Source organism: Gossypium hirsutum, chromosome A05, assembly GCF_007990345.1.
Source record: "Gossypium hirsutum isolate 1008001.06 chromosome A05, Gossypium_hirsutum_v2.1, whole genome shotgun sequence".
Lineage (NCBI taxonomy): Eukaryota > Viridiplantae > Streptophyta > Magnoliopsida > Malvales > Malvaceae > Gossypium > Gossypium hirsutum.
Window position 1 is genome coordinate 4,718,476 of NC_053428.1, and position 60,948 is coordinate 4,779,423.

The following is a 60,948-nucleotide window of genomic DNA, read 5'->3' on the forward strand; positions in this document are numbered from 1 at the left end:
TGGAATAAGAGTGGATCCAAGTAAGATAGCGGCAGTGGTAAATTGGAAAGTTCCAAAGAATGTTACTGAAGTACGGAGCTTTCTAGGATTGGCAGGTTATTATCGCCGATTTGTCAAAGATTTCTCAATGATTACCTTACCGTTGACTCGATTACTACAAAAGAATGTTGAATTTATATGGTCAGACGAATGTCAGCAGAGTTTCGATCAGTTGAAAAAGATGTTGACAGAGGCTCCAGTGTTGACTCAACCAGAATCGGGCGTACCGTTTGTAGTATATAGTGATGCGTCTCTGAGTGGTTTGGGTTGTGTACTTATGCAGTCAGGAAAAGTGGTGGCATATGCTTCCCGACAACTGAAACCGCACGAGAAGAATTATCCTACACATGATTTGGAATTGGCAGCGATCGTGTTTGCTTTGAAGATATGGAGACACTACTTATATGGTGAGAAATGTTATGTGTATACTGATCATAAAAGCTTGAAGTATTTAATGACTCAGAAAGAGTTAAATTTGAGACAGAGACGATGGTTAGAGTTGCTGAAAGATTATGATCTTGTTATTGACTATCACCCAGGGAAAGCAAATGTCGTAGCAGATGCACTTAGTCGGAAATCATCATTATTTGCATTACGGGCATTGAGTGCTCATTTATCTATTAATGAGGATGGTTCTGTACTAGCGGAATTAAAAGCTAAACCTGTGTTCTTTCAACGGATTCAAAAATTACAAGATGAAGACCCAAAATTGATGCTAAAACGACAGATGGTTCAAAATGAGTTAAGCTCAGAATACTCCATTGATGAAAATGGTATGTTATATTATCGTAATAGAATATGTGTTCCAAATAATTTAGACTTGAAAAATGATATTTTATCAGAGGCTCACAGTAGTATGTGTTCTATTCACCCGGGGAGTACAAAAATGTATTGTGATTTGAAGAAAATGTATTGGTGGCCTGGAATGAAACGAGAAATCTGTGAATATGTAGCAAGATGTTTGATTTGTCAACAGGTGAAAGCTGAGCATCAAGTACCGACAGGGTTGTTACAGCCCATTATGATTCCAGAGTGGAAATGGGAACATGTCACGATGGATTTTGTATCTGGATTACCAGTAACTCCGAAGAAGAAAGATTCGATATGGGTGATTGTTGATCGGTTAACTAAGTCGGCACATTTTATTCCAGTCAGAGCAGATTATCAGCTTGAAAAGTTAGCGGAGTTATATGTGTCTGAGATAGTGAGGTTACATGGGGTACCAATATCTATTATTTCGGATCGAGATCCGAGATTTACCTCGAGATTTTGGAGTAAATTACAGGAGGCTCTGGGCACCAAATTAAATTTCAGCACAGCTTTTCATCCCCAGACAGATGGGCAGTCAGAGCGAGTGATTCAGATTTTAGAAGATATGTTAAGGTGTTGTATACTTGAGTTCGGCAGCAGCTGGGAAAGGTATTTACCTTTAGCCGAATTTGCTTATAATAATAGTTATCAAACTAGTATTAAAATGGCACCGTTTGAAGCTCTGTATGGAAGAAAGTGTAGAACTCCATTATATTGGTCTGAATTAAGTGAATCGAAACTGGTGGGAGTGGACTTGATTCGGGAAACTGAAGAAAAAGTTCGTATTATTCGAGATTGTTTAAAAGCTGCCTCCGATCGGCAAAAATCATATGCAGATTTGAAGAGAAGGGATATAGAGTTTAGTGTGGGTGATCGTGTATTTTTGAAAGTGTCACCGTGGAAGAAAGTTTTGCGGTTCGGCAGAAAGGGAAAACTCAGCCCACGATTTATCGGGCCGTATGAAATCATTGAAAGAATCGGTCCGGTAGCTTATAGATTGGCTTTGCCCCCGGAACTTGAAAATATTCACAATGTGTTTCATGTGTCTATGTTGAGACGGTACAGATCAGATCCATCACATGTAATTCCTCATACGAAAATAGAGCTCCAACCTGACATGACTTATTCAGAGGAACCGGTGAAAATTTTAGCTCGGGAGGTTAAAGAGTTGAGGAATAAACGTGTACCACTAGTTAAGGTGCTATGGAATCGACATGGATCTGAGGAGGCAACCTGGGAAATGGAGGAATTGATGAAATTTCAGTATCCGAATTTATTTCCAGGTACGAAATTTCGGGGACGAAATTTCCTAAAAGGGGGGAGAGTTGTAATAGCCTGAATTTTTAGTGGTGTCGGAATGGTGATTCGAGATCACTAAATCTGACAAACGAGTAGAAAATATTATAAATTTAGTAAGTATAAGTTAAATGTGAAGTTAGGAAAATTTTTGAAATAGTGAATAGTGTACTAGGAATAAATATTAAAATAATTAAAATAAAAAAACGAGGTACCGAGACCTCGAAGATTTTCAACCGAGGCATAAATATTTTTATAAATATTTATAGAGTGTCATTGAGTTGGTATTAAAGTTTCGTTAGAAAATTTTAACGTTTGGATAGTTAATTAACTAAAAAGGACTAAATTGGGAATAGTGTAAAATTTGTTAAATTGTGATTAAATAGCTTAAGTGACTAAAGTGGAGGGATTTAAAAGGCAATTAGGCCCAAATTATATGGGCTGGACGGTTGGGTAAAAAAAAATCAGCAGAATGTAAGGAGAAACAGGGGCAAAATTGGAAACTTAACAAATTAAACATTTAAAACAAAGACAAAAGTGAAAAATCTAGAGATCTCTTCACAATTTATCAGCAAAAACGCCATAGGAGGTCTGGAATAAGCTGGTTTTTCATATTTTTGAATCACGTAAGTTTAATTCTTGATTATTTCTTCTAATTTTTGTGATTTTGATACTTTTACAATTAGGTCCAACTAATTATTTCATTAGTTTTTGATTCCATGGCTGATTTTGAAAGTTACCATTGATGAGTGTTGGATTTTTATGATGAATAAACATGGAATTGAAGCTTTAATTTTGTTATATGATGATTTTATTAAGTAATTTTGATAGAAATTGATTTTAGGGACCTAATTGTGAAAAAGTTGGGAATTAAGGTTTGGTGTTGCGGTTTTGAGTATGAAAGGCTATGTAGTAGTCTAAAATAGTTGGAAAGGTGTTAATTGAGAAAAATTAGATCAATTGAGGGGTTAATTGAGTAGGGATCAAATTGTAAAAATTGTAAAGTTTGGGGTAAAAGTGTAATTTCGAAAATTAAAGGGCATAAATTGTGAAATGAATTAGAATTGAATTAAATGCTGATGAATGAATAAATTTGCATTTTAGATCGAGAACCCGAAACAAGTCGAGGAAAAGAAAAAGTAGCCGATTAGTCCCTGAACTTTTACAAATTCTGCAAATCGATCCAGGTAAGTTCATATGGCTGAAATTTAATGATTAAATGTTAATTTCATGAATTATACAATGTATGATGAAATGTATTTATTGTTGAAATGAGAATAAAATAAAAATGTGAAAATCGAATAAATGATCAAATTAAGTGGAACACCGGATTTGAGTACTTCTGATCAAGAAACAAAGTGATAAGTGGCTACACTTATCTGATCAAGAAACAAAGTGATAAGTGGCTACACTTATCTGATCAAGAAACAAAGTGATAAGTGGTTACACTTATCTGATCAAGAAACAAAGTGATAAGTGGTTACACTTATCTGATCAAGAGACAAAGTGATAAGTGGCTACACTTATCTGATCAAGTGATAAAGTGATAAGTGGTAGCTTCAGCTACACTTATCTGATCAAGTGGCAAAGTGATAAGTGGTAGCCTAGCTACACTTATCTGATCAAGGACAAGTGATAAGAGGTCATATGTCAAAGTGAAAGTGAAGTACTCAATTTTCCGTAACCGTTCCTTAATTTTGATCAAGGATGGTAAGTGACAAATGGGCCCAAAGGAATTATGGTAAAAGAATAAGTAGTAGTGAGTTTATACCAAGGAACTCACCAAAGATTGTGGTTGACAGGTAAATTTAGTAATGGTGTATATTGTATAAGTGTACAAGTGTTTGGTAAGATTTATGTTTTATGCCTATGAACTTACTAAGCTTTTCTATAAGCTTACATGTGTGTGTTTATTGTTTTTGTAGATTAACGTATTTATACATTCGGAGGATCGGATCTACATCAAGAATCACACTATCCAGATATACTCCGGTAGTTTATGTTAAGCAACTTTTTAGATTTATATGGCATGTATAGGGAATTGAAGTAAAAGTAAATTTGAATGTTATGGTTGCGTTAGATATCGAAATATATACATGTTTTTAGTTTGAAATGGTTGATTGGTTGAACTTAATTAGTATTTAAATGAAGTAGATGAAATACTGGAATTGGTTGTGATTTGAAATTTGCAGGGAAGGTTAGACAATTATAAAGGGGTTATATTGAATTTTTTTAAAAAAATTGCAATGGAGCAGTTCTTGGACAGCAGCATTGATGTAACTTTTAAAACTCACCAAAAATAGTGGAAATAGAATTAGAAGTTGAGTGAGATATGAAATTAAAGCTGAAAGAGTCTACTTTCATATAAAAGAAGTTGAGTAAGCAAAAGAATTATATACTTTTAGATATTTGAATTTTAGTGAAACAGGTCAAGAATGTTTTTGAAGTCCCCTGTTCTGACTTTAGAAATTCATTAAAAATTGTACAGAAGGAATTATGAGTTATAATTTATATGTATAGATTCCTTAATGAGTCTATTTTCAGTAGAAATAAGTTTAATCACCATATGAAGCCTTTAATAAGATATAATTAAATTTTAGTGATGAGTGGTCAGGATAGTCGATTAGTGAAACAGGGGAGACTTCAACTAATAAACTGTACTAATTGGCTAAAGCAAAAATTCTGAAAAATTTATGGTGAATAGATATATGAGTCTAGTTTCAGGGAAAATTTACGGATATAAATTTCGAGTTTCGTAGCTTTAATTATAATTATTTTAGTGACTACTGTACAGGTGGACAGCTTTATTATGAATGATGAAATTAAATTTGAAAGTAAATTTTTATGCCCCGAACTTTTAAGTTAAGTCAAGTAACGCCTCATGCTCGACTCCGGCAACGGTATTGGGTAAGGGGTGTTACAATATGTGATTTAAATACCCTATTAACTAGTCGGGCTGAGTCGGATATAGTTGGCATGCCATAGGATTGGAAGAGTTCAGGGATACTTCGACCTCGAGGCGATGAGACACTGGGTGTCACTATATTTCTTCGGATAGATTCGATGAGGTACTGGGTACCAACTTTCTTCGGCTTTGCCGATAAGACACTGGGTGTCAACTATTGCTTCGAACTATCCGATGAGGCACTGGGTGCCATTCTGGTGTGTTTGGTTGGATCCGTGTATCTGCCAAAGTCCGAGTTTTGTTAATAGGGTAAATGATGAAATGATAAACCGAACGAGTTGGTCAAACGAGCTATTGAAATGATATGAAAAAGTTGAATTGTGAATTGAAATGTGAAATGAGATTGAGAAATGAACCTAAGGTTCGTGATTTATTCAAACTCAAATTGTGGATATACGATATTGGTTGATGAATTGCTATTGTTGAAATATTGAATTTAAATTGTATATACGATTTATGCATTACATGTACATTATTGTTATAATTTGAATTATGGTAATACCACTGAGTATGAATTACTCAGCGTACGGTTGTTTCCGTGCGCAGGTCGATAGAAGTCAAAGGTCCCGGTTCAGCATCCAGATTAATCCCGGCTTCGGCAAAACTTGGTGATGTATTTTTCCTTTGGTAAAGGTGGCATGTACATAGATTGTGTATAAAGGTTATTATGTTTTAATATATAATGGTTAAAAATGTTAGTATTAAAAGTTTATGGATTTTAATGAAAGAAGTCTATCTATTTTATCTAATTAGTACATTGTTAAATTTTAAATTGATATTGTGTAGATTGAGTTTGATTAGAAGTATTTAGAATAGAAAATGTGAATGTGAAATGAATTGGTTGAATTGGTGATATTTGGGAACTATATGGTTTTAATTTGCAGGGGGTTTTATGTAAAAATAAGCAGAAATGCTGCCGAAATTTTTATAAAAAAAAAATGAAGTCATTTGGTAAACAAACTAATAAATTTTATGAATTATTTTAATATATTGGTTATTTATTTAAGAATTGTTGTAAATCGTTCGATACGTCCGGTAATGCCTCGTAATTCTGTTCCGGCGACGGTTCGGGGTTAAGGGGTGTTACACCTTTTTCTTTCTCTTTTTCTCCCCTGCTTCCCGTTTTCAATTCTGTTTCTATTCCCTTTTGTTTCTTTATTTCTCTTTTATATTTATTTGTTTTACTTATTTAATTAGCATATATTATAAAATATTTATTTTAAATATCTATTTTAACATCATTTACATATTTTACAATTGTACACATATTTAATTCTACATTTGTACCAATAATTTTATTACATTTGTCATTATTTAATTTGTTTCTCAAACAAAAATCTCATAATTTAATAATTTAATTAACAAATATCTTTTTACTTAAATTATAAGTAATTAAATATTTAAATTACAAATGTACCAATATAATTTTTACACATGTATATTTTTACTACCATACAATTATCTACTATTTAATTTATTTAATAATAATGCTAATAATAATAATCTAATATAAAACCATAATGTTAATTAATAATTATAATAATTTAATATAAAACCATAATAATAATCATTATAATATATAAAACCTAAAAAAAATCTTTGATTTTATTTCACCAATATGCCGCCTCATTTGTAGTCAATGGCTTAATTGCCATTTTAATCCTTTTTATTTTCTATTGCTTTATAATTAAACTTTTACCCTTTATTCAATTTAATCCTTTTTATTACTTACTCTAAATTAAGCTAAATTCACCTAATTAGATCCTAATTAGACACACTACTAGACTCATAAATATTTTTAATAATTATTTTCGAACTTATTTCACTAAGATGGAGGACCTATAACTCACTTTTCCGGTGCCCATGAATTTCGGGTTATTACATATGCAAAACCACAACCACTTCGGGAACCCTGTATCTATTTCATTTCATTTGTTCAAACGGGATTTATTTCTTATCGGACATTGTTGGATATGTGATTTATTTACATACTTAGCAATTATACAAATCACATACATATAAATCAATCATATCGCATAATTATACAATTTAGTTACATGAACTTATCTCGATAATTGTTCGTGTACGCAAAATCTACTAATCCGATACTTTTTTCTTTTCTGCGATCTAACTCCATTTTTGATCTATTCGAATCTATACGAATGAATTTAACATCAAATCGATACAATTCATATTCAATTCAGTCCATTTCACATCTTAGATGAAATTACTATTTTGCCCCTATACTTTTAATTAATGATGATTTCGTCCTTACGCTCGGAAAATGAAATTCATGCAATTTAACCTTTATTCCAAGTCTAACTGATTTTTACATGTAACATTTTTAGCCCATTTATTTCATAAAATTCAAAATTTTTCATTAATTTTATAACTTTTCAATTTAGTCCCTAAATCTCAATTTCATCAAAGTTTCCTTTACAAAAGTTGTTTATCTACCAACAACCTTTCATTTTCTACTACAATTTTCAAAATTTTAGCATACTCATCCATGGAAAAACCTTAGCACTTTGATAACTATGCAAATTAATCCTCGAGATAGCTAAATTAAGCTATTACGATCTCGGAATATAAAAATTACTAAAAACGGGACAAGATTACTTACCCAATTAAGCCAAATAAGCTTGCTTGAGTTCTCTTCTCTTAGCTAGGGTTTCCATAAAAAAATTTGGGAAAGATGATGATAAATGATGATAATTTTATTATTTAATCCATTTATCATATTTTCATCTTTTTCCTTCCAATTTAGTCATTTTCTTTATTTAATTTTCCATGGATGAATCATCAAACTTATCTACTAACTCATCTTAATGGTCTATTTTTCATATAAGAACCTCTAATTTTGAATTCCATAGCTATTTGATACTTATAGCTACTAGAATTCAACTTTTGCATGTTATGTAATTTGGTCCTTTTCTCAATTAAACATAAAATCGGTAAAATTTTCTTAACAAAATTTCTATACGATATTCCTATCATAATATAGATTATGAAATAATATTAAAATAATTTTTCTTACAAACTCGAAATTGTGATTCTGAAACCACTGTTCCAATTTCACTGAAAATGGACTGTTACAATTCCGAGATTCAAGGCCAGAAGAACATAACAAACAATTCCTTTTAGAAGTAACCGTGTTGGCAATCTATTCAGAATAGCCATCCAAGAAATGATTGAATGTTTTGGAACCACAACAATCTATCCCATGGAACCTTAATTGCCTTCTTCCTTATATCCTTCTAAACATCCGAGAAGACACAATAGTTCTTATGGGAAGACTCCTAATAGAGGCTGCTATAAGCTCCTTAAGACTTAAAATCTTTTTCCAATTCTAGCTGCTAGCTAAATTTGGATTATCTAACCAAAAAGAACTACCTCATAAAACATAATTTTGAACCCAAGCAACCTAAAGAAACTCTTCTGAAGCAAGCAATGAACGAACTAGCTACAATATACAAGCTTGATTTCATTCTTATAACATGTTAATTTGCATGACTTTTTGTGTTTAATTAGGTTAATTTTTGAATTGATCCCTACTGAATTAGTGATTTTATGTTTTAATCTTATCAGGGATGCAATTGGGATGTTATAAGTAAAAAATGAGTAGAAAATGACCAATTTGCAACACAATCAATAAAATGAAGCCAAATAAAAAAATATGGAAAAAGCCAAGAACTCGTCAGATTCTTTTGACTTTGTAAAAGCCAAAATTAGAAAAAATCTGAATTTTTTTTATTAAATTTTAATTATGTGTTGAATGGTTAAAGCCAAATTTAGTAAATGTTATGTATATAAATAGGGCTTTAAGGTGTCTCGGAGAAGACACATTATGTTTTGCACTTGATTTTCATTTGAAATTAAATAGAATTATTCTTTTTTTTTCTCAAAGTTGGTGCGTAGCATTCTGTTACTTCATTTTCAATTCTTTATTCCTTTAAATTTTGTTTAATTGCCTTCCAAGTCCTTTCCCTTCCTAATTTCCACCATTTTCATTCAAATTCAATCTATAGCTAACCAAAACATGATTAAATCCATGCTTCACTAAATTTTATTTTAGCTTTAGGCCGGTGTTCTTTCCGGTTGGGAATCATGAGATATGTATCCATACTAAAAATCTTTTCAATCGGTATTCACATTTTTCCTAAGTATCAGGATTGACAACTCATCCCTTAAAGTTAACTCGATTTCAAGTCAAAAAGTGCATGTTGGGTTGGAGTCGTGTTTGCGGATAGTTGGAGAAACAAGTCGACCATGCTGTATTTAGATCTTCGAGAACAAATCAATGGAGAAGTGATAGAGTTTAAACGACCCATGCAGTTGAGGCCGTTAATCTGAGTTGGGTTCTTTAGAGCGCAAGGCTACCGAAATCTTGAGTCGAGAACACGTGTATATCAGTTAGATAATCGATAAGGGTTGGTTTGCAAGTCTTACCGGGACCAACTACGAGAGGATGAATTAGTGGTTAGGACGTTCTTAATTGCTATAACCAACTTGTTGTTTGGAGGAGAAAATTAATTTTCAAGGATCGATTCTGTGATAGCCCGAAATAGGGCCTAATCGGAATAGTGGTTTCGTAACCACAAATCCGAAGTGAAATAGTTTAATTTTATAAATTTTTATTAGTTACTGATTGATTGAAATATTGTGTGAAAATATGGATAGGAAATTTTAATGCTTTAGTGCTTAATTGAATTTTTAGGACTAAATTGAGAAAAATGCAAAGTGTGTCTAATTAGTGATTAAATGACTTAATTGAATTATTGCATGAAATTGGAAGTGTTTATGTGGAATTAGACCATAAATTAGTGTTATGGACACAAAAGGGTATTTCTAGAAAAATATCTAAGTAATGGGTCAAGGGCATTTTTGTCCAAATTGGGTAAAAGACAAAATAAAGAGAAAATAAGTGTCCATCTTCTTCAAAAAAATCAGAAGCTTGCTGCCGAAAGTTTCAGGTTACCATAGTTAAGGGTTTTGATTTTCCTAAGCTCAATTGTAAGTGATTTCTTGCCCCGTTTTTAATTATTTTCGTATTTTTATGCTTATTGAAGCTTGAATTTCATGTTTCTACCATTTAATTTAAATGAAATTGAAGTTTAAAAATTGACCCATTCATGATATAATTGTAAATTGATTAGTGATGTTAGATAATGAATGTTTGAAGTGTTAATTACAAGTTTTACTAGATGAATTTCAATGAAAAATGTTGAAAAAGGGCTAAATTGTGAAAGATGGTAAAGTGTGCATAAAGTTGTGATTTTGTGAATTTGAGGCCCGTTATGAGCATGAAATATGATTTAGTAAAGTTTGAAATTTAAGAATTTAGAGAATTTTATTTTTACGAGCTTAGGGACAAAAGTGGAATTTTTGAAAAGTTATGGGGAAAAATGTAAATGTGTCAAAATGTTGTGTATGAATTGTATTTGAATGGAATATTGATAAAATGTATTAAATTGTGTTAATATAGATCAAGAAAGAAGAAATAGTGCAAGTGATCGGGGAAAAGAGAAAGTTATCGACTAAATTACAAAAATAGTCGTTTTGCATCCGAGGTAAGTTATATGTAAATAATAGTTATATTTGTATAAATTGTGAATTATATTTGATATGTGAATTAATATTGAATGTGGAAGGAAAGTTGTTCATGAATTATTCAAGTGATAAAGTGTTGAAAATAAAGTGTTAAGTGTAAATTCCTGGTTGAACTTAGGAATAGAATTGGATACAAGTGACATGTCACTAGAGACCAGTGTTACAGTGTTACAGTGAGTCCCGGGTGCTGGGTGATTTAGCATGTGTTGCAGACACCTGACAGCTTGTGTGAGCAGACCCGTGGACATTTCCAGTGTTATTGATCAGTGGTAGCTTCGGCTACATTTCAGTGGTAGCTTTGGCTACATCCAGTGGTAGCTTCGGCTACATATCAGTGGTAGCTTCGGCTACATATCAGTGTGGCACTTATGTGCTAAATCTCTACGTATCCGTGTATATTCCAAGTGTTCAACAGGATTAATAATGAATTAAAGTGAATATGAAATGTTAAGTGTGAAAATGTATATGCAAGTGAATTGGTAAGATTGTGTATGTGTAAGTGATTGAAATTGCTAAGAAATGTTTTGATTAGTTATATGTTAAAAGTGTTAATTATTAATTGAGTAATTATTGTTTACATGTAACTTACTAAGCTATTTATAGCTTACACATCTCTTTCTTTCCTTTGTTTTATAGTGATTTGAACTTGATCGAATAGTGGACCGTCGGAGCTCGTATCACACTATCATAACCATCTCGGTATTATGTGCTTTTCAAAATGTTTAAACTATGGCATGTATAGAGTCTTAATCATTTTGAGCATGTCCAAATGATATGGCTAATGTTAGCTATTGAAGTAGTTATTAAAGAATATGTTTTGGAGTTATGTATGTTTATATGGTAACTAATTCAAAGAAGCAGTTTCTTTGACAGCAGCAGTGACGTGAATGTGAAAAATCACCATAAATAGTAGAAATGGAATTAGAGGGTGAATGATATATAGAATTAAAGCTTATCAAGTCTATTTTTACATGAAAGAAACGGTGTAGGCAAAGGAATTTTATATTTTGAGATATTTAAATTTTAGTGAGACAGGGTCAGAATGGTTTTTGAAGTCCCCTGTTCTAACTTTAGAAAATCATTATAAATTGTACAGAAATAATTATAGGTCATAATTTATATGTTTAGATTCCTTAGTGAGTCTATTTTCAAAATAAATTAATGGTAACCTTATATGAATTCTGTACAATTAGATATTTGATTTTTAGCGCCAAGAGGTCAGATCTGTCGAGCTGTGAAACAGGGGATACTTTAATGAATAAACTGTACTAATGTGCTAAGTCAAAAATTCTGAAAATTTTATGGTAAGTAGGAATATGAGTCTAGTTTCATGGAAAATTTACGGATTTAAATTTTGAGTTTCGCAACTCAAGTTATAATTAAATTAGTGACAGTTGCGCAGGTGGACAGTGTTGTTATGAACAGTGAATTTAATTTTAAAAGCAAATTTTTATGCTCCGAATCGGTAAGTTAAATTGGATGACATCTCGTACTCGATTCCGGAGACGGTCTCGGGTAAGGGGTGTTACAGATTCAAAAATCAAAAATCCACCAAATCTAGGGTTGAGGCTTATTATCTCTGTTTACAAAAATCCAAATCTATTTCCCGATTTAAATTTACTTCCACTATTAATTAATTGTTTATTTATGTTGTTTCGATTATTTATTTTCTAAACACTTTCAAAACTCCCTTAATGTACATGTTTGTTTATTTTTCAACAGATCCATTTGGAGTCTGGGCACGACTTTCGACATGACAAAAAATTTGATCACAAGTTAAATGCAGAAGTTGATTATAATATCCAATCGCTATGGACTTTGACCCTACTACCACTCTTTACTACTGTTTAGAGTTATTTTACTGTAGAAATTATTTTTGGTGGTTTCGATGCTCATCACATTCCTCGAGACATTTCAATCCCAAACCACCTTTAGACTTGGGTAAGCAGATATCCCTCCAATTAACCCTTGCACCAGTAGCTTTGATGTTGCTATCTTTCTAGAAGAACCTAGCACACAATTGATTAACCTACTTCAACACAGCCTGGGACAATAGAAACTGCCTACTCCAAAATGCAATTCCAAATAAAACAACCTTGATCAACTGAAGTTTACCTGCAAAACTTAAATGTCGAGTAGAACAAAAATTATGTTTGGTTTTTACTTTTCGATCATTATTTTTTGTCAGATTTTGCTATTAGCCTCTATATTTTGAATAAGTTATAGATTTAGTCTTTACACTGCAATTTGATTAATTTAGTTATTGAATTTTTTTTCAAACTCTAGAATTTCAATCTTAACCCAAATAGTAATAACTAATCCATTATATAAAATTTTGCTATTAGTTTTGTACCATGTTTAAGCTATAAATTTAGTTTCTGATCTATTGTTTGATTTTTTTTCCCTCATACTTTTTAAGTTTTAAAATTTCAATCATCAATTATACCTGTTAAAAATTCTAAATATTAAGTTCTTCAACTTTTGTTTTCTACATTTCTTTTTGTGGATGATTTATTATTTCAATTCTTTTCCTTCTGTAATTTTTTCCATGAATTTTTTTATACTTAGATGTAATCACAAATTTGTTCATATTTAATTAAAGATTAAAATCAATTAAACTACTATGAATTATTAGAGATCATATTGCTAAAAGGAGAAGGGAAAGATCTTGACAAAGTCGATGGTCAAATCAATTGAACTTATATACCTTATGTGTTCGTTGTGATTAAATAGTATTTCGTTGGATCATTATGTATGTTTCAGAAACGATGCATTTTTAAATAGTTGGCGTATACACTACTTGTACGACTTAAGACAAACTTATTGTCACCTATGCCATTGCCTCTGAACACAAAAACAGTGAATTAAAACATAATTGTATACCTTATATCGTGGTACTGATAAGATTGAAATTTATTGCTATTAAATTAGTGATGTTACAAAGTTAAGTACTTGAAAATGATTTAGTTGAATTTATTAAAACAGACTTGGGTCATGCTTATTGTCTTTTTACTCATGCCATAGAGGTAAGGCACGAAGATATTTCCTATGATACCCTCTACGGCATGTTATTGAATGGCGAACATCAACTGCAACTTGATGAAGTTGTTGCCATAGCACCAACGACACATTATGGTTAGACTCAATCCACTCAACGTGATTGTGACAGAGGTAGGAGTAAAGAGGGCCAAGGGAGGAATTTTTTTTCTTCCTCTTCTTCTAATTATTGTCCTCAAAATTTCAACCCTTTTGTTCGCTCACTTCCCTCTAATCTGCAGACCACCTATAATGTCACTTAAATAGAGCCTATTGATTCTTCGTGTAACGCCCTTAACCCGAATCCGTCACCGGAATAGAGTTACGGAGCATTACCGGAGTTACCGATTCATTTATCAGATATTTCATTAATCTGATATCTTTTATTTTCCACGTTCAAGTCTCGTATTCAAGTCATCCGGATCTTTATAAAGAAATTTGATCGTCGTTTTCATTTATTTCATGTTATAATACATTCAACTAATGCTCTAAACAAAATTATCATTTTACCCCTAAACTTTTAATTAATGACGATTTCATCCTTAGGTTAAAATAAAATAAAATTATTGCAATTTAATCCTTATTTCCAGCCGTTATTCTCACACAAATTGATAACAACCTATGAATTCTATAAAATGTCAGAATTTTCCATAATTTCAACACTTTTCAATTTAATCTTTAAAACATTTTTTCCCTGATGTTGAGCTAAATTAATAATTTCATTCAATTTTTTAATTTAAATAATAAAATAATCCATTTCATGCAAATTAGTCGTTTCTAACATTTTTTTTATAAAATTGCCCATAAAATTTTACTTTTATTCAATTTAGCCCATGAGCCTAAAACATACAAATTAGCCATGCTAGCTGAATATTCGTACATATTTTCCTCCTCCTCCTCTCCATTCCACAGCCTTAATTTATATAACATGCAACAAGTAACATTATCAATAATTTCACTATTTACTTATGTATATTCAAAACTGTTCATTTGCGTCATAGTCACTAAATTATTTATATCTTAAGCTACAGAACTCGAAATTAAGATCCGCTAATTTTCCCTAAAACTAGGCTTACTTATCTTATTACCATAAAATTTTCAGAATTTTTGGTTTATCCAATAAGTACAGTTTATTCTTTAAAGTTGCCCCTGTTCTGCTGTCTGACAGTTCCGACCCTTCTTCACTAAGAATTAATTATCTCATCGTACGAGATTCGGATGATGTTCCCGCTTATTTATATTGAAAATAGACTCTTTAAGGATTTTAAACATATAAATTTAATCCCTTAATTATTTTTCTCCAATTTTTTATGATTTTTCAAAGTCAGAATAGGGGAACCCGAAATCATTCTGACATTGTTCACAAAACTTATTATATCTCATGATTTACAATTTCATTGCTTACACCGTTTCTTCTATAAGAAACTAGACTCAATAAGCTTTAATTTCATATTTTATTCATCCTCTAATTAGATTTCTACAATTTTTGGAGATTTTTTAAAGTTAGACTATTGCTGCTGTCCAAAACTGTTTTAGTGCAAAATGTTGATTTTCATTTTGCCCCAAATTTCACAGTTCATACAATTCAGTCCTTACTTAATTAACCCCTCAATTAAGCTAATTTTCTCAATTAATACTTTTACTAGACATTTTAAGTTATTTCATAACTATTGAAATTCAGAATTTCCACATAAAACTGTAACTTCAAACTCTTTTACAATTTAGGTCCCAAACATTCACTTTCTATTCAATTCTTTCAATAAAATCAGCATATAAACAATTTAAAGCTCTAATTCTATATCAAATCATCATATACTTCCAGCACATATTCATAGAAACTTTCAATTTCTTTCATAGAATCAAGAACTAATGAATTCAACAAATGGACCTAGTTGTAAAAGTCACAAAAACACAAAAATTTCAAGAAATAATCAAGAATTGAACTTACTTGCAGTAAAAATATGAAAAACCAGCTTAAGGAAACTCTTCCATGGTGTTTTTGCTGATGAGAATGCAGAAAAATAAAGAGAAATCTAGATAATTCCACTTTAGTCCTGGCTTTATTAAGTAAATTTTGCAATTTTCCAATTTTCCAATTTTGCCCTTATTTTCTTGGTGATTTCATGCTCTTGCCGTCCAGCCCAAATAGACCTTGGGTCTATTTTCCTTTTAAACCCTCTTTCTTTTATCATTTAATCTATTTAATCATTTCCTACAATTTTGCATTTGATACAATTTAGTCCCTTTTGTTCAATTAGCTATCGGTACTTTAAAATTTCTTGACAAAACTTTAATACTAACTTATTAACACTCTATAAATATTTATAAAAATATTTATGGCTCGATTTAAAATTCCCGAGGTCTCGATACCTCGTTTTCAATTCTAATTATTTTAATATATATATATTTGTACATTTCACTATTTCAAAATTTTTCCTAACTTCACATTTAACTTATACTCACTAAATTAATACTATTTCCTACTCATTTTTCGGATTTAGTGATCTCGAATCATTGTTCCGACACCACTGAAAATTAGGCTGTTACACTTCGAATCTAACATGTTTTTAATTGTGGATGTTTTGCCTATGCATCTCATGCGTCTCCTACTCCGAAGCTAGGAACGTTACTCATCCTATTCGCCCTAGTTCAAATCTTGCCAATACCTCCTCCCAATTCAATCAGTCATGGTTGATGGGTAGTTGAACAACACATCATCTTACTGCCAACCTTGATAATATTGTTATTCACTCTAAATACCGAAGTCCTAATGAAGTTAAAGGATTCATTTGGTTGTAATTGAAGTATAAATGCTTTATTTGAATAAAAAGAAAGTTCAAAGGTTTTTTTAATATATTAATCAAAAAAAATGTTGCTTCTTAGAAAATAGGGTAAGCATTCGATTTAATTGATGACAAGAATTTCAGGTTAGTTAGATTGGCTTATTTTGCTTCCCCATCTTTCACCCCACCACTACTACGTCCCTTGAATCCTACTTGTCGGCCACTGGCCTTTTTCAACATGAGGAGTCTCATTTTTTTGGAATGATAATTTTGATTTAGGGTTTCATCCATAATTTTTTTCATGAGGGAGATTTTCTTGAATCAATGAGGAAGTATACGGTGTCTAAATTTTATCTAGTCAACAGTGACTTGACTTTTTTAGATTTACGTAAATTCATTTTTGTATACATTTAGTTTGATGGAATTAAAGTTTTATGAGGTTTTGTAAGTTATCTAAGAAGAATGTGATTGTTGAGGTTAAACTCAATACGCTACTTTAAGAGACTGTTTTGATGACTTGTGTTCGTGTCATTCGTGTCCTTGCCAACATTATTTTTAATAGTCTAAAAATTTTCATAGCATAGCTTGATTTTCTATTAAAGCATTTATACCATTTTTTTTCTCTACCTATACTTACATTATACCTTTAATTAACTTGGTATCATAAATCAACCATGCACCACCTTAATTAAAAAAATTACTAAAACAATCAGTTATATATAAAGTAAATTATATTATTATAAGTATATTTTTTTATAAAATTAACAAAAACTCGATTATAATAAGAGTAAAACTTGCATCAAAATAAATTTTAAATATTAATTTTACTTTTTTAATCTAATTTTTTTTCACCCACTATCATAATCAATTATATGTTTTACGTCGGTTTAGCTTTCAATGAATTAAGTCCATTTATTTACATTTTTTAATGATTTACATATGAAATTTCCATTCTGAGAAAACAAAAGATTTATTTAATAAAATGGGCCTAAAGATAAGCAACCATTCTGGTAGGAAAATGATAACGTCCCGGTCCACGTGAGCTGTGCGGAGAGACGGTGGATGATAGACACGTTTGTCTTCAGCATCACTCACGTGACCGTTCGGCACGTGGCCTCACGTTATCGGGTTTTTATTTATTTATCATATAAACGTTATCGTTGAAACTATATGCTAAAAGAACCACAATAATACACACTCTAATGTCTTGGAACAAATACATATTTTTATTTATGTATACGCTCCTATGCCTTTTTAAGTCTTATCTCATTTGGTCCAACTCGAAGCATCATGGAAACCCGCAACCACATTTGATCTAGCCACGTGGCATTGATCACCGTCAGATCTGGCTTTTGACACGAGGCAATGCACTCACATGGGCTGCTGACACCACCCACCCTCCCGCCCCCTATCACGTGCAAATTGGACCCATTCATGCAAATCCCAATTTCCTTTTACAATTAAAAGAAAAATATCAAAGTGAGTGAGAAATAAAAAGGCCTGTTAAATGGAGACCTCCACGCTAAGCAACGCCTTCGGTACCTTCACTTTTTCAGGCTTTACTTTTAATTCAAGCTTAAAAGAAAAAAGGAGAAAAAATTACAACTATAAAATTCTCAATAACATTAAAATCAAAGAATTATTTTACAGAAATAAATAAGATTTAAGAACAGTAAAAACCTTATCCTCTCTTCGGAGTATACTCGCTTCGGGATTGGTGTCAGCTAGGGGACCCACCTTCTCCGTCTCTCCGCTTCTTGATACTTGCCACGTGGACGTTCTAGCACTTTATTTAACATCGATAGTTGCACCATGCAGCCGCATTTCCAGTGTATTAAAAATAAATTATTTATTATAAAAAACTTAATATATACATTTTAAGACAATAATTAACAAAAAACTACACCTTTTTTTGTTTATTTCTTTTCCTTTGTGCTGTAATAGAGATATTAGTTCCCTAATAAAACTGCAGAAAAATAGGTTCAACGACGTAATAGAGCATATTTTTCACATTAATTAGCAATATATTGTCTCGTTCGTAATCCTACGTGGCAGTTTTGTCGAAAAAGTGAAAAACCCTGTTGGCATCTCCTTCTTCTATAAATCCTGACCGTTTAACTAATCAAGTTTAGATGTAATAATCGTGCTTATTAGTGGGGTTTGAATATAATACCCGAATTAGCAGGTGAAATTTCAAAGGAAAAAAAAAAAGGAGCGGATATCAGAGAATAAATTAATTTTTTAAAAAAAAGAAGGAAACGTAATTAAAAATCATAAGCGCAACTCTCGAGGGAAAATAAAGCAGAGGAATCGGGCTGTAAACTTGGACGCTAATGCACAAGCCTTAGCGACAAGTTTAAAAGATCGGTTCCTAAGGATTGGATTTTAACACGATATAAAATTTTATCCTCTCCCTAATCATTGATTAATTAATTTGTTAATTACTTCTTTACCCAATGATGCTCAGTAAATTATGTTTAATTAATTCTGACCGGAAAATACATTTTTAATTTAAATTACTGTTATCGCCCTATGTGGCATGTGAGTAAACCGGAGTTGTAAGCAATGAAATAAAGATTGTGTGCAATACGTGGTGTTTATAATTGTTGTACACTTGGGTGATCATCACCAGTCACCACCATCATCTACTATCATCAACTACACGTGCGGTTAGATTTTTATCATCAATCGAAACCAAACTTGCGGGCCCCACCTTGATGGTGGCCCCCTGATTTTGTTAACCCTCGGATCATGACTTTTATTAGGTTTATGTCGTTTTTAATTTTGTACGAGTGATTTGATTTTTAACATTTTAAACTATTTTTGAGTAATTTTCATGGGTTCTAATTGTTATTTGATTTTATATATAGAAGATATCATATATTAAAATTTAAATGTCAAATTAATTAACATTAGATAACTATATAATTAGGTTTGAAATTTACTGTACTTTTTTACCACTATCATGTTCACGTATGATGATGATATTTAAGATTTAAGTCAGTGAGGCATTAGCATTGTAGATAAAAGTAGAAGTCTTGATTTTCATATATCTAAATTTGACCTTTATTACGTACAACCATTGTTATGTGTAAATCTTTAGTTTTATCATGTATTTTTATGTAAATCTTAATTTAATTAATCGATTTTATCATGTATTTTAATTTATTTTTATTTCATTTTGATTTGATTTTGTAATTTGGTGACACATATAATTGTAATTTGTACTTTTAAACACACACAAAAAAAAAAATAAAAAGCTTAAACGAAAAAGGATAAGTCCCTTGCAAAATTGACATTGTCTTCAACACCATGGATGTTTTATTTTTCCGTTGTGATAGGGATGCTAAAAAAGGAAATTACATAGTGCTGAGTCTCATAGTCAAAGCACCCAAGGCATCTTCCACAAAAAGCTTCTCCATATACCAGATGGAGGTTGATGAATAAGATACAAATCCAAATCCTACTTATTATGATTTAATGAAATGTTGTTATTTTATTGGACTCGATGTTTCTTCCAATAATCTTTAAGTACTTGATAAACAAAATTTTGATTGAAAACAATATTAATTTATTGAAGGATTCGTCAATTTTAGACAATTAATACTTCAAAATATTTTTATTTTATATTTAATATTAACAAAAAAATTATTTAATTTAAAACATCGGGGTTTGATTACATATATAACTTTAAAAGAACCAAATTTTAAAAATTTCTTTTATATTTGCTTTTTTTTAAAAAAAAAAGCAATGAACAATAAACTAAAATAAAAGAATAAATTGAGACATGCATGTTAGTTTGAAAGTGGATCGATTTAATATAATAGCGTTACCCAAAAGGGCAAAATCCCAAAGAAAAGGGCAGTAAAGTAAGTTCACACTAGATTTTCCTTTATCCTAATTAAAGTTTATTTAAATTATTTAAAATTTCCATTATTAAAAAAAATAAAAACGTCGTCAAAATGCACTAATTTAGCAGTCCGCCAGCCCCCTTCAAACGCAAATAAACCCTCAATCTCTCTCTTGAAAACCACAACTCCCCACACCTCTCTCTCTTTTCTCTCTACACTCACACATTTTCCTCACTATACTCTCCCTTTAACGCCACCTTCCCCTTCCAAATAAAGAAAAAGTATTACCCCCCCCCCCAAATCAAAGCCATGGAGGCGCCTGAATTCGTTCCAGGAACCACCTGTTGTTCCCAATTCACGCCTGACAAACCTGACCATTTCATTGTCGAGGACTTGCTCGATTTTTCCAACGACGATGCCATTTTAACCGACCAAACCTTCGACTCCTTCTCCGCTGCTGCCCACTCCACCGATTCTTCCTCCATTACTCCCTTCGACACCTGCAATTCCTCCTCCTTCTCTGCTTCCCAACCCAATTTAGTAACCGGTATTGCTTCCCGTGCTTTTAACGATGGTCACTCCTCCGCTGACCTTTATGTACCGGTAATCCCCCCTACATGCAATCATATATAGAAAATATGGCTGTTTTTTTATTTATTTATAAATAAACTGGAATATATATTTGAATGTCAGTTCATTATTTTTACTGCTTCCGCAAGCCAATTAAATAAATTTTACAACTACGTTTCTTCGGAATTTTGGTTTGAATTTCAAAAAGTATAGTGAGTCATAAGCAAAGATTTCACGTATTTTCTACTTTTTGATTATTTTCCCGGCAACCAAACAAAGATAAAGATTAAGAGCCATGTGCATGGCAACTGCAAATTGGTTAAAGCTGTGTGAATAGCTTTATTGAAGTAAAAAAAAGAAAAGAAAATTGGCTGATAATCATATGTATATTTTTTTACAGTGTGATGATTTAGCGGAGCTAGAATGGCTGTCAAATTTCGTGGACGAATCATTTTCAAGTGATGACCTGCAAAAGCACCAGCTGATATCCGGAATAAAAATCCGACCCGATGAATCATCAGAGACCGGAGGGTTTCAATCCGTTCTGCCCAGCCAAATTAACGACGCCATTGATAATGGTGACAACAACCACAGTAACAATACCAACAACCCAATTTTCCATCCAGACATGTCGGTGCCCGCCAAGGCCAGAAGCAAACGGTCTCGTGCTGCGCCATGCAATTGGGCCTCCCGCCTCCTTGTTCTCAGCCCGACAACTTCATCTTCAGAGCCTGACATCGTCGTACCGGTGCAACCACCTCCACCGAACCACCCTGGTAAAAAGCCCGTCAAAACGATATCGTCGAAGAAAAAAGAGGGTGGCGTTGCAAATTCGGATGGGCGGAAGTGTCTTCATTGTGCTACGGATAAGACGCCGCAGTGGAGGACTGGTCCCATGGGTCCCAAAACATTATGCAATGCATGTGGCGTGAGGTATAAATCGGGTCGGCTTGTGCCCGAATACCGACCCGCTGCTAGCCCCACATTCGTGCTTACAAAGCATTCAAATTCCCACCGCAAGGTGCTGGAGCTTAGGCGACAGAAGGAAATGTTAAGGGCTCAACAGCACCATCAGCAACCATTCATGCAGCACCATCATCAGAACATGGTTTTCGATGTATCTAACGGTGATGATTACTTGATCCACCAACACGTGGGCCCTGATTTCAGGCAGCTGATTCTAGAGTAGAGTACCTTAACTAAGGTCGAGAGTTCTTTAATTTTTTTCCCCCCAGAATTAATTTAGTTATTGAATTCATTAGTGAATTCCAGTTTTTTGTTTTTGATAATTTTCGTAGACTAATTTTCTCTTGAGTTTGGGCTTTTTTCCTGCCAAATTTGGCAAACTCATAAACCCCACTTTTCTTACCTGAGGCAATTTAGTAATTTTAATTTTAATTTTTCGGTGTTGATTCTTTATTTTGACTTCTAAGCTCCAGTCTCTCTCTCTCTATATATATTTCACAAAATAAGCAATTGCTTGATATTAGATTAAATTAGTAGTTAAAATATAATTAATCAACATTACGGGCTCATTAGATTATTTATATCGAAATATCTAAGCTAATGCATTAAAGCTTCCCCAAGGTAGTTAGAATTTTGTAATGTTTATAGCATAAGTTCCCATCCATATCATTTATACAATTGCTTTGCAACCAGCAGAAGATATAAAGTCAAGAATCATTGTATTTATTTAGGGTTGCATGAAAATGTACAAGTCACATGGAGTTTTGGTTTTGTCAATAGACTGAAGACACACGAAACATAATTTAAGGTCCATCCCCACCGACAGAAGGTGAATATTGCAAAACCGTTTTCAAGGTCCCTACTTTCATAGGGTAAGGCTGTTAGCTAGAATTAATGGCATATAAGGTCAAAAAAAAATTGGCCAAACTTGATTTTTTTAAAGATGAATACTGTGCAAGCACAAGCAATACCAACCCTAATGCACCAACAGTCGTCTCTCCTATCCTTATTTTGTTGTTGAAGACTAGAACGTAGTACTATATATGATGCTTGATGATCAACATAAATTTCAGTGAGAAGAAATGGGATGACGAAGTAGCTTTTAAGTTTTTACATGTATACAGAGAATGTTTATGAAATCAATGCCTATCCCGTAACAGTTAACATCGTTTTCTGCGAATACCATTTGCACAAGTTTCCCTACCCTTGGGAAAAAAAAGGTTGGTTCTCACACAAACATGAACATGGAAATTCAGGTCTAGCTAGATGAAAAAATATACAGGAAAATTGGGTTTTCAAGATTTTTCAAAAAAAGAATTTATTCTATGTGTATATAGTAAACCATGCAGCATGTGATGTGTGTAAGGATTGGAATCCGGAGAGGTTTTAATGGGGAAAATATGCTATACGATCAGTTATCAACTACAAATGCTTTTTCTTTTCCCTTTATTTATTTATGTGTAGGCATTGTTGGTTGACGATACCTCTGTCTATGCACGATCCTAGGCAATGGTAATCCCATAGGCCTGCAAAATCATTTTTAATTAAGTAAAATAATATTCTTAACACTTTAACCACTTCTTCATTGCCTTTGTCTTGTTTGTTAAAACAAAGGAAATAACAGTACAGAGGTTAATGCTGTAGTATATATATAGGTCAGTTGTTAATATATGTACAGACACTAATTAATTTAATATGGAAACAGAAACGAAGCGAAGTTTGCGGTAGTCACATGCATGCCTCCCCTCTTCCATCCCGCATGCATATGAGTCAGTCTTCAATACCCCATCACTTACTCATCTTTTTTGTTGCCATTCCAATAACCATAATATGGATTTTAGTTTTAATATATTTCTTTTATGTTTTTAAACTTTATTAGGCGATTACATGCTATCTTTGAATGCTCCTATTTGAGAAAAGGAAACCAAGTGTTCTTTTTATTAAATAATTATTAGAAATATCCAGATATGGGAATAAATAATGATGTTATAAATATATTGGAGAAAGTAATGAAAATATGGGCACCCATGCAGCAAGAGTCACATATTTGCTTGCATGATGCTTCTATTGTAAAAGAAGCTGTCCCTTTCAATGACTCCGCACCTGCACAATTTGCAGGTTTCTGCTCTCTTTTCTTTAATGGATAGAGAGATACACTACTTTTATCTTTTGCCCTTTTAATCATCTTCTTCATTTCCACTTTTTACTAAATGACATGGAACAACATAAATCATGTTTTTGGGGTAACGAAGGCAAGTATTTCGGGTTTTGGATTTGTAATTTTTTCGGGTGTTCATAACCTAATGTTGAGGGTTTCGACCTTGGTTGAGCAACGAGGCAATGAATATGATCAGGGCCACATAGCAAGAGAGTAAAGAAGGTAAACTTCAGAGTTTTGGATAGAATTACATGGCGTGCAAAAACGATATGAATATGTCAAAATTTTTGTGAATACAAAATAAGGGCGAGTAGAGGAGACATGTTCAGATTTCAGGAGCTAAGAAAAAAGGGATAACCAGACAGGGACGGTTCGACCACGCAAATTGCAAACATTATCCAATTTGCTCCTTGCGATGGCTATGTTTAATGATGCATGGAAGCACATGCTTGTTTTTACGAATACGTCAACATGCTAAAATTGAAAAAGATATACAATGGCAAGCAATATTCTTGGGGGTGATGGAATGGTAAAAAGGTCCCACAAGCAATGCAAATGTCGCGCTAATGGGTTTAGACATGGGCACCATAGCCAGGGCAAACTTTGGAAGACACATGGGGACACCCTCATCTCTTTCACCTTCCTTACTACTAATTGATGCTTAGGAAGCTAATATAGTCATAACATCACTTTACAAGGTACCTCTGCCGAAACCCACACCTAAACTAAACAGAACCGTCTTCGAAAAAGGCAAAGAAGGGGACACATCAGAGGTACACTGGACACATGATGCCAAGGATTAAAAATGGATTTGAAGGTATACTTGACAATTTTGAACATGATACAAACAAAATAGGGGGGAAAATAATCAAAACATGACATGAGAACATAACACGGAACATACAATTAGGGCTAGAGAAAATAACACAAACATGACATGAATAAATGAATTCCGAGTCTATTTGAAGGCCAACCAGGAAGCCTTTACTGGTAGAATAGGATGACAATGGAGAATGGGATCATGCATCAATTCATTGCTTTCACTTTTCATTACTGCAATATGAAATTATTTTAAACAAAAAGACATTTGAGCTATGACAGAATTCGAGTAACTGGCAAAGCAATTCTATAATTTAAAGTAAACTAGTTCAATCAATTTCCATAACTGAAATCTAAAGAGAGAATTTCCGAAATTGTCTAAAGTGAACACAATTCTTGCAGTGTAAGTTATGTCCATCAACCAAGACTTGAAATTTCAATTCAATTAATAACAAAAAGGACACACTTATGAAATAGAACAAATCTTCAAATGGACAACACAAGATGGAAAGCAATGACTATGATCCATCATGCTCTAATTCCTTCCACTTTTGCTATGTTATCGAGGCACACTGAGACCTAGTTCTGTACAAAATTATAAAAATAAGAAGCATTAGCGAGCAGTCTATAGAAAAGAAACTAAATGATGAGGTTTTAAATGGTGAATAAAGGTACCTCAAATGTATAAATCAATGGGGTCCAGAAACATATTTACTTGTGATACATGAAAAAAGACCTTGTTGGCTATGGAACTTATATGTTACTTGAGAACAAGTTAATGAAACATCTACAATAGATACGAGATAACTTGCAAAAAGGACAGTCAAAAGTGGCACCTTACATTATATCTATTCGGAAATTTCTAAAGAATTGGTCATTTAGCATGCATGGACAAAGCTATCCCAAATTTCAATCTGATATTTGAACAAAAGAAAAAAGCACCATCTCTGCATTTCAAAATACAGACAACCAAAGTGCAGAAAACAAAACAAGTTTGAACAATTCTTATGGCTCTACATTAATACCACAACTACAACGTACATTGAATCATTTATTTCAACAGGAAAAAAGCAACGTTTGGACTCCAAAGCTCCATCAATATCAATGGACAATGAGGACAGAAAAGGGCCTTCAGTTGTAAAACATTCTTAATTGACTGAGACAAATCAAACAACCTTATAGATCACATTGAAAAGAAAAGAACAACCAAGTAATAAAGAATGAAACAAAATATAGAGCTATGGACTTGAACATATCGGTCATCTGTATTATATAGAGAGCCTATTAGAGTACGATATGCATAAAGTAAATTGTCAACATAAGGTAGAGTCTACATTTCCAATCATATTAGAGTATAAACAAAATCTTCAACTTTGACCAACAAAGCAAGATTACTATCAATAATTTTCAGTGCACTGCTTAAAGAGTTATACACAACCTTATCAAACCATGTGAAAGCTCCCCAACTCAGGTTGTGTCTTTCTTTGTATCTACCCCTGTTCCAATACACCCAACTTATCAAATCATCATACATGTACATTTATTCTCACTCACTTGTTATTACAATTTAATCTCCCTTAAGTTGCCAAGCTCTTTTTTTTTTGGCTAATCTCTATTAGATTAACCATTATAGATATAAATTGATTTTTCATTTTTCAATAACAAGTCTAATTGGGTGACATCTGACCAGATGCACATTTAATGAACTTAAGCAGTTGAAACCAAGCACAAACTTCTCATGCTTTGCCTTTCCTACTTGCTTAATTCTTATCTAACTGAACCCAAGTCACCTTTCTGTCTTCACTTTCTCTTGGTTTAGACTATCAACAAAACATTAACAAAGGGAAAACTTATACATTAAGAACTATTAAAAAAAAAAGGCAACCAACAAAGAATAGTTAGATGGTCTTAAAATTGATAGCTTTCAATGAGGATTCATTGAACATGAACATCATGGTCACGAGATGTCACAACCTAAACAAATAACATTGATTTACTATATTATTTAAGTAAAAAAAAAAAGTTGCTTACGGAAACAAAATTACAAACATTTTGGAGATTATCAAACTCCTGGATTTGCACTGCAAAGCATACCCTGAGACAACGACCTAGAACTCCTTGAATCGATGCCTAGACACGACGTTAACCGAGCTGAAGACACGGCTGAGTGGAGAGGCAGCAGAGATTGAAGACAACCCAATTGAGAAACAGACCTGAAAAATTAAAGCTAGACAATTTAGAAGCAAAATTTCGGTAATTTAAGGGAAACCCAAATCAGAGAAAGGGATAAATTAAAGCGTCGTTAATAAAATTGGAGAATTGGAAAAGAGGGGCCTATAATTAATGATAAGGTTTTCAAAGGGCTTACCTTGAAAATGTCGGAGAAGTGCAAGGAGGAAGGAGAGAAGAGGCGGGTTTTGGTTTAAGGGTTGGTTTGTTAATGGCGGATTTGAGGGTAGAGAATGTTGGTTTTGAGAGAGATCTAAATCGAGACGCCATTTTCTGAGAAAAATAGTGAAATATTAGGGTTAGGAGGAACTTTAGGGTTTTTGTGGGGTTTTAGCATTATAGGTTTCGTTGGGGCGGGGAAAATTACGAAAAGGTGAAATAAAAGATATTAATTACCAGAAGTCACTTTCTCTCTAAACTATTAACTAAACAACAATTTAATAAAATTTAGCATTTTTAGCAAATGGAACCTTTGGGTCTGAGAAAATTCCAGACCTGTAGTTATTATGCTATTTATTCTCTCTTTTTATTTCCAAAATTTGAGAAATATATGGACTAATTTCTCCCTCTTTTACAACCCTTTATGTTCCTTTTCTTTGTCAGTATAGTCAATACTCATTCAATTATTCAAATTTATGATATTCTTTGGGGAATAGATGCCAAGTTTAGAGGTGTTTGGAGGACTACAGTGAACAGTCTATAGATGCATTCATAATCCCCTTTATTTTTAGATGGTAACAAAGGCAAAAGACTGCTAAGCCAATGATAAATAGCATTATTTCCTTCTGAATTTCTGTTGAATAGCACTAGATCATAACTTAATCAAGGAAAAACGCAACCCATCAATGGTTAGAGTACATAATAGTCAGATAAGAAATGAACATTATGGTTCCTCAATCTGTTGTAGCAACAAATTCCAATTGGTATTTCATTTCTCCGTCCTACAATGAATGGTTAGAGATAATCCTCATCTACCAACGGCTCCAATTTGTTCTATTCCTTGTTCTAACTGGTTCCACAAGCCAACCAAAAGGTTGCTCCTCCTCCGAAACATCATTGTTGTGAAGCGATTAGACTTGTTACTGTTGACTGTGGAGGCACCATAAGAAGGGTTTTGTTTTTTTTCTTTTGCTTCAACAACATTAGAGCAAGTTCAACTTCCCTGTCACTGAATCAACTACCACCTTTGGTCCTGTACAATCACAAAAACAGATGTATAATAAATAAAGAAAATAAAACTTTTCTTCTTTTAGTTGTTGTTTACATTAATTCTACTTGTTATCACTCATTTCTTTGTTTGGTGAAAGTGAATTTCAACATCGATAAATGAGGAAGTGTATGCAATTATATCTCATACCATCTTCAGCTACCAAGCAATGGACTCATCATGGCATATAACATATACTATAACAGATAAGCAACTACAACAGTTCTAGAAGGAAAAAGAATAAAAAAGAACCAAACCAGGTCCAATGGCAAGAACTGTCTTTGATCCTGCTGAAACCTGTTCAAGAAAGCAGTCATGAGATCTTGGCCACAAATTTTTCTTTCAAATAATAAGCACTATGAATTTGGTACTCAAAGATCAAATTCAAGACCACACCATGATGTAGTAGAGAAACCGAGGAACCACTTGGAACCCTTAAACTGTGTAATAAAGAACCTCGAAGAACTAACAGTAACTAAGGCTATTGGTTCGTTTGTACGTTTAGGCCTGTCAGTTACCATTACACTGAAGTTACCTAACTGTGAGATTAATCGAAGTGATGCAAAAAAAATACCTGTGTTCTTCCAGCATCAGCAACAACAAAAGTTGGAAGGCCAATATCCTCAGCTGCATCCCTTAACTTATTCCTGACAAAGAAAATGGAAGGTGCACTTACACAACCATATGTGTAACTTGACATACATGGTGAGAACCCACTCACTCCCAACAAAATCACCTGCTTACATTTCTTGTTGATTCCTGCACGAAACGACTATTTTGGGTTGCCCACAATCCTCCCATTCTCTTAAAAGGGATCGATCACTGCAATATTTTCAAATGATTTAATGTTCAATTAAACACCTAAACAAATTACTAACATAGACAAAGGGTTCCAACGGATCTTCCACTAGAGCAAGGTCAGACCAACTTACAAGTAAAGCTTGAATTAAGAAATTGGCTTATAATCAAGAGAAACATACCTATGCATTAATTCAGCATAAATGCCAGTGGCAGCATCTGTATATTTGGACAGGAAAATTCAGCGGAACAATTGAAAAGCAGACGAGATAAATTTTAAATCGAAAGTAGCAGCCAAGGAATCTCACGTGCACATTGGGATGCGATCTTCCCCGCTTTCATCTTTAGGTCTTGTCTAACCACTAAAACCTGCCATAAGCAGCTCAAGACTCAATATTCCAGAGTTTATGAATATCATCAGTCGTTACATTCGGGAGATGTTAATAAACAAATAAATAAGACATCAAAGTGTTCCTAATTAATTAATCATAAACACAAATTTAAGTCAATTAGTTCAGCAAATATATGGAAACCATAATCAGAAACAATATATACAATCAAGTTAAAGCATTCAGAGGAAAAGACACAAAATTAGCTTCTTGGATTTATTATCAAACAAGTTGACCCACAATGCGATCCACTTTTGTATTTAAAAAAAAAAACCTTCAGTCATGGAAACAACCTAAATACGCTAAAATAACATTACATGTGTTATCTGTAACGATTGTAGTAGGAAAGAATCAAACTTTAAGAAGTAACAATAAAAAAGAAGCCAATAAAAAAAATACCATTTTAAGGTCTTGGTCAGCATTAGAGGAAACTAAGTCTAGTTCTCGAAGCTTTCCAGGTAGGAAATTCTTCTTCTTGGAAAGGGTTTTAGTGGGTTTCGACAAATCCAGAAATAACCCCAATATGAAACCAATAACAAGGCCTGGAATAAAGTTTTCAGGTTTGAAACTTACTCCTAACAATGCACTTCCCTGTTTCTGCAGCTTCTGATATTGTATAACCACTATCAATTAGTACAAATTAAAAATAAAAAAGAGGGAAAAATAACAGCCAAAATGAAAGAAGTGACTGAGAAGTACCTTGTTTGAAGGTTGAGAAGAGTTTCGAGTGGGAGCCCACATGATCTTTGAGAAAATAGATTGAATTGGGCGTAAACTGGTTGTATGTGGGAAATGGAACAGCCAGGAATACTGGGTGAAAGAAGACGCTAGTTGTAGAAGAAGGGCTAGAGATAAAATGATTTGTCGTCGTGTTGGAATTCGCTGAATGAATACAGGGTTACTGTAAAACGTAGTCGTTGAGGATAATATACTTTGAAATATAATTATCCTGTTTCTGTATGATATTAGTTTTTATATATATTTTTATGTCTGATTTACTATTTATATTTCGGGTGTCTAATTGTCACTTCTAAAAATGTCAATTCCAAAATTTTTTGTTTTAATGTATAACAGAGTTTTTCCATATTTTTGTTTGATATATTACTTAAGGCCTCAATAGAAAATAAATTAAACTTTTATGAAAAAATTATACTGAATTAAACTCTTAGCTTTTGTTAATAAAAACTGTTAATTGATCGATTTGACTATTAACCTCACTAATATGATTGATGTAAACCATTAAAAACTACCATATGACAGTATGCTATATGTTGACATAGTATATTACATCAGAAAAAAATATTTTTTAAAAATTAAAAACATTTTTAAAAGGTTAACTAAAATTTGCATACAAATAAAACTAGACAAATAGAAATGAATTTAAATAATAATTTATTTAAAATCATTTTGAATGAATGTAAAATTAAAAAAATAAAAAATGTGTAAAAAACTCAAAAAAAAATATTACTTACTAAAAAACATCATGCCATCCTTTGATTTCAAAAGTTGTTGAAGTCGAATACAAATAACAATGTACATGGTTTATGAACAGAAGATTGGCTCTAAATATAATCAAGTTGGCTATTTACACTATATTACTATTTAAAAAGTTCCAAACCATGCCCATTGAGTTGATCCATTCCCTGCAGTTCAAGTCTATTGCTTTTGGACTTGATTCGATGTCCTTGTGGCATTCGACTCATCTATTCCCTGCAGTTCAAATCTATTTCTTCTGGACCCGATTCAATGTCAGTGAAGCATTGGCTGCTGAGATCAAATAATTCCAAGAATTTTGACTTTCTTAGACAACCACCAGTTTCCTCTTCAGGAAGCTCTAATCTTTTAGCTAGTGGTTGCTAAATTAATCTTTACAAAAAATTTGTATATATAAAATATTTAAAAAAAAAATTCAATAACTTTTTTGAGTTTTTTTCACATTTTAATTTTTTATATACATTTTAAATTTTTTTTATAATTTTTGAAGTTTTTTAGTTTTGCACTCCTTCAAAATGAATCTGGACAAATAATTATCTAGATTTATTTGTATCTGGACAACCATTTTTTCATATAATTTTATATGGCCATTTTAATTATTTTTGAAAAAAACTTTTATTTTCTTATTTTTTTGCTAATGTGGCAATCCATGTCAGCATACTAACACATGGTAATTTTTAGTAGCCATGTCAGTGAGGTTAATGGTCAAATTGACGGTTTCTATTATCGAAAAGAATCAATTAATTTTTTTGAATTACTGAAAATTCAATTAAATATATTTTTTGTAACGGGTCAACTGATTATTTATTTATTTAATACTGAAGGCATTTTTTACCCTAAAGCCTTATTGTAATAATACAATACAACCATATATAATAAGAGGTGACATCTACTGAATTTAATTTAAGTTTTGAATTTATATTTTGTGTAAAATATTCGTATACAACACAAGCCACGTACGTGCATTTTGTGTTACCAACATTATGGATTCATGTAAAGTTCGACGACACCAAATTATGACCACGACATGCTACACTATTAGTTCAAAACAACCCAATCCATAGCCAACCTGATGGTCCGAGCATTCCATCAACGGCTCTTTACGGATATGTTTCGAACTTCTTTATACTAGGTGCCACAGGAAATGTTGACACTGTTACATTATGTGCAGCCCCTTCATGCACCTGCTCTGACCTTACAACCATATGCAAACATATACTATTTGTCCTAATCGGAGTATTGGGTGTCACAACATGGATGATATGTGTTGCTAGAGGACTCTTAGGCTGCGCCAGTTGAGCCGCCTTCTAGGACTGCCTACTTTGCCTGAAGCACTTGCAAGAGCTAGCCCATGCGTGAGGTCCCATGAGCTCTCACGTCAGGCAAAAAAGGAAGTAGGTTGGCTACTTGTGTAATTCGTCGTGCCAGAAGGATCACTGATCAAGACAAGGATCTGAAGTTGGCTGCTTATCTTAGCCAGCACGAAGCAGCAGAAGTGGTGGTGCTGGCCAATGTACTGGATATATTGTCACGTTCTTTCTTTGGGTTGGAAGTACAAATGTGTACATACAACTATAGAAACTGTAAATGTATACGTCTCAGACGGAATACTTAAAGCAATCTAGTTCAAATACAGACAAAGACAACGAAACAGAACAGAATATTTGAAATCTGTAAAAGAAAATAATAATAATTTCCTCAATGAATGAAGACTGATTTATGATACATAAGGCAAAATGAACAAGCAATGATAGTTAAAAATACATAATGAACAAAAGAACCTCAGAAAGCAAACAAACTCTCCTACATGCTGCAGAGAATACACAAATTAGATATGACGAAATCTCATAATCATATAATAATTGAATCTTACAATGAGTGTATCCACCCACCTTTCCTCACAAGTAAGACCTTGAAGGTCCTCTGCCTCTCTCTAGTTCCCTCTTCTCACCACTCCATATCTTGGTGAATATCATCAGCTGGATTTCACCTGAACATGGCCAATATGCTATACAAGAGTAACACAATTAGTGCCACATCTTTAGGAAAATGTGCAGGCCATCTACGAAGTATATAGAAATTATAATAACATTGCTAGCAAACAATGTTATATAGGATGCAGCCTGCCTTGGTTTGGTTTACTCCCGACTCCTGGTTATTAAAGTTTCTTAGGTAAATTATAAGTCTTCTTAAGGAACTTTGAAGCTGTCTCATCATTCCGGTAACATAACACTCGCAGAAGAGTGTTTGGTTCAGTAGGATTCCACTGCCCTGATGTTGGAGGTAGTGGAAGCCTGGACCTTGCAGATGAGCCATATGTCTCCAAGGTCACACGTCTGAACCGCTCAATTAAGCTCTCTGAATCGGTTCTGAAGAGGGGAAGGACACCTCTCACTGTAGATGAAAACTTATCTATGAGGTCAGCAGGCAAACCATCCCCATTGGCCCAGAACAGATCTTTAAGAGCTTTGAAATCATCCTCTATAATTTGAGAATCCTGTCGAGAGAAAGCACGAGAAGGACCTCCAGCAAGTAAAACAAGCAAGAATCCATCACAGGAAGCTTTCATGATATCAGTTATAATCCTTGTACGAACTCTTTCGTGTACAGTTTCTGAGATGATCAACAAGTTCCGCTCCAGTTCCTGTAATAGAGGGTCAATCCTAGAAGATGATGGCTCTCCTACATACAAACCATCCCATAAAACATGACTTAGGTCATGGAATACGATTTTGTAAGCTACAGCCTCAGAGAGTAGCTGAACCCCTTCCACACAAGCAGATGGTGTTAGTTCAAATTTCTTGCTCAAACCATTCGAAAAATCTTCCACATGAGCAGACTCACAGTTCCTCAAGTGAGTTATGATCCTCTTCTCTAAAACATCCATCTCAGATCGGATGCAGTGGAAAGTATTAATACGAACACAAAGCTGTGGTATCCCAAATGAATTATCTCCATTCATTGTTGCAACCTGAGAATTTCTCTTCTGAGAATTTTGTGACTTTTCTTTCTTCTTCCACACACCTTGGAACTTTGATCCTATCTCACATCTGGTCAATGCAGGCATTGTGGGGATATATGTACTTCGTGTACCTACGTGTCAGATTAAAAGGACAAAATGTTGGCAATTCTAAAAACCTTAGACATCATATTCAGATATTTTATATGATTTGCAGGAATTTACCACATCCAGATTTTGCCTTCATTACGTAATTCTGAAGACATTTATCAAGGCCAGCCATCAAATCAGGAAGCAATGCAGGATGTGTAGGTATTGGCAACTGGAAAAATGCATCTAAAGTCTCATCAATGATTCTCAATATTTCAACTGCAGAGGGAGCATATCCTTCTTGATTTGCCTGTGGATTCCAGACCTAACATAATGGAAAGTGTTGGTTAGCAAAATGAAAAATAAAATAGTAACAACAAAGTCCAATTATAAGCATATTGCAATCACTACTTCATATTCAAGTTGGTTGCAGGAACATTAACCACTTCCTAAGAAGATACTGCTTGATATGTAACATAGAATGTGCAAAATAAAATTCTGTACATATAAAGAAATCATCTCCCACTAACGTATGCAATAGGTGAAAAAGATCATAGGCACTGAAGCAGTTTTAGGGTTGCAAAGCACACAATTATGATTTTAATAAATGATAAGGAAAGTAATCATATTTATGAAAACCAAACCACTAATCCGACATCTGGAAGCTGATTTCTACACTCTTCATTCCTTCAGAATACCTAATTACTTATAATTATAGGCCTTAGCACGTAATCCAAATGTTTAGATTTAATAGTTAAACGTAATTCCTTTGCCTTCTCAGTTTAGGCGTTACTTACCTGTAGTCGAAGTGCAACAACCAGGGTATAACTGATTTATCCCTAAAGAGAGTAATACATTAGCAAAATATAATTGCCTTCGCACCCATGCATATATGTACATGTGTACATACATAAATATTATATATGTATATACATATGCATATATATATAATATATGCATGCGTGTGGATAATATTATTCCTGCAGCAAGAAGAGAACACTTATCCACAAAGACAATAAATTTACATTAATGAAACTGTGAGTTGAAGAACTAGGATTTTGATGGATTTAAAATTCAGATAAAATTGTCATCCAGATGAAAAGAATAGCAAGTCCGTACCTCTTGTTGCAAATTCCTGTCAACCCATTCCTTAAGTCTGTCTAATCTTGTCTTGATCCAACCTTTAACCAGATTGGCAATTGCAGTTTCAGCCTCATAAGGAGGCATCTCACGGATTATGGCCTTCCCACCATCTTCACTGTCTACTGCATCCTCAACTGCAATCTGAACAAGATCTTTCTCAAGTTTATCTGCAGCTCTCAGGACTTGAACAGCATCAGGAGTTAACTCCATAATACCTGAGATGAACTGTTTTATCTCATTTGCATAACAAGAATGAAGGGTGGCCACGGCTATACCAGCTGCCAAAGGATGCCAACCCTTCAGTATTGGACTGAAAACCTTCGTCTCATGGACTGCTAGCTCACCAACATCCTTAGCAAGGATTGCAAGTACAGGAAGAGGATTTGGCTGGTTTTTCGAAGCTCTCCTGCTCGAGTCTGCTTTCTCCATTCTCTATACAAAAAACAAGAAAAAAAGGAAAAAAAGAGCATATGCCTAGTCATTAAACCAACTAAAAAGGAGAAAAGGGACAAGACAGAGAGCATCCAAAGGCAGCAAACACTTGTTGCATTCAAGCCCATGCATATAAGGATCTTGTAAATGTGGAACGAACACGCGGATACAAAACAAGTGCCACAGAAACTTGGCTTTCCTTCATTCTCAGTAAAATGGACAATAGCAAATATTAAAGACTTGCCTGAGCAAAAGCAGTGCGCAACGATGACCTGATGTAAGTGTCAATCCTATTTCGAGCTACATCAACCTCTCCTTTCCTCTTTCTCCGATACTCAGTAGATACATCCTCAACCAAAATCTTAGCTGCTGATACACCCAAAGAAACAATGCCCTGCATGGTATATATATTTCCACTATCGAAAGTGTCATGGTATGCAAGGAGTCTTTTCTCTGCCCAGCCTAGTACGGAAGTCAATGTAGAACTTAAGATCTTGGAGTAGTCAGGATCCTTGGTTGCTTTGGCATCTTTTGCTACTTCTGCTAGCTGACCATCAGCAGGATATAGTAAGTCCATTTCAACTTGCCCAGTGGCAACAAAACGGTGAAACAGGACCCATGTAAAGCAGAGATTATGGAGCATTTGGTTAATACCAAGAACCACCCACGTCTTCTTTATGTGCTCCATAAGCTCATCAACTTCCTCAACAATAGACGTCTCATCATTAATATCAAAGCACGTCTCTAAAAGCATTTCATAGAGTCTAAGATTCAGTGGAATGCCGTCAGCCCAGTGGCATGAATCAGAGAAAGACCCATCAGATCTGGAAGCAAGAGACATAACAGCACTGCGAAGAACTTGCATCGACTCATTGTTCTTTCCAGTTTCTATTGGTCTATCTAGGGCTGCATGTATGATCTGCCGCAGCCGTTGTGATGCATTATTTGATTTATCAAGTGACACGCGAGGATGCAAAAGTAACCCAGCCTCAAGAACCTTAAGGTTTCTTTTCTGCCATGCATCATATTCTTGTTGATCGGTAAAATCTGATTGCTTGAGCTGTTGTAATAGCTCCAATGGCAGAACAACTGACTCAATTCGTCTTCCGACCTGTGATACATATATTTATGATAGATATTATCAAAGCTAATGAACCCAGTATAAACATGGTAAAGTCCTCATGCAAGCCTCCACCCCACCCTAAAGTCATCCCCAACAAGAAAGAAAACATGCAGCAGATATTAAAAAAAAGAAAAGAAAAAAAAAGATAAACACGATAGAAATTCATCAGAATTCTAATACATTTTTGTCTTTAAGTTGATAATCTTGTTGGTTTTATATTATTACTCCATTATTCATGATTAAATTCTAGAATCAAATTTGTTTGTACATTAAATCATAATCTACTTTTCAACATTGTGATCATCGGATCTTGTTGCTTCAACTTTCATACTAAATAATTAAAACTCAATTTACTCGTATCAGAAGCCGCATTATCTGGATCAAGAAAATTGCAATTCAAAGAAAGAAGCAAAATTGCGGATCAACCAAAACTCGATACAAAATGAAAACTCAAATTTTAACTAACCAGGCCGCCGCCGATTCTCAAAAGCGCTCTTCTAACTCGTGAATCAACGGTCTCAGGTATCCGCATTTGAATCCTCATAAGCTCCCCTACAGTCGTAGGTCGCTTGGATTTGCCCTCGCCGGAGCCTGGCCCGGAACCCGGACTCTTTTTCGATCCTGGCGACTTCAATCCAAAAGCCTTCTTCATCTTACTAGCGGCAGCTGACGTAAGCGAGCGTTGCAACGCGGGCGAATTAGGTGAGTGGTTGTTGTTTTGACTAGGCGAGTTGTAACCCAGCGAATCAGAATTGGAAGCGGAAGCGGAAGCGGAAGCGGAAGAGGAGAGAGGTTTCGAAGAGGAGGTACGGCATACGGCGAGGAAGACGTCATAAGCAGTGAGTCGGAGGTCGGAGTCGGTGAGTTGAGAAGCGAGTTGTCCGAGTGGAGATTGGAGATCGGTTGAGGTAAGCTTGCTCGGTAGCATTCGAGGTTTCGTTTGCAATGGCAGTGGAGTTGACTCTCTCTTTGAGTGGCCGAGCGAAAGGTCTCTGAAGAGATGCGCCATTGTGTTAACTCGAAGAGAGAATGAAAGAGAAACGAGCGAACGAGTTACACCATTGGACTATTTGAGGGAGTAAATGTGTAAAACCAGATGGGAAAGAGAAAATAGATAGGAGCTGTTTGGCATTTTTGTTTTTTCAATTTCATTTTATATTCTAAAAATCTTTTCTAACTTCAAAAAGAAAAATTCTGGCATTATTATTTAAACATATTAAACTATTGCTTTTACATAGTTTTAATATATCAATAATTAATCATTTATAAAATTTTAATTTATTTTACATATATACAAGTCATACAACACTATTTTTTACGATTATATATTAAAAATATTTATTTAATTCATTGACCTATTAATTAGGTATAAAATTATACCTAATCAAATATATTAACTACAAATTTTAAATAATAATACTTCAAGAAAGCGATTTATGTAGTGATTAGCATATGTTAGTCATAAATTTGACTTTGGTGCACAATTTAAAAATTGGATTAAAAAAAAGGAAAATTGATTAACATAATAATTAATTATAATTTCAAGATTTCTTTTCATCTTTGGGCGGAGAGTGAATAAGACAAACAGTGATAAGGGCGTGAGAGCGCATAAAGAGAGCAAAGCGCGTAAGGAACTACCAACTGTTTTCGTGCAAATGGGAAGTGTAAAGGCAAAAAAAGGGAAAAAGGAGAGCGAATAAAAAACCAATGAAAGCTGGATAATTTGTGAGAAACGGCGGGATCCTTGATTGGTAGGAAGCTGTGGGGCTGGATCGGGACCACGCGCACATCCAGACTCGTTAACCCACCAACAAAAAAAATTTAATTTAGGGGTTTTAAATACTGACATAGTATGTGAATATCATTATTTATTAAATTAGTATGTTTGAAACAGAAATAAAGGTAGAAGAAAACAGATGAGCAGCACTCATAATTTTTCTAATACATTTATTAAATTATCATTACAAAATAACATGGGTTTAAAATGAATTATTTTTAAAAGTGGAGGAGTAGCTACATCAAATCTTTGTTTGTTTGTTTTTTTTTAATCAAATGTACCCACACAACATTTTCAATATATTTTTGACGTAATTTACTAAACAATATTAAATTGCATCTATATCCCTAAGTAACTTTTGTTGTTAGAAATATATGAAGAAAAGAAATCCAAAAATTAGCTGAAAGAAGGGCGAATGAAGGCGAAAGTAGGAAAATTAATGTTGAAGTTTGGAATATATTGAATGTCGGCAGCAACGAATACCAAGTAGTAACCTCCAATGATTAGGTGAGATTAAGATGTTTCTATGAAAAGTACTAATCGATATCCAAAATGTTAAAATGTAATAAATTTATAAAATAAAATGGTAAACTATAAAAAAAAAATATTCACTTTTGTTTGTCTTATATTACATTTTAGTCACTTATGTTTGAAATGTTACGTTTTAGCCACTTACGTTATCGTTTTGTTACGAAGTGATCACTCTACTATTAAATTTCATTACCTCCCTGACAGCAGTCCTATGTGGCAGTCCAAATGAGTTTTAAATGACAACTTAGATATCTAGTTGTTAAGATAAAAATAAGTTTTTAATTAAATAAATTTAATTTAGACTGCTACGTAGGACATCCAAGTTGGCACTTAAAACCCATTTAGACTACCATATAGGACCATCATTAGGGAGGTAATGGAGCTTAACAATAGAGTGACCACTTCATAACAAAACGATAACGTAAATGACAAAAACGTATCATTTTAAACATAAATGACTAAAATGTAATTTGAGACAATCAAAAGTGACTACTTTTATAGTTTACCCAAAATAAAATGTGATGTTTTTTTTGAAATGATAAAGTTAAATTAATGGAAATTATAATATATTGGTTTTAAATTTTATGTATTATTTTAAATTTTATATAAAAATAGAAATATCCTTAAAATAGTATTTATTGTTTTATAGAAAAAGATTTAAATTACAAAATGATACTTCTAACTGTATTCAATTTTTTAAAAGTTAGTGTCTAGTTTTTCTTTTATCATACTTAAACTATACTACAACTATATCTCGTTATCAAATTACCCTAATCTTTAAAAAAATTTATTAGCCAATCATTTTGTTCCCGTGATAATTTTTAATTAAAAAAACCCCAAAAAGGTTCAATATAGTCCCCTTGAGTTTTTTTTTTAAGAACGTATAAAAATATTTATCTCTTTTATTCTTCACCTAAGAACTTCGGTGAAAAATTCAAGAACCCGTTGAACAACTCATACAAACCCAGTTTTCGACGATAAAACCGAGATTCCGATGAGGTTTTTTCCTTTTTAAACTTCAATTTTGATTCATTTTTCACTCTAATTCAAAATCTATATATTATTTTTCTTAAAAACAACTTTTTCTGTTATTTTCTATATACTTTGCACATATTAGTTGATGTTGGATGAGCTTTTAGGGATGAATATCAAATTTATCCATAAACTTTGGTTCAATGTGCAATTTGATACATGAATATATACAATTGTTTTCATATTTGATTAATATAATTGTTTTTGCATGCAATATGTCAATATAAAATGGTGTTAACTCAATAATATTGTTAATGATTTGTAAAAACTAAATTAAATAAAAATTTTATGTATAAAATTACACAAACAAAATTGATGTATAACATTGCACATTAGACAGAAGTTAATAGATAATTTTGATATTTATCTCGAATTTTTCTAATAAAAAATCTAGATAAAACATGAAATCTAAATATAAAAAAATTAAAAAATAATATGGTAAGAAGATTGTAAAAATAAAATAAAATCTACCAATTAAAAAAGCACATTAAAAGAGAGGAAAGAATTGTGAGGAAGAAAACAGCGTAAAAGAATTGGAAATTTTTAATTTAATTTCCCTATGAAATTTTGCGTACGAGTTAAAGGTGCTACATATTTCTCGTAGGGTATAAATTTATTAGAATTGGAATATGAATTTTGTTGTCGAAAATTGACTTTAAATGAGTTTTAAAAGACAAAAGAGATAAATATGTTTATAAGTTTAAAAAATATCTATTTAATTTTATTTTAATTTTTTAATTAAAAATGATCATATGTCACAAAATAATTGATTAAAAGATTGTTTTTATCGATTGAGGTAATTTGTGTACCAGAATATAATTAAGATACCACTTTAACTAACAAATATCATGAGTATAATTTTTTTAGCATTTTGTGATTTAAACTTATAAAAATAATAAATTTTTATTAATTTTATAACTAAATTATAATCTAATTAATAGGTAACATAAATTCAATTAAATTCTAAAATAATAAACACATGTAAATTTAATAAAAAATATCAAACAATTGAAATTAGTGCCCAACTCTCTCCTCCTGCATATTTTAGTGCGTTGTGTATTTTTGCATGAAGAAGAATAGATAATCCATAGCATAGCACAAAATGAGTATAAAAAGGATTTTATTAATACCACACACACGTTATTTAAAAGAAAAGGTAGATTTGTATTAATTTACACATCATAGTTCGCCAATAATTTGATGTAGCTGAGTCAGAGCTCCAATATTAAAAAAGTACTATGGTTACCAAAGGACAACATGCCACATGCATTTGCTCATGCTTCTTCTTCTTTTGCCAACTAACCATGCATCATTTTTACGGATGTATTAGTTAATATGTATTGATATTTAATAAATTAATATTGCTGAGTGAAACTCGAATTTTTTGAAATTTTTTCCAAGTGAATTAAGTTATTATTTTTAACTTTTTTTTCTAACTTTGTGAAGAATCCAAGTATTTAAAGAAGTCGCTTGAGACGTGATTGGGGTTTACCCCCTATCATAAGCAAAAGAATTTTTTTTAGTAGGTGACTGTATGTCACGCACGACTTAAATCCCATGAAGAGTTCTCGTTTTGTATACTTACATCCCGAGTGGCCTCTCAAAGCACTCGATTTTTCTACAAGATTAAAAAATAAAATCTCAACTCGATTCGAAGACAATAATGTCTTTTTAAAGGATAGGTCAGTTCTTGACAAATAAAACTTTTAAAAACTTCTTCACGAAAAATCAATAATTGTAAACAAATATTTGTTAAAATTTAAAATTAATGTATGTTAAAAAAATAAATATAAAATAAGATTTTAAAACATTTGTGGAAATACCTTATATTTTAATAATATTGTAGCATGTTTTGAATGCTTGGACTTTTTCTAATTTAAAGATGAAAGCCAAAAAAAGGGTGTGAAAAAGAGATTAAAATAGAAAATAGTGTTAAAGCGAGTTCAAATTGCTTTACCAGATATGCATATCAAATTTGATTTTCCTTTTTAAAATATTTTAAAGATTTCGTATCTGATTAAAGAAATTATGAATTTTGGAAATGGTCGTCCCCATATAAGCCATCAGATTTGAAATTACAGGGTGCCATTCCCTATCCTCAGTCTAGCAATCTACTTAGCTTTTGTCTTGGAGTAGTTTTGCTTTATTTATTTATTTATTTTATGGGTTATATACCCTTTTCAATTCATAGCAAAAGATAAGAGTTTTGATTTTAATCTTCATGTCGGCACTGGGTGACGACGAGTTAAGCTTAGTTCTCAAATGGGTTTATGATCAAAATGACAGGAAATCCTTCTCTCAAGTCTGCAAACAATGGCTGCGAGTTGACGGTTTAACCCGATTATCCATTCGGGTTCTTGAGCCCGATCTCATCCCCGTTTTCTTGCCCAGATTCCCAAATCTGCTTTTCTTTGAAACCCAGGTTTTTATCTCCAACCCCCACCTTGAATTAGTGGCTAAAACATGCCCAAATCTCCAAGTCCTCAACCTTAATCTTAAGAAAACACTTGAAGAATTCGAAGAACTTGACGGGAATTCCGGTTTTGAAGATGTTGGGAATGATGGGATTAGCGCTTTGGCTAATGGGTGTCCAAATCTATCTAAAGTCCTGTTGAGAAAGAGGAAAAACGTAGCGAATTTTGCTGTTATTTCCCTCGCTAAATTGTGCAGGAACTTAACAACTTTGGATTTAGGAAGGTGCAATTTGGTGGATGACCGAGCTGTCGAAGCAATTGGGTGTTCGAATTCGATACGGGTTTTGAATTTTGAAGCTTGTTCGTTGATTACTGACCATGGTTTGGCTGTTTTAGCAACTGGGTATATCTCCAAAACGCTGAAAAAACTGGTTCTCGCAGAATGTGATCGAATCACTGATTCTGGGGTGTCAATGTTGAATCACATTTGTTGTTTGGAAGAGTTAAATTTAGCTGAATGCGGGCCGAAGATAACAGACTCTGGTGGCCTCGCCGTTTCTTCACTTTCAAGTCTCAAGAAATTGAATTTGGGTTGGCTGATCAACTTATCGGATGTCACAGTTATTGCCATCGCCAACAATTGTGTGAAGTTGGTGTCGATTGATTTAACAGGCTGTGAGTTAGTGACTGGAGTTGGTGTCAGAGCATTTGGTAACCATGGTTCTCTAGAATACCTTGTGTTGGCTTCTTGTTACAATATTTGCATGAATGATTTGAGCATCGTGGTTAGATGCCAGTCACTGAGGGACATTGTGCTTGATAAAGGACTGAGGATGTGGATTCCAATGCCAATGCAAGTGCATATCAACAAGTTTTGTCAATTACATTGGCGTTGAAGGATTAACACACACAAAACAGTCGATTTCTAGGATAGAAATTTGGATAAAATCAAAAGGTTAGTGCTTCTTGATTTTGTCAAGTACCCTTTCGGAAAAGAATTTATACAAACATCAAATCTCTTGCTCATGAATGTTAATAATTGCATTCTCTCTTTGGACTGTGAAATTAAAAGAAACCGTATTGATGCTTGTTCAAGATTATTGATGAAGGAAGCTCAGAAAACATTGTTTGTTTGATGGGAAAGCAAAAGTAAGGGTATTTTCTGATTGGAAATAAAGTATTAGCAGCCAAGATTTCTTGTTGAAGTTTCAAACTTTTTTCTTTTCTCTTTTTGTTGTTGTTTTCTTAATGTTGTGGTTGTAAAGCCTTTTTCTTGCTTTTATTTGAGGTTTATGACACATTCATCATTCTTAAGGTATATCCCTCTTCTTCTTTTTTTCTTCCTTGTTCATTGAACCAATTAACAAATACAATTAATGGTTGTACAGTTGTACTTGACAATGGTATGTGTCACTTTCATCCCTAGGCCATACGGTTTCTCCATTATAAAGCCTCTGGAGCTGAGGAAAAAATTCGTTCTTTAAAATTTGAAAGATAATTGCACGAATCAAAGTATTTAAGCACCAATCTCATTGATCAATATGGCAAGCTATTACGTCTAATAACGTTTATACAGAACAGTTTAATTACGTTTTACTGAATTTCTTACGTTAATTTTCCATGTGATTACTGAAAAAAGAAAGTTGGAATTTTTGGCCCATTTTATATGTAATACTGCAATTTATGGGAACTGAGGGTGAGTTTGGATGGGCGGTGCGTTTACCTGCGGTTAGTGTAAAAATAGCGGTGACGGTGAGATTAGATACTGTAACGATAGTGTAGTGTGAAATAAAAAGTAAGCTAAACGCACCGCACCGCAACCAATCGCCCATCCAAACCCACCCTAAGAGTTCGAGGCCTAATATATGAGACCAGGGTCCAAGCTATCCGTTTCGTTGTCCGAGAAAGCGCGCGCAAAGCAAAACCGTCCTTGTCTTCCATTTTAGAGAAAAACCCACATCCCAAGTAAAGCAAATAAAAGAAGGGATCATCTTCAATGACGAGAGCTGTTGGTGCTATACTACACAGATTTACAAATGGGGTTCCCTCGACTTCCTTGATTGTTTCTCGAAGTGGTCTGTTGAAAAGCAGTAGGAAATTATTATTATCATCAGTATCCTCAATATCATTGTCTACTTCAGTATTGTATCAAGTTAACACTGACAGCAATGAGCATCAATTTCGAAGTATATCCACTTTCCCTCCTCTCTTCATGGGCAGGCGCTCTTCCAAGATTGCCGGCAGAAAGGTCTCTTTTGTATTATTTTCTTATATGCCCGCATTTTGATGAACTTAGAAATATCCTTATTTCAAAGAAAAGAGACATGACCCCCCTCCCCGAATAAATATAGCTGTTTTATGGTTTAGCTGCCACCTGTTTGATGAAAATCCTAACAGAAGATAAGCCCAATTGTAATTTATGAATGGAAATGGTTTATCTTATGTTTAATCTTCTTTTAGCGTGGAACTGAAATATGCTTTCATCTCTTATATATGCGGTAAAAAAACTCAAAATCAATGAAATAATTTTATACTACTGTTCTAATTAAATCCAGGGTGCTCAAGATGCAAAGAAGGCCAAACTCTATTCAAGGATTGGAAAAGAAGTTGTATCTGCGTAAGTTGGTAGCTCATAGTCCCTCCTTCATTAGCTATATTAATGCGAAAAAGAGTTTTGCATGTTGCTTTTTTATTAGTTAACTGCAGGAAGTTCTATCATGTTTAGTTCTACTAGTTTGTACAACTTCCCTACATTTTTGTATGGAGACGAAAATGTCATAAATTGATGCTTTATGCGTGGCAGTGTAAAGAAAGGCGGTCCAAATCCGTCATCAAATACCGTTCTTGCTGCTGTACTTGATAAGGCCAAGGAGCTTGATGTACCCAAGGAAATATTGGAGCGTAATATAAAGAGAGCTTCGGAGAAAGGGCAAGAAGCTTACATTGAGAAAGTTTACGAGGTCAGTGTGTGAATACTGTCTTAATTTTATTTATAGACTTGTTGCTATAGTGATAGTCAGTAAGATTGGCTCTTCAAGTATACCCCTTCTTTCAGGTATATGGTTATGGTGGAGTTTGAATGGTAGTGGAGGTCTTAACAGATAAAATAACTCGGTCAGTGGCAGCTGTTAGGGAGGTAGTCAAGGACTGTGGAGGAAAGATGGCGGATCCTGGTTCTGTTTTGTTCAAGTTCAGGCGTGTTCGAGTTGTTAATATAAAAGTCACTGATGCTGACAAAGACCAGCTCCTTAACATTGCGTTAGATGCTGGTGCTGAGGATGTTATTGAGCCTCCAACATATGAAGATGATACTGATGAGGATAGGTCAGAGAGGTAATGCTCTTTCTGTTTTATATTTCCGTACTTCTTTTCATTCTGAATATGTTTAATTTCTATAGAAATATAGAGGAAGTAATTATAGTTATCTTTTCTGAGCATTTCTCTTTTACATAGGTTAAGGCTATCACTGGTTGTGCCTTAAAACATGTAACCTAAAATTTGCAAATACATCTAATCAAAGCTTCTCGTGGTGTACATGAAGTTCAAAAATATGCAATTTTATTGTTTGCATACAGGACTCGAATGACTTGTTTTCTTTTCTGACTGGAGATTGTTCAACTGTTCCAGACAAGAAAATATTTGGACATATAATGACAGTATTATGGTTCTACAAATATGATAGGCATGATTTTATCTCGTTATATGTTCTGATATCTGTATGCTTTAGTAAGTCCACATGTATGGTTGTCAATAATACGTTACAAACCTATCCTTTTTTTTTCCTTTTTCAAATAATGCAAGTTGTTTTGCCACTTGGACTGGGGAAAGCCTAACCGGATCCCTCCATGCAGCTATTATAAGATTGTAAGTTCGGCAGAAAACTATGCAACAATTCTTTCAAAGCTACGTGATGAAGGAATAAATTTTGAGACGGATAACGGTTCCGAGCTACTTCCACTAACCAACATTGAGGTATTTATCTGTAATGTGTATAATTTCTGCTAAACCAGGTTCTTTTGCCTTCTATATGGCTGATGCTGACCTTAGGTTTTGCAGAATGCTTGGCATACATTGAACTGCCTAAGCCAGTGTTTTATTGTTTCACCATCTTGCTTCTCCTGGCAGTGACATCATTTACTTTCGGTTGGTTTCAGGTGGATGATGAGGCTATGGACTTGAACAAGGAACTTATGTCTCAATTACTTGAACTTGATGATGTCGATGCTGTTTATACGGACCAAAAGTGATTTATTATCTAGACCATTTCGGTGATGGTACTGATGTTCTGATGCCGTGAGTCAGTTAACTTCTTGTTGGTGCTTAAAAATCACAATCTTGGCTGCATTGTTGCTCATTTTAGCTAGGGATTTCCTAGAGGACCTTTATATTCATCATTTGATTTTCAAGTTTCAACCCTCTGAGAATGGAAGGAAGAAGAAAGGTTGAGCAGTTTTAACTTGTATCACAGTTTAGATAATCTCTCTTTTATTCTTTTTTACAAATTCTGAAGAGCTGCCATGGCTGAAACCACTCTTTTCAATCCTAAACCATGTCTTGGTCTTGAATAAAGGATTAATTGGCAATATCATCTCTGCTTTAACTCTAACAAGTGTAGATGCTTGTTTCAGGAAATATCATTTTTTGTAGAATCATCTCTTGGGAATAGTTTTCCATACTAAAAAAAGCCGTGGAAGAAATCTTAAAGAACATTTGACCTTGGGAACGACATTATTATGTTGGGGATGTTTTGGAGCTAACCTTGGAAGGTTGGTAAGTTTATTGAGTTACTTCCCTATTAGGATGTGCTGAAGAGTATGACTTAAAAGATTTCAAATACAGACTTTATTATGGAATACATTTTTTAACATTTCCGTGACATACAAGTACTTTCTTGATTAATAAAAAAATATAGAAGTAATATGTGTAACTATTACCAAAAATATAACTTTCTTGATTAATAAAAAATATAGAAGTAATGTGTGTAACTACTACCAAAAATATAACGTATTAGTTACAAGTTATTTTTCTTTTCTTTTATTCTTTTTATTTCCTCACAGCAACAAAACAACCTTCTACAACAAGGATAAAAACGACAAACATAATTGCTCATATCTGCCACTTTTCGTTGCTAAAGCAAGAAAGTTTGACAGAAAAAGTCTAACAACTTGATCTTATCAAAAGCCTTTACTGGATAAGGATACATAAAAGGAAATTATATTATAACCTAAAATGGCCTACCTTAGCAACTGTTATTGAAGATATGCTCCTTGGACTTTCCTAATGTTTCTTCGTCCTGACGTCGAGATTTTAGATACAAGATCATATGAATGCGACATTAAAACATAATAAAAGATGATATAATTAAAATATTGAAGTAAGAAATTTTATATAAATATAATTATACGAATACACAATATCTTATTTTTGGAATTAATACGAAATAAAAAAAAATTATTCTACGGCATTGAAATGCTGAACTGATCGGTACAGTAAAATGCATTGTCTTGAAATAGCATTTTAAGATTGTAAGGCCAAACGATATCAGTATTGCCAGCCCACATTAACTCCGCAAATTGCCGGTAGGCCTTTTCCGAGGGATGATATGAATCAAAGAAGAAATAATCACCAGGTTTATCACATAGTTCATACTGTTGTTCCAATAGGGTCGGAAGCGTGTAAATTATTGTACTAAAAAATCACACAAAGTTCAATTCCCAGGGAAGAGAGGTGGATCACATGGATCTCTTAAATACCAAGTCTTTCCTTAGACAGAATATCCCTTCTATAGTAATTTAATAGCACAATTAAATACTACTATTATACCCTCAAATATTGAAAGAAAAATAGGACAAGAAAGAACACAAGAGATTTAACGAGGTTCGGTAAATTATACCTACGTCCTCGGGCACTAACACCAGATGATAACTTTACTATCTCCAAAGTATTACAAACAAATAGAATTCCTTAAGAATTCTCAAATGGGAGAAGAGAGAAAACTAAGAGAGAAAGATTGGTTGGGATATTTTGGAGATAGTAAAGTTATCATCTGGTGTTAGTGCCCGAGGACGTAGGTATAATTTACCGAACCTCGTTAAAACTCTTGTGTTCTTTCTTGTCCTATTTTTCTTTCAATATTTGAGGGTATAATAGTAGTATTTAATTGTGCTATTAAATTACTATAGAAGGGATATTCTGTCTAAGGAAAGACTTGGTATTTAAGAGATCCATGTGATCCACCTCTCTTCCCTGGGAATTGAACTTTGTGTGATTTTTTAGTACAATAATTTACACGCTTCCGACCCTATTGGAACAACAAGTGGTATCAGAGCTTAGCAACACAAGCATCTACAGCAGCTTTTCCCTTATTCTTCAGCTTTGGACAATTTTTCTTCCAGTGGCCTTTCTCATGACAAAAATCACATTCATCTTTCCCGAGTCTGGACTTTGACTTTGATCTCCCCTTTTGAGTTTTCTTCCGAGTGTATGAACGACCTCGGACTACTAAAGCTTCTGTATCTCTGATTGAGTTTTTCTGTTTGTCCTTCTTTCTCTGTTCATAACTGTATAAGGCCGCACAGACTTCGCTCAGAGATATATCACTCCTGCCATGAAGTAGAGTAGTTTCTAGGAACTCAAACTCCTCAGGAAGTGACCCCAACAGCATCAAAGCCAAATCTTCATCTTTGAATGTCTCATCCATATTCAGCAAATCAGTGACTAACTGATTAAATTTGGTGATGTGATCATTCATTGTGGTACTTGGGACGTATGTGAAGCGAAACAGTCTTTTCTTCAAGTGGAGCTTATTTTGACTGTTTTTCTTCAAAAATTTTTCTTCAAGTGCCACCCACAACTTATTTGCAGAAGTCTCCTTTGAAAAAGCATACCTCTGCTCTCGAGAAAGGCATGATCGAATTGTGCCACATGCCAACCGATTGATCGCCTTCCAATCTTTCTCCTGTACATCATCTGGTTTCTCTTCATCAATGGCAATGTCTAGACCCTGCTGAAAAAGGGCATCTAGAACCTCACTTTGCCACATACCAAAATGGCCCGTACCATCAAAGATCTCCACGGCCAATCTTGCATTTGCAATTGTCGGTCTTGTCCACATGGAAGATGTTGAAGCTCCTACACCGACCGTTTTCTCCATAATCTTTCAATATACCTAAGGAAATCTTTTCTGATGTGGAAGATCAGTTTAAACTGCAACCACAGAGCATACTACGATTAATCTTCGGCTCTTGATACCACTTGTTGTTCCAATAGGGTCGGAAGCGTGTAAATTATTGTACTAAAAAATCACACAAAGTTCAATTCCCAGGAAAGAGAGGTGGATCACATGGATCTCTTAAATACCAAGTCTTTCCTTAGACAGAATATCCCAACCAATCTTTCTCTCTTAGTTTTCTCTCTTCTCCCATTTGAGAATTCTTAAGGAATTCTATTTGTTTGTAATATTTTGGAGATAGTAAAGTTATCATCTGGTGTTAGTGCCCGAGGACGTAGGTATAATTTACCGAACCTCGTTAAAACTCTTGTGTTCTTTCTTGTCCTATTTTTCTTTCAATATTTGAGGGTATAATAGTAGTATTTAATTGTGCTATTAAATTACTATAGAAGGGATATTTTGTCTAAGGAAAGACTTGGTATTTAAGAGATCCATGTGATCCACCTCTCTTTCATGGGAATTGAACTTTGTGTGATTTTTTAGTACAATAATTTACACGCTTCCGACCCTATTGGAACAACACATACACCTCTATCCCTCTCTTCCCTCCACAGCTATAAACTCCTCTGTACGGACCAGACCCGCAACATGCTGTCGTTGCATCTTTGAAACCTACACACCATATACCACACAAAAAACAGTCATCTAAAATAACACCCTTCTTATTTAAACCTTTCATGCAAAAATAATAAGCCATTTTCAGAATTACCATATTTTGAAGGGTTGTTCAACCTTTCAGTAAAAGGCTGATACAAATTGTAATAAGCATATTTGAACCCTTCAAGCTGGTTCTGTCACTTAACCAGGGTTTTGAGAAGTTCAGCATTGTGAAGTTTAGCTATATCTGTCAGTTCATCAATGCAATAACCCCCTGATTGTGCTTTCATGTATGGTAAACAACCCAGTGGTAACAGATTTGGGAACCCAAATTTCCTCCCTCCTTTCTTGTATATTTCCTGAACCAATTTAAAGTAAAAAAAAAAATTAAGCAACCTTTGCACATGAATGGTAGAAAATGATAAATTTTCTGGGTTTTTTCTAAAGAAAAGTATAAATTACTTTGAGAGCAACAGTGAGGTTGCCAAGCACCGTGGAAACAAACTCTTCATCTGAAACACTTGAGTTTTTGGTGAGGTAATCATTGCCTCCAATGCTAATCAAGTAAACAGCTTTGGACAACAATTTCTTGGCACCTGCATCTCCTAGTTCTTGTCTCAATGATTTCTCAACTTTGTTGAAGTATTTTATTTGAGTTTCTAAGTCCACAACCTGGTTATAGACAACAAATCATCTAAATATGAACCCCCCCAAAAAATAAAAGATGAAGATGATAAACCGATATTACATACAAATCCTTGATGGGATTCAACGAGAGCACCGGCTCCACCTGAAGCAAAGTTCACGCCATCTGTAAACTTACGCTTTCCAGGCTGTAAATATGGTGGGATTATTGGTATTCCAGCAAACTGAGCTGTTAAAAAAAAAGGGTAAAGAATCAAAGGGCGATGAATTTGATTATAATGAGAATTTGAAGTGTGTTTGAAGTGAATTTACCAATAAAATCTGGGATGAGTCGACCATCTGAGAATCTGCCAGTAGGGTATTTGAAGAAGGTCTCGCCGTAAGGATAGAAATTAGCCCGAAAATCGGCGGTGGTGATGATATAGTTGTTGTTTCCAGGATCAAAAAGTGAATCACCAAAGATGAACAAAGCAACATGGTTTTCAGGCAGATAATGGGAGCTAATCAGGTTGATACATGTAAAACAAAGCAAGAAACTAATATAGGAAGCACTTAGGTTCGCCATTATGTGAACAAATAAAACTGATATATGCTTTTAATTACGCTCCTGTAATCGTCTTATATATAAGATTCTGAAAATCTGAGCAAATCCTTGTGAACGCTGAATTAAATATTAGCAAATAGTTGGTGAAGACAAATAAGGAATGTCATTAGAGGTACGTAATTTAAGTGTTAGCTAGCACCTATAAAATTATCTATATTATAGTATTGGTGTCACGTTAACTGGACGTAAGATGGATTAATTTACAGGTTTCGAAATGAATAAGAGTTAACTTGTCTATTTTTCGAGTAGAAGAGTTGAAATATAATTTGCCCTAAGTACAGGGGCTTCCCTTGCAATTTTACCATTTGTAACTTGTTTTTACTGAATCATAGTGTACACAAATCATAAATCAAGCCCGAATTCAATATCTGGATTTTCAGCTATAGTTATTTAAGTTGGATTTATAAGAATATTTTCTAGTTATTGGGCTAGACCACATTCATGAAATTGGGCTCACCCGAAGTATGAAACTCAGCTTTGGACTTAAGATTATTATTCCATTCAGTAGCCTCAAAAGACAAAATGGACGTAGCTACTTACATAATAAGCAGGCCTTTGACCTTCCATTTCTTGATAAAATCTTTTCTGGGTGTGGCCTTCACTTTGTTCTGAGCTGCCTTCACTTAACATCAGTTGATTTAATAGGCTTTTCTGCTCTTTTTTTCTTTTTTTGTTTATGCCATTATTAACTTACTAGCATTGAATATTGATGCCTTGTTTTCACTTGTTATTTTTCCTTTGTTTCACAGAAACTGATGATCACAGTAGTAGACGTGGAGTTCGAATCTGTGATTCCGTACATGTTTTTTTTATTTATTGAGATCTCAACACATGTCTCAGTTCCTTTGAGCTGTCAAAAGATTACAAAATATGTGGCTCAAACCAACACTTCCAAAAAAGAAAGAGACACTGTTTTAAATTCTCTTATTAGGTACAAGACTTACACCGAACAAAAGGAGCCTATCTACATTTATATCCATATGTTCTTTCTTCTTGTATGAAAACAGACCAAACAAGTTTTAATGAACATAAGAGAAATAGGACTTTGATAATGAAATGATTTTGATACGTCTAAGAACATGTTCACTAGTGGTCCAAAAAAACAAACAACCAACCCTCTGTAGCAGTCATGACAATCCCAGTACCAGCTTTTTGAAAAATCGAGTCTTCTATTGCAGCAAAGGTCGTTTAACTGGCATTCACATGGGTCTAATTTTGTTTTGTCTCCTATCCTATGTAACACCAATCCGACAGCAGGAGAAATGAGAGCTACATTATATCTTCTAGGGGCGTAGATGCTGACAACTCTTAGCTCATTCCATTATTACTTCACTTCTTGCAGTAGTAACATTTCCCATTGTATTTTGTACATGTTATTCATAATTTTTTGCTCATATATGCCACAAGATAACAAACACCAGATATGTATGATACAAATATGGTGGTAGCTCTCAACCTGCAGCTAGGCAGCAGCTGCCCGTTTGCTGCAAGGGGGATCATTGAGGGTTATTTTGGAATTTATTACTGTACAGTAATTTGGTGAAATTTCATTGTCGTCCTCGAGTTTTTCACTTTCTTGGTTTTTCCATCTCCATCTGGTGTTTGCTAGGGTGAAAATAATAGAAAGGTCAATCTGAAAAAGGACTGCATACATCGATATTCAATAGCTATCTTTGAAAATTTTGGGCGGTTTGCTGGGGTCAGGGAAATGTTTTTCTTGCATATGTTTTTTCTCACTTTCATACTTCATATAGGTTTTTTTTTCTATAAAAAAAAACTGGTTAGTATGGATTACATATGGATGACTTAAATCCATGAAAAATGCAACCAACAACCTCATTTTGTCTGGGAATTATATTGGAACACGTAACTGTGTTTCTTTGTTGAGAGTGAACTGTTGTTGGCTCTCAACAGAAACAATTTTAAGCTTCGAATTAATGGTGAAAGCTTAAAACAGTAGTTTGGTGTTACAAGTTGTGTTCCTCATTTGATTAAAGCTTCTTTTTTTTTGTTACCAGCAATACATTGACAAGTTGTTTCGTATGGAAAAAGGGACCCTTTTCTCATCATCAGTTTTTGTCTACTTTCATATTCTATTATCTATTTTATTGCTTGCAGTTATTGGAATTCTGTCTCTTTTGTTTCAACTTAGACAAAAAAACGAACAAGTTTTATCATCGCGTAGTTAGATGACTGGTACTAAAAACAACACATACATAAACTACTGTGTAATGAGGAAAACACTGATTAATGCAGATTAATATATATATATATTCATATTTGAAAGCAAAGATTAATATATCTATATATAAGTTTGGATGCTAATTAAAACTTTTAAAAATTTTAAAAGTTTAATGAAAATTGAAAAAAAAGGGTTTAAATGATATTTTAAAAATTTTTGTGAGATTAATTAAAATTAAGTGGAAGACAAGTTTGTGTTCATAAAATTTGATGGGAAAATTGAAGATAAAAGATGGATATTTTTGTGAGTTTCATGCCATCTTTCTTTAAAGAATTAGTGAAGGTGTAAGAGATTCTTTTATTAAAGTGAGATGACATTATAGTCTAACAAAATCAGATGTCATTGAGAAGTAATGGAGTGAAAAATCAGAGCAAATTCTAAAAAATAAGTGCATTTGCAGGTGTTGGTGATGGAAACAAGGAATTGAAAAAGATGAGCTACAATGGTTTTTGTAATTTTAAAAAGAAAACTGTAGAGGAAATTTTAGAATACTTGAATTTGGTAAAAAAATAAAAAAAATCTCCTAATGAAACATTCAAACCTCCTATTTAATTGTAAGACTTGGGTAAAAAGTTCTTAAAAGATGATTAGAACGAGAAGTAAGAATGATCGTGCGAATGGTAGAATTAAGAGAAATTACTCGAAATACTGAAAATGGAAGATAACTTGCATAGATAGCGGGTATAATCGGTAGGAAAACACTTAGAAATATTTTGGCAACATTAGTGTTTAATTAAGTGCAAAAAAAGAAATGGGTACGAAAACACTTATATTAAAAAGAAAAGAATATTTTTAATTAAGTTTGAGCAAAAATCAATTTGATTAGAAAAATTAGATAAAAAATTTAAATTTTGCATTAAATAATTCAAGTTAATCTAGTTATTCATATCAACTTGAATAAAAAAATCAAAAATTTTAATTTAACTTGAATATGAATTACACATTTCGAGTTATCTGAAAATCCAAATAAGAAAAAGCAAAACTATTTCGTTTTGATAAATATTTATATTTTCTAAAATTAAAAGTCAAAACTATTAAGTTAAAAAGGTAAAATTACGTTGTTTTGATAAATGTTTACTCATCAACCTTACTTATATAGTTAAATAATCTTATACTTCATCTACTAGTTAAATAGTCAGTTCATGTAAACATAACATTGAGTATAAATAATAAAATTTGTTAACTCGATTCGCTTGACTCAATTCAAAAAAAAATTCAAATTAAATTTAATTACTAAAATAAAATTAATCAACTCGATTAACTCAAAATTTTTCAAACTCAACCAAATATTCACCCCTATTCTTTTAACTACATTCATATTTAAACCTTTTAAACCATGCAACCTGAAATTCTTACGAACTCTCGGATGGGAATTACTCCAAATTTAGTAACATTAAAATACAATCCATAAACATGCAATCCTGTTATATTAGCACATATCAAAATATATAACATCTCAATTTAAATTTAAATATTTATTAAATAACAATTCAAATCAAATTCCATGGAAATCTAAATTTATATAAAACAAATACTATTATTATAGAACAAAATCTTAATTAATACTATATTATTATTTCTACCACTGGAGCAACATATGACTTCCGTCACTGTAGGAAACCAAATTAGCCTCCATCGTCTTCCTTAGCAACTGAGCAGTCATCTCTCGAGCTTTCGCGGATCCTCTGACCGAGATATCAGCCAGCACAGTTAAGAACTCCGGGAGGTTCAAAGCATCTGCAAGGCAGCCCTCGCTTTCATCGAACAGTCGAACAAGGATTTCGGCCGCGCCTTCCTTGCTCAACATGCATCTCCCTTTTAGCACCTCCACCATCGAACTAACAACCTGCTCCGTCTTTTTCAAAGCGTTCAACCCTTCATCGAACTTAGAAAGGAGGCCCAGGACAGCTAGGGAAGTCCCGGAAAGGTCTTCTCCATCGCTGCTTTCCACCACATGGATTAATACGGGGATAGCTCCGGCTCGGACAGCTAGGGTGCAGTTACCATGGAACTGCACTAGCTCAGCTAAAGTGCTAAGCAGGTGATGGGCTGCTGCGTTGCACGGGTCTGAAATTGCATGGATTAACAAAGGGATGGTTCCAGCCACGCCGAACTTGGCCTTGTTTTTGTCAAGCATGGCTAGGCTACAAATGAGGGAAGAAGCCAATTTGGTGGACTCAGGTGGGGAGGTTGGGGAGAGGATTATGGAGTTGAGATGGTTGATGGTTTCCATATCCGCAAGAGACTGTTTAAGGTTTGGGTTTAAAGAGAGGTTAAAGAGTACAGATAATGAGAGAGTTTGGATCATGGGAGAGATGGATTTAGATAGGGTAAGGAGGGCAGGGATTCCTCCATAAGTTTGAGCTAGTAAACTTCTGTTTTGGGGACTAACTCTGGTAATGGAAGCTAGGGCTTGTATTGCTTTTTGCTGAACTTCATGAGAATCTGATTGTGCTTCAGATAGATATTCATGAATGGTTTCTCGAAGTTTAGCTGTTGACATGGTTTGAATTAAGTTATGGAAATGGTAACAAATGTTTCGAAGTTCAAGCTTTAAGATGATTTTGTAGAAGAAAGAACAGAGATGTAGATGAATTCAATGCAAAACATCATTGGGAAAACCTTTACTCTTTGGACTACTTTGTTTATTTCCCTTCAACTTGAAATTTTTGAGCATTGTTTTGATAGTTTTTTAATAATCTTCTCTCCACCCAAATCAAATCTCAAACAATATTCTTAACTTCATATGAAAAACATATTGCAAGTAAACATCTTTTATAACTATTAAACGATGATGTTAATGACTGAAATAGGACCTCTAAATAAACCTAAAGTTTCATTGAAGCATAGGGACTAACGGCATATTTATCCTTTCATAAAAAATGAGATGTGGCGTTAAAGCATATGAGGTTCCACACCAGTACGGCAACCCATTGAGAAGGAGACACATCAACATCAAAAAAAAAAAAGGCGATGTGATTGTTACGATCTGACGGCTAATCATTCACTATGCCTACACGTGGCAGCACGCAGTTGGTGGGAAAATACAAACAGAATATCCAATCTTACTATCTTGTTGGGCCTACAGGGGCCCACATAGACGCGGGGCCGAGAAAAAATTAAATCAGGTGGACGTGAAATTCAAAAAGGCCTTTTGTTTTGGTTAGCTGGAAGTCAAAACGTCTTTATCTATATATTCATCAGGGCCCCAATTTGCTACGTTCTGGAAATTGACGATGCCCACTCCTCACTCCTTAATGATTTTGTCTTGCTTTGTTTTTTTTTATAAAAAATTATATTTTCATCTATATTTAGATAATTATTTCAGCTTTAATTTTTTTACTTTAAAAAATTGTTTATAATAAAAATTGGAATTTAAGAATATGTTTAAATGTAAATTATAAATTTAAAACTTTTATACAAAAAAAAACTTTTTTTTTTCTATTTGGAACATGGGTAGGGTCTTAAGCCCAATAAATTGAAGAATGGACATGGATAGCCCAATGGCCCATCCATAAAATCTCCTTCTTCTTTTTTAAACAATAATTTGATGATAAAATTTTAAAATTGAAGTAGAGACCAACCCCAAGCACCTTCATTTTTTTTCTAGTTTAAGACTTCATTTATATATAGATACCTACCTTCAAAAATATTTAAGGCGTATTTGATAATAATGTTATTAATAGTGGTGGAGCCAAGGGTTGACACTGTCCTGTTTCTCTTAAAATGAGAAATTTTTTATTTAAATTTTTTAGAATTTATAAAATTTTAAATTAGTAATAATAAAATTATACTTTGAACTTTAAAAATAATAATAAAATAATTTAAATTATTTAAAAATTATAAAGATATAAAGTATTAAAATTACGAAATTATATTTTTACTATTATAAAAATTTATAATGTAATTCTAAAAAAAAAAAAATTAACCCCACCCCTGAATAAAAGAATGAAAACTATAATTTAATATTTAGTCGTTGAAACTAAATTGAAAGGAGTTTGAGTTTTAGAATCCACACAAGAAATGCATACCTATGTAACAAAAGTCAAAATGAAAATGATGACATATAATAATTAATTAATTAGTTGGGACTTTATTATTAAATTTAATTTACAAGTTGCTCTCGTATAAATTATTAATAATTTTTTTTATATTATCTAAAGGAAGTTTTGTTGCTCATTTTATTATTATTTATCAAAATAATATGTTTAGAACACTAACTTGAATTTTTATATTTTTAATACCTAAATTGCCATTCCTATTTGGGATTCAAGGTGAGAGAGATTCTCTTCAAACTGATGTTTGACGTGTGATCTCAATTTGCTATCTCGAAATTCTTATTAAAATGTTATCCATTTTAGTAAACAATTTTAAATACATATTATTTAAGTAATAATTTATTTTTATAATATTTAAATAAATAAATAAACTAACAATTTTAGACTAAATAATTTATAGTGTGAGAAGTGTCGGACTTCATCAATCAACATTTTTAATAACAATAAATAATATCTTCATTTATTTTTAAAATTTATTTAATTTTGAAACCAATTCCTTTTTACAATTAATTCTATTAAGTACATATATTTTAAACTATTATAAATGGATGTTTTATAGTTTGTAGGTTTTTAATATTTAATACATTATTTTATTTTTCATCTAGTTTTTTGTCTTGGTAAAATATTAGTTTTTTTTTTAAAGTTCAATTCATGATTCATTCAATAAATGGAATCATACAATTTGGAGAAAAAAAATAGCAAGTACTTGTCGTAGATGATGAAGGACAAGCTTCACTAACACAACAAAGACTTTAGCTTTAATATTAACAGAACATTATGACATGTTGACAATTTACTTTGCCACAACTCAAGCACGACGTATCTGGAGTGATTGTAAGCACTTAATACAATAAAGAAATTAACCTTAGATATTCCAAAGCGACGAGCAAAAATTGACAAAATAGTCAAGTATTCACCAAGCTAGAGAAGACGACAACAAAATCATCCCTAAAATCACTTGTAAAACTAAGATTACATGTATAAGCAAGGCTAAAAAACAAGCTGCAAAAGCAAATAAAAACTTCTAAAACTAAAAACTTATTAAACAATGGAAAAACAAACAAAAAACATGTAAAACGTAAGACAACACAGGTCCAAATCGACACTTGAAATCATTTATTATTTTGAAATACTCTCAAAACATAAATAGATTAAGAAATTGACGAAAAGTCACCTATTTTCTAAGAAAAACTACTAATTGCTGGCGGAGTTTTATCAAACAACTAGCACCGTATTTTATCCATCACAATTTGTGCAAATAACAAAAATACCTACAAAATAGATTCGTAAATTGAAAAGATAGAAGACATGTGTAATAAATGAGAAGAAAAATGAAATAAATGATTGATGAGAGAGGAAAAAGGTGGACGCCAGCCAGCCCAAAGGCTAGAACTAGCAAAACAAAAGATAAAAAATAAACATCAAAGATAAACATATAAATTATATTATTAATATAATTTGTAAAATGTTATAAAAATACTTCAAAGATATTAATTATATAACCATCACAGGGTAAAAAAGCTAATTAACTATATGCATACTTAGAACTATTTTCTTTACTTTTCCAAGTGAAGAAACTATGAGGAAACTAGCTAGTTATGTAAAGGATAAATCCTAGCTGCAGTTTTTTAACAATTTCTTACCCTAAAATGCCGACATGAGAAGAACTGAAATCTGAGAAACCCTTTTGTCGATTAAGTGTTGTATTCCATATTCAATTAATTAATTATATTATTTTTTTATCATCACTATCAGATTTCATCTTTTCGTATGGTTGCTTCTCCTCCCAACACCTCCATTCACCACCAGCATCGTCGTTCATCATCACCGTCGTCAAACCCTATTCAAGCCACCGCCGTTCAAGGCCCTCTGTTGACCTTCCAAAGGCTTCAACCATGTAACCCATACAAAAACTTCTCTTTTGAAGCTTGATGGAACCCATATAAATGTGTTGGCACTTTTAATTAATAAAAATTAGACAAAACCAGAGAAAGAGAAAATCAAAATCAAAGTTAATGGATAAAAGGAAGCCATTTTTAGATGTAAACCGGAGAAATCTAACTCCAAAAAGCTAAATTAATTCTTTTAGTTTCTTATTCTTTCTCACCTACCACAAAAATTACAAAATGTGTTGTCTATTAGTTATTTATCTGTTTTTAAGCAAGGAACGAACTGGGAATGGGGGAGAAGATGGGAGACCGAATAGAGATTTTTTTTTTTAAATTTAATCGAATCAAAATATTTGGTTAATTTAATCTGTAGGATGAACTTAAAATATTTTTAATGTTTCCTAATTAATAAACATTAAAAATATTTTAATGTTAAAAAATAAATAGTAATTTTATTTTAAAAATAAATATTAGTTACAACTATTAAATTTAAAAAATATTTATAATTAATACTTATTTGTATTATTATTAATGAATAGTGCAAGAAACTTTGTAAATGAACTAATTATTAATTTAGCGGAGGTTATTTTTTATTATCATGTTTGGACCTTTTCTTGCATAAACTTGAGAGCATGTCTCTGGATTCTTATACAATAATGAAAATGTATTTTTAAACTAGAAAATACACAGATGTATAAAATTAAATGAAGGTCGCTATCTATCAGTTGTCCACTCAAGCAATATAGAATATGGATTATCTCCATCTCCACATTTGTGTTTTAATTATTGTCAACAGCCATCATTATTTTATTATCGTCATGATTAATAATTATTATGTTCCATTTAGCTAAATTCTTCTATCCCATTCTACAATAACTATACATAGAAATGCCACTTTAGATTATAATAAGATGATATTATTAATCTTCCCATTTAATTCTTTTATTAAATTTTTACATCTTTAGTAATTAGTTTAAAGTTAAATATTAAATTTAATATCTGTTATAATAAACGTGAAAATAATGATAGAATAATCATAAAATAATAAAAAGGAGAAAATAAAAATTTACACATGAAAATTCTTTTACAAAAAAATTACGTAAAAAAAAGAATTATTAATGTTGAAAAATAAATAATATGAAATTATATTTGTGTGTTTTT

At 33.0% G+C, this 60,948-nt stretch overlaps 6 protein-coding genes and 1 pseudogene across 8 annotated transcripts; 2 read left to right on the plus strand and 5 right to left on the minus strand.

Annotated features, from left to right (window-relative positions):
- The first annotated feature begins 20,527 nt into the window (after nucleotides 1-20,527).
- On the plus strand, nucleotides 20,528-22,358 carry LOC107906963 (GATA transcription factor 12). Its single transcript, XM_016834125.2, has 2 exons — nucleotides 20,528-20,993; nucleotides 21,361-22,358. Exons 1-2 carry the CDS (start codon nucleotides 20,700-20,702, stop codon nucleotides 22,147-22,149), a joined length of 1,083 nt encoding a protein of 360 aa, XP_016689614.2. The 5' UTR covers nucleotides 20,528-20,699; the 3' UTR covers nucleotides 22,150-22,358.
- Nucleotides 22,359-25,193: 2,835 nt separating this feature from the next.
- LOC121202894 (protein NONRESPONDING TO OXYLIPINS 2, mitochondrial) lies at nucleotides 25,194-27,648 on the minus strand. Of its 2 annotated transcripts, none has more exons than XM_041112928.1 (3): nucleotides 27,272-27,648; nucleotides 26,998-27,116; nucleotides 25,194-25,488 (listed from the first exon to the last, which is right to left on the minus strand). In XM_041112928.1, exons 1-3 carry the CDS (start codon nucleotides 27,400-27,402, stop codon nucleotides 25,463-25,465), a joined length of 276 nt encoding a protein of 91 aa, XP_040968862.1. In that variant the 5' UTR covers nucleotides 27,403-27,648; the 3' UTR covers nucleotides 25,194-25,462. The 2 variants fall into 2 exon arrangements, with proteins under 2 accessions (XP_040968862.1, XP_040968861.1); XM_041112927.1 differs by having other exon boundaries at nucleotides 25,458-25,488; nucleotides 26,935-27,116; nucleotides 27,272-27,624.
- A 239-nt stretch (nucleotides 27,649-27,887) lies between these two features.
- On the minus strand, nucleotides 27,888-30,446 carry LOC121229236 (peptidyl-tRNA hydrolase 2, mitochondrial). The gene is made up of 8 exons (XM_041112925.1): nucleotides 30,226-30,446; nucleotides 29,926-30,132; nucleotides 29,446-29,506; nucleotides 29,320-29,356; nucleotides 29,084-29,161; nucleotides 28,914-28,986; nucleotides 28,597-28,636; nucleotides 27,888-28,324 (listed from the first exon to the last, which is right to left on the minus strand). The coding sequence occupies exons 1-8, from the start codon at nucleotides 30,265-30,267 to the stop codon at nucleotides 28,275-28,277; spliced, it is 588 nt and encodes a 195-aa protein (XP_040968859.1). The 5' UTR covers nucleotides 30,268-30,446; the 3' UTR covers nucleotides 27,888-28,274.
- A 2,276-nt stretch (nucleotides 30,447-32,722) lies between these two features.
- Nucleotides 32,723-37,946, minus strand: LOC121229237 (protein unc-13 homolog). Its single transcript, XM_041112929.1, has 5 exons — nucleotides 37,234-37,946; nucleotides 35,889-36,755; nucleotides 35,189-35,644; nucleotides 34,205-34,394; nucleotides 32,723-34,113 (listed from the first exon to the last, which is right to left on the minus strand). The coding sequence occupies exons 1-5, from the start codon at nucleotides 37,774-37,776 to the stop codon at nucleotides 33,179-33,181; spliced, it is 2,991 nt and encodes a 996-aa protein (XP_040968863.1). The 5' UTR covers nucleotides 37,777-37,946; the 3' UTR covers nucleotides 32,723-33,178.
- A 4,070-nt stretch (nucleotides 37,947-42,016) lies between these two features.
- Nucleotides 42,017-47,097, plus strand: LOC121229238 (probable transcriptional regulatory protein At2g25830). 2 transcript variants are annotated; one of them, XM_041112930.1, is made up of 6 exons: nucleotides 42,017-44,769; nucleotides 45,077-45,138; nucleotides 45,325-45,481; nucleotides 45,577-45,854; nucleotides 46,373-46,493; nucleotides 46,676-47,068. In XM_041112930.1, the coding sequence occupies exon 1, from the start codon at nucleotides 42,329-42,331 to the stop codon at nucleotides 43,415-43,417; it is 1,089 nt and encodes a 362-aa protein (XP_040968864.1). In that variant the 5' UTR covers nucleotides 42,017-42,328; the 3' UTR covers nucleotides 43,418-44,769; nucleotides 45,077-45,138; nucleotides 45,325-45,481; nucleotides 45,577-45,854; nucleotides 46,373-46,493; nucleotides 46,676-47,068. The 2 variants fall into 2 exon arrangements, with proteins under 2 accessions (XP_040968864.1, XP_040968865.1); XM_041112931.1 differs by having other exon boundaries at nucleotides 43,819-44,769; nucleotides 46,676-47,097.
- Nucleotides 47,098-47,944: 847 nt separating this feature from the next.
- On the minus strand, nucleotides 47,945-51,635 carry LOC107906958 (GDSL lipase-like; annotated as a pseudogene).
- Nucleotides 51,636-55,419: 3,784 nt separating this feature from the next.
- Nucleotides 55,420-56,343, minus strand: LOC121229537 (U-box domain-containing protein 12). Its single transcript, XM_041114137.1, has one exon. It carries the CDS (start codon nucleotides 56,341-56,343, stop codon nucleotides 55,420-55,422), a length of 924 nt encoding a protein of 307 aa, XP_040970071.1.
- Between the last annotated feature and the right edge of the window lie 4,605 nt (nucleotides 56,344-60,948).

Coding starts and splice junctions, on each gene's coding strand:
- LOC121202894 (XM_041112927.1), bottom strand. CDS start 27,402: ATGGCGTCTCGATTTAGATCTCTCTCAAAACCAACATTCTCTACCCTC. Junction 27,117..27,271: donor ACTTCTCCGACATTTTCAAG/GTAAGCCCTTTG, acceptor TTAATTTTTCAG/GTCTGTTTCTCAATTGGGTT.
- LOC121229236 (XM_041112925.1), bottom strand. CDS start 30,267: ATGTGGGCTCCCACTCGAAACTCTTCTCAACCTTCAAACAAG. Junction 29,507..29,925: donor CTGACCAAGACCTTAAAATG/GTATTTTTTTTA, acceptor TGCTTATGGCAG/GTTTTAGTGGTTAGACAAGA. Junction 29,357..29,445: donor GATCGCATCCCAATGTGCAC/GTGAGATTCCTT, acceptor CCAAATATACAG/ATGCTGCCACTGGCATTTAT.
- LOC121229537 (XM_041114137.1), bottom strand. CDS start 56,343: ATGTCAACAGCTAAACTTCGAGAAACCATTCATGAATATCTATCTGAA.
- LOC107906963 (XM_016834125.2), top strand. CDS start 20,700: ATGGAGGCGCCTGAATTCGTTCCAGGAACCACCTGTTGTTCCCAATTC. Junction 20,994..21,360: donor CCGCTGACCTTTATGTACCG/GTAATCCCCCCT, acceptor ATTTTTTTACAG/TGTGATGATTTAGCGGAGCT.
- LOC121229238 (XM_041112930.1), top strand. CDS start 42,329: ATGTCGGCACTGGGTGACGACGAGTTAAGCTTAGTTCTCAAATGGGTT.
- LOC121229237 (XM_041112929.1), bottom strand. CDS start 37,776: ATGGCGCATCTCTTCAGAGACCTTTCGCTCGGCCACTCAAAGAGAGAG. Junction 36,756..37,233: donor TGAGAATCGGCGGCGGCCTG/GTTAGTTAAAAT, acceptor TATGTATCACAG/GTCGGAAGACGAATTGAGTC. Junction 34,395..35,188: donor ACAGGAATTTGCAACAAGAG/GTACGGACTTGC, acceptor CCATTATGTTAG/GTCTGGAATCCACAGGCAAA.